The sequence below is a fragment of the Podarcis bocagei genome (assembly GCF_964188305.1).
Source record: "Podarcis bocagei genome assembly, chromosome: 3".
In the NCBI taxonomy this organism is placed as follows: domain Eukaryota; kingdom Metazoa; phylum Chordata; class Lepidosauria; order Squamata; family Lacertidae; genus Podarcis; species Podarcis bocagei.
In genome coordinates, this window is record NC_138127.1 from 5,302,311 (window position 1) to 5,374,399 (window position 72,089).

Below are 72,089 nucleotides of genomic sequence, written 5' to 3' on the forward strand. Positions count from 1 at the left end.
AAAATAAACATATAACAACAAAGCATTTAGAACTAGCATGAAACAAAGCAGGTCACTTAAAACTGGGACCTAACTTGCCGCATCCTAAATATTTGCAAATTTCATCATAAACTGACCTGATCCGCAACCCCTCCACCACACCAACTGATCTGTAGGTCAGAACATAGTTATCCTTCAGGGTGTTGTATTTCTCCAAATTTTGTGATGCAGTTTTCAGCTCAAAAAAAGGCATCGCGCTGCATTTTAAAATGTGGAGAGAACATATGTTTAGAGATGTTTACAACTTTGCGGGGAGAAATATTTGAAGATATGCATTTAAATGAGATTTTTTGTGCATTTTTAAAAATAAAACAATCAAGGATTAATGCTGAAAGGGGGTGGAATGGACTTATCAGTGAAGACATGTAAAAGTGACATCATCAAACTGTTCTTTAAGTGGCAGAAGAAATTCTTTTTCAATAACCAGCTCTGCCTTGAATGAGAAAAAAAGCTTTGTTTAAAGGGGCCCATCACTTCTCATAGGTAGAGAAGATTGTGGTGAGCTGGAGTTCTCAGGGTCAGAGGGAGTCAATGAGCCATCCTCAAGCAAGAGAAGCACTGGCAATATGGGCTACTCTAGTGCAAATGTTTCTGGTTGCTTATATACCTCTTCCACTCTGAATCTCTGGCCTCATCCCCTGATGGAGTGGAGTCTGGTCCTAGGGTCGTTACAGGTACCAGTATTGTCTTTTCTCAAATCTTCCTATCTTCTGGAGCCCAGGTATACCTTACAGTGATTGGTCAGTGCCATCTTCTAGGTTTGAAGCTTCATGTTGACCACCAATTGGCTGTCACCATTCTCCATTAAATATGCAGCCTTGCATTTTACCTTCTAGGTGTGTAAGAAGAAGGGGGGAAATGTTGCATCTTTTCCATAGTGCTTTAGTCACAGCTGGAAATGAAAACCTGAAAGATAAACTTTATGATAGTAACTAATATTACAAATTGTAATACCGCCGGGTAATTCATAGAAGCCATGGAAAAGAACATACGGTAAGCCTGTTTTTCGAGCAAATGACTTATTCATGAGTGTTCCTAATTCAAACTCTTTGTCCATGAATATTCATGGATTATGCCTGTGTAACTGGATATTGTAAAGAAATCTGGGTTAATTACAACAGAGGGTCTCTGCTGGCATTTACACAGTGGTCGTTGGGAACAAGTTGGAAAGCCTTCTCCAAGCCCCAGCTGCAAGGGCTTCATGTGATTCGGAAATCGTGCAGAGGTCAACAAAGCAAACATTGTGGAAATGTTTTGAGGGCTGCAGATTACTGGCATCCACCCGATCGATTTGTAAAAAGGACATTATTACGCTGCAAATATTACACAATCATTTTTCAGGGAGGCAGGCATTTGTGGACAGACAGTCCTAGGTGCACTGAGATCAAAGAGGCCTTACAGCTATGTGCCATTAGAAGCTGAGTCAAATCCTTTCCCTTGTAGCCTTGGCGTGACTCCAAGGATTTGGACTGGAAAAAAGGAAAAAGAGCCTTTGCTATAAATGTGAGCAGAGGCTGGCACTCTGAAGATTCGCTGGCCCAATGTTCTCAACCGGAGGCAGGGTTACACAATTAGCAAATGAAAATTTCTAATCAGTTCTCCATCTGTTCTCAATCCTATTAGGACCTCCCATCTCACTTGGGGATATTATGTGTTTGGCACTGTCTTCTCTTTGAGTCAGACTGCATGCCCACGCCGTAGATTTGAGCTCCCATGGCTCTAAACCCCACATGACAATTCTCTGCACGTTTTTAAGAATAAGAAAAGGTGAGATTTTTTCCCCACATACAGAGCACACAGGGGGGAAAGAATCATTTGGGTGCAAAGAACTTTGCATTGCAAAAACAATGAGCACTCACACTATATTGTGGGTGCCTTTTGCAGGATCGCGTGTGGTGCTACAGTTCCCAGGGAACTTGCTAGTAGAAGGGGGCTGGCCTGCTTCTCAGTGTAGTGGGGCCAGACTTATTATAAATAGGGGGAGGAGCCAGTATTAGCCGGCTCTGGAGATTCACCCTCCCTACCTTCCCTTTGTTAATGTTTCTTGTTGACAGGTTAACTTTTTCTTCCTGTTTAGTGGGCACTGCTACGGTCTTTGACTGGTTGCTGTTGAAGGATCGAGAAGAAATTTTCCTCCATTGGCAGGTTTTGTCTTCCCTGTAGCAATTTGTCACAACTTTGGCGGTTATGGCCTTGGGTGGAATCCTCTAGTCTTTTCTTCCCTATAATGGTGTGTGTGTGTGTGTGAAGTGGTGACTCACCCTCCTGCGGTGGCAATTCCAGGGTCCCCTCTTAAAGGGGTTACATAAATGGGTGTCACTGGCCATACACTGAAAGGTTGTCAGTGAACTACCCCGTGTGTGGGGATATGGGCTCTGCTGCCTGCCTACACTTACGTTGCACAGAGCATATCCCATTTACCCTGATGAGCCCTAGTTCCCCTCGGCTTTGGGGCTGGGAGGAATACACGCCCAAGGCCTAAGCCAAGGTCTTCCTACATTCGGAAGTTTAATAAAGTTGTGGTCTAATTTTAATTCCATAACATTGTCAGAGTCTTTATTTCCTTTTTCCACGTTCCCTGGGGGCTGGGGCTGTCGCGCCTGGTCATGCAATAACCTTTAAAAGCTGCAGATATTCTGTATTGGGAGGGTAATCCTTTTGGAGTCATTCAGAAGGTGGTGGACTGAGATTTTCATTCATAGGCATATTTACGGTGCAATCATGTCTACACAGAAGTAAAACGAATTTAATTCTGTGAGACTCCAAAGTGAATGCACATAGGGCTACAACCTTAGGGGTTCACCCCTACTAAAAGAAACAAAATAAGTTTTGTGGCCCAATCTTTTGCATGTTTACTCACCCCTGCCCATTTTGAATAAGAGACGTGGTCATTATGTAGGTAGTAAGCAACTAATTTTGCACTATTTTTGGAGGTAGTAAGCAACTAATTTTGCACTATTTTCGGAGCACATAGTATAATCACAATTTTTCTCCTTTGTTGTTTACCGGCTTCAACACATCCTGGGATCAACTACAGACATCCGCTAATCTAGGCCAAATGTTGTGTTAAGTGACAGCAACTTAAAAGTGGGATTATATTTCTAATACGAATATTGAGCCACATGGTTGCTCAGTGCCACCAGTGAGTTACATCTGGCTCATCTAAGACTTTATAGAACCTTTATTCTCAGTAGTAAAAGAACTCACAGGTGGAGAATACTTTTCTTTTTACACATCTCCATTATTTGTAAAGGGAATACTGTATTTGCGAGAGTTAATACTTCATTATCCCTCTGGAGCTGTGCTTTTCTTTTGGATTTCCATTTTTCCAAGTGTCTGCAACACTTTGTAACTTATATTTCTTTTCGTTCTTCATTTTCCTTCTTTTCATTATGTGTGCACTTTAAAAAAAATCAATAAAAAGAGGGATTGCTCTGATGGGGGAGGGGGTAGACTGTGTTCGGAGCGCTAAGAACATCATTCCATGCAGTCTAATTTATGCTACCTGTAGTATAAAGAGTCAACATGTGGATTCAGAAGGTATTTTTTAAATGTTAATATATCATTGTTTCCCAAGGGATGCTACAGGAGGTCTTGTATTTCCACTTTATTTTCTGGTAACCTGAAGACTGTGAAAGCATGAGCAACCTTTGTTATTCAATTTCTGTTTGTTTTGTCAGGTGTGTGGGATTAAAACATGAATCTACTGTACAGTAAAAAAAGAAATGAGAGAGGATGCCCAGCGAGCTAGATTCAGAGGAGCTATTCCATTCATATAGTGAGTCTCTTCATATATGTGAAGCCCCTTGAATCCAGTGAAGGCCTCCAATCTTTGGAGGGGGTGGGAGAATAAATGCCTCTAGCCTTGTGGTTGACTGTGCATGTGAACATTCCCAAACTTTGTCTGGGATTGTCAGAATTCACACGTTGCTCTCTGTACAGTGAAACCTTGGTTCTCGAACTGAATCCATTCTGGAAGTCTGTTTGACTCACAAAACCGTTCGAAAACCAAGACACAGCTTCCGATTGGCTGCAGGAGCTTCCTGCACTCAAGCGGAAGCTGAGTTGAATGTTTGGCTTCCAAAAAAGTTAAAAAACCAGAACGCTTATTTTTGGGTTTTCGGTGTTCAGGAGCCAAAACGTACGAGTACCAAGGCATTCAAGAACCAAGGTATGACTGTATTCTCATTCTGGACTTTCAGTGTACCGTATTGATGAAAGTCCAGTAGTAGAAAGATTTAACGTGCCAATTCTACTGTGTTTGTTTATGTGATGCAGTACTTTTCTTTCTGAGTGGTTTTATTGAAATGAGGGTTACCACTCATACAAAAAAAAGTGCCACTGTGTGCTGAAATGAAGTTAAAAATATTCATAAGTGGCTCTTTGCTTGATTGGGTGCCAGTTTTAAAACCAATTAAGATACTTACTTTGAAATATTTAACTGGGCGTTCAAAACTGAAGTTATCACCAAAAGGCCGTATTGCATTTCTCATTTTTATCAGTGTTTCTGTATAGTCTCTTGTTGTAGCCACAAACAGTCGAAGGCACCGCTCACATTTTGCGGTGTTGGCAAAAGTCGTATGAATTCCTAAGCAACATATGGCAGATCTATAAATGCTTATAAATAAAACTGTTGTGCATTGAAGTTATTAATAACTGATCAAGTCTGGACAAAGCCTCTCACCAAGAACAGCCTAGTGGGATTGCGAAACACACTCGAGATGTGTGAAGGAAGGCAATGTTGCCACCACCCAAGAATGTAGTGTGGAGCCAGCTGCCTCTCATTGTCCTTGGGGATTTGTATCTCCCATCACAGACTGGTGTCATAATGGACAAGAGTGAAGCCATACAAATTGAACAACTTTATTCATAGGGGTGGGGAGTGGTGGGATCAACTTTGACAGGTGCTTGCTGCCTTCCATTAGAAGATCTCCTATGTGTCCCACGATAGAGGGTTATAAAATTATGCATGGTGTATGGAGATAGAGAGAGAGATGTTAGAGAGAGAGAGAGAGAGGAGAGAGAGAGAGAGAGAGAGAGAGAGAGAGAGAGAGAGAGAGAGAGAGAGATCCCCCTCCCTTCCTCATAACAGAGTAGCTCAGGGTCATAAATGGATTGGAAGTAGATTTGTGACAAATAAAAGAATGTAGGTAAAGGTAAAGGGACCCCTGAACATTAGGTCCGGTCATTACCGACTCTGGGGTTGCAGCGCTCATCTCGCTTTATTGGCTGAGGGAGCCGGCGTACAGCTTCCAGGTCATGTGGCCAGCATGACTAAGCCGCTTCTGGGGAACCAGAGCAGCACACGGAAATGCCATTTACCTTCCCACCGGAGTGGTTCCTATTTATCTACTTGCACTTTGATGTGCTTTCAAACTGCTAGGTTGGTAGGAAATAAAAGAATGTACTTCTTCACAATTCATTTATAGCAGGGGTGGCCAACTCCCGAGGGACTGCAATCTACTTTCAGAATTAAAATCTGACAGTGATCTACCCCCGTTTTTTAGGGGTTCAGGTCAAAGTTGCTGAGCTTTTTTTAGAGGTGGGAAATACCCCATTTTTTGGGGTTTCTTTTTTGGGGGGAGGGACTTTTAAGGGGGAAGGGGATTAGTCGCTCAACAAGACAGCGCTGTGAAAGCATTTTGCCTCACAGCAAAAACTCCGTCTTCCATTACAGATATCAGTAGAAAATCCAGGCAGGGAAGAGGGGGCGAGGCAAAAGGAAAGGAAAATTAGCCCGTGATCGACAGTGATCGACTGCAACCTCCCGGGGATCACCCAGTTGATCCCGATCGACTTATTGGACATCTCTGATTTATAGAATTCACAGACACAAGATGTGACGATGACCACCAGCTTTAATGCCCTTAAAAAGTGGGCTAGGGCAATTAATGGAGGAGGAGACATCCATGATGGCAGCTGTATGGGATGTCCATGTCCGGGGCAGCATGCCACTGGATCTCAGTTGCTGAAGGGCCCCAGTGGAAGAAGGCTATTCTCTTCAAGCCCTTTGATTCTTGGAAGAATGTAAGAACACAGAGGGCTTGAAGGGAATATATATCCCAACTTTCGCCATGTGGTCTTAGAGTGGCTTACAACAATAAATATGCAATATACAAAATTCAAAAACCACAAATTTAGCAGGTGGGCACAGCATAAACTCACTTTAATAAATAAAAAGATAAATGAAAGAGTAGATTATGTTACATTTATTCCGTGGGTTTTTTTCTGGGGGGACGCATACCTCTAAACATATTGTGAATTCAAGTTTGGCTTCATTGGGGGCAGTATTTCAATATGAGTAGGAAAATGAGAGTACCCCTAAACCTTTTTTTTTTAAAAAAGTACTGCATCTATCTGTTAGTCTTCCTTGGGTTATGATGAATACTCAAACACAACGTATTCAACCCCATCCCTCCTTACAAATGCAGCTTCTGGCATAAAATAAATTGTGCGTCTAAAGCCATTATCAGAACCTTAATGGCAGCTCTTGATATCACACACACACTTGTAATGAAGATACTGACTCCAGTTTCAAGATGTAGAAGTGGGGTTTTGTGGTTTTTGGGGTTTTTTTTGTATTTGAGCATTCTCTGCAGCCCGCCTAATAATTTCACACACACTCAGTCATTTTAGGAAACACTTGTAAGTCATTTGACATTTAATGCATCATACTTGAAGCATCTTTTGATGCTTATTTGCAAAGCTGAAATGCCATGCTGATTGTTGTGGAAGAATAAACAGGAAACATCTGAGCTGTACAAGGAGATATCAAGAAACAGGGGTTGAAGCCAACATAAGTACTAAGGCAATTGTTTCATCACCAGCATTTCTGCTTGTGCAACAGAATACTACCCCTCTATCCTACTGAATGCCCCCATGAATCTATTGAACAGGTACCACCAACCCTCTAGAACAGATATGGGGAGGGCGCAAGATGTCTGTGAAATGGGAGGAGATGGGCAGAGCCGTCTTTCCTATTGGGCTTACTGGCATGTTGCACCAGGGTGCTGTCCTCTCAGGGGCACCCCAGCGAGTGGGGAGGCTGTGTGGCTTTGCTGGTGGCCTCCCCTTTCCCTGCATGCCCGCCAGCTGTGCCCTGTCAAGCATATGGCTGGTGGGAGTGCAGCTTGCCTCCCAAGCCTTCGCGGGAGGAGAGGGTTCCCTGCAGAGGCTTAGGATGGAAGCTGTGCCCTGCCAACTATATGGCTGGCGGGTGTGCAGCTTCCTTCCCAAGCCACCGCAGGAGGAGAGTGATCCCTGCAGAGGCTTGGGAAAAGGTTGACAACTCTGCAAAGGGGGGGGGTGCCTGAGGATATGTTTAAGACGGCCCTGGAGATGGGGAAGAGTCCCATAGCACAAGCATAAAACCAAGCAGTGGCAGAACTTGTTAGCAGAATACCATGCTCTTACTTTAAGTATAAGCCTATGCCCATCCCCTGTGTTAAAGGTAGATACAGTGGTACCTCGGGTTACATACACTTCAGGTTACATACGCTTCAGGTTACAGACTCTGCTAACCCAGAAATAGTACCTTGGGTTAAGAACTTTGCTTCAGGATGAGAACAGAAATCGCACGGTGGTGGTGCGGTGGCAGCCGCATTAGCTAAAGTGGTGCTTCGGGTTAAGAACAGTTTCAGGTTAAGAACAGACCTCTGGAACGAATTAAGTACTTAACCCAAAATACCACTGTACATCACCTATAAAAAGTATCTGCACACTCTTTGCCTCCCTTTCAGAGCAGGAAGAATCAAGCAGGAAATGCAGAAAAGAAGTCCAACTTTTGTTTACCGTTCATGGGCACAAAACCCAGGGATTGGCTCTCAGGGGATGCAGAGCTGTGAATTCAATATTTAATTCTGTGTTTTTAAATTAGTTTCAGCTCCAGCGAAGGCTTCTGGGTATTTCCACATTACTGAAAACAGGGCTGCTTCCTGAGAACATTAACATGGAAGCGAGCCCATCGATTCTGAGTTGGTATGCTTAGGACTGTAGCTTTAAACACAATACCTTTATTGCTTCATTGATCCATCGGTCTGAAGTTAAACAAGAAGTTAATTGTCTGAATGCCAGGTTCTTTGATAAGAAACAAACAAACAGGTAAATGAAGAGAATCAAAACAGAAATGAAATAAAAAGTGCCAGTAAGGTGCAATGGTGGAAATAAGCCTAATGAATTGTATACACTGATGAATTTGAAATGGCTTTTACAGTCCAGAAAGAAACTTTATGGGCAAGACAGGCTCCAAAGTACCTGAACTAGTGAACCAAAGTCCTGTAAGTTTGTTTTTCTGTCTCAATGTATGAGAGGGATAGCATGCATGGGCCTGTTGGCCACCCCTCATCAATGGACTGTGAAACTTCACAGTTTTTGAGTATTTCCTTGAGTCCATAAAAACTGATGCAATAATAAATTTGTTAGTCTTTGAGATAACTTATTCCATGTCTTCCTTTTTTTTAGGGAAGGAATCCCCTATTTTGGGAACGACATCAGGGAACGCAATCACCATACAATGTATATGGCCTAAAATTTTGCATGAGTTCCTGTTTAGGATATTGGCCAAGGCTGAAAGACAAAAGCAACCAGCTCTGTGCGTACTTCTCAAATAGCAGCCTTCCATATTGCATGGCAGACTCTTGCTTGAGGTCTGACTTAATGGAGAGCAGATTCCTATGCTCCTAATGATTCACAGCAAGGAAATATCCATTCTCTCTCGGGGGGAAACCAAACTGAAAAATGAAGGATCATCTGCTAAAATGAAAGGCTTAAGGGAAAACACAAAGAAAGACTTTTTCATATGATGTATGCACACTGTTGATGAAGCTCCCTGAAATAGGATAAATGGCAAGCGACGTAAATAGTTTTTCGAAAAAGATTCTTGCAAATATTCCATCTAAGAGGAAAGAAGAAGAAAATCCTCCTCTTATTAATGGATTGCGCATTCAGTTACTGTGAAAACGACATCAACACGTTACTTCCAGATGATGCAAAACAGAAGCAAGGAAGATAACTTTTCTTTAATTTAAAACCCTTTCAGCATTTTTTTTTTCTGGGTAGAGAGGCATAAGGTGAATGAGTGGGCATGTATTTGCTGCCATGAGCATGACTAGCATAAGTGATGTAAAAAGGTGAGGTGCTGCATTGTTTCTTTTTAACTCTAAATTTTATTTACTTCTTATAAAGATACATGTCAAGACATACGATTCATGCAGAGGACACAGCATTTTGCTGGAGGAATTCAAGTTCATATCAGAAACTTAGGTTTACATGGTCAAAGTGGATTAAAACACTTTGGTGCCCTGGCACAGAAAACACACTTTTCTAACTTAAAAGTGACAGACAAATGCTCTGACAAGTGTGGGGTCACTGAATGATTAATGGAAAGATATAAGCAGCCTGCAAATGAGTCAGGATGGAGGCTTGTTCACCCATAAATGCCTCACAGCCAAACCAAACCAAATGCTCACCAAAGACTAGGCATAGTCTAACCTCCACGTAAGCTTTGCGCGAGCCCATCAGAATGAATGTTCAATAAACAGGTTATCCAGAGCAGCCCTCAAATAAGCAAATACCGTAATCGCCAAACCACAACACAAGCAATTCATGTATATAACCCATGGTTATAGGTATGTAATTGCAAGAAAATGGAGTTAGACCAGATTGCCAGTCAGAAAGATACAATGTGTAACTGATCAATAAAGCATTAGTCTCTCTCAGTCAATGCCCTCTCCTACCCCATACCCATTAGTAAAGATATGCCAGTCTTCTCCAATCTGATGGCCTCCAAAAGTTGATACGGATCCCATCATCCAAGCCTTATGAGGAATGGTTGGAGGAAGCTGGGCATGTTTAGTCTGAAAGAGAGGAGACTAAAAGGAGATATGCTAGTCATCTTCAGATATCTCAAGGACTGGATGCTGTCTTCAACCTATGGTCCACATTCAGCCCATTTTCACTTACCTGGGAATAAGCCTCACTGAACTCTATGGGACAAACTTCTAAATCAACATGGATGGGATAGTGTTGTAAATTCTCTGCCAATGCATCCCAAATCCACATCTCCATCTTCCTTCCTCACATCATAACTTACATACTTCTAGTGTCTAGAGACCAAGCCTTATGAAGATATGATAGCCATCTTCAACTATCTCAAGGACTGTGACATGGAAGAGGGAACAAGCTTGTCTTCTCCTGCTCTGGAAGGTAGGAATCAATCCAATGGCTTCAAGTTACAAGAAAGGAGATTAAGGAAAAAACTTTCTGACTGTAAGAGCTGTTGGACTGTGGAATGGTCTCCCTCGGGAGGTGGTGGACTCTCCTTCCTTGGAGGTTTTTAAGCAGAGGTTGGATGGCCATCTGCCATGGATGCTTCAGTTGAGATTCCTACACTGCAAGGGGTTGGACTAGATGATCCTTGGGATCCTTTCCAACTCTTCAAATCTATGATTTTATGGTCCCTGACCTTTGATCATCAGAGACTGATAGGAGTTAGTGTCCAAGAACACCTGGAAAGCCCCAGGTTGCAGGGGATGGGCTTGTGCATTGATATTGCTTTGGTATATTTTCTTTTTCTTCCAGAGACATCACATGGGGAGGCGGAGGAATGCTTCCTTCTTACAAGGAAAAGTACGGATGCCGTTAATTAGAATAAACCCATCAGTGGCTACTAGGGATGGCAAATAAAAGTGCAACCTCCATTTTTTAAATTATTATTTTTTTTGCAGACACTTTACTTCTGAATACTGGATGCTAGGGGCTCACAGCAGGAGATGCATATCACTGTTCATGCCCTATTTGTGAACCTCCTTGGGACATTTGCCTGGCCATTGTCAGCAGTAGACAGAAAGCTGAGCTAAATGGACCATTGATCCAACCCAGCATGGCAATTTTTATGGTCTTAAAATAGACACATTGTACAGCTTCAGGCTACAATTTATAGAGAATATTTGCCAGGGGAGAGGTTAGACGGAGAGGAGGAAAGCTGCCCATAAGAACTGTCACATTTCTACATACCTTACAAAAATAAATTTATTTATTTATTTATTTATTTATTTATTTATTTATTTATTTATTTAGGTAATAAATCCATCATTGTGTCTTTTGCAGATCGTGGTGGTCAGTGCGCCTTTAAACAAATGCATGCATGAGAGACTCGGCTGGCTTGATATCCATGATAAATCCAAAGCATTGTGTGGGTTCCTGGTGTAGCTAATTTCTGTTTCAAATGGAGAAATGTAATGGAGAAAAATGCTTGTTTGCTGGAAATGTCATAAGGAACTGCTTGTGTGCATTACACTCTTTCAGCATCTGTGATTTATGTGATGGAAGTTAGAGGCATGCTGAGAGAAGTGAAGCCCAGGCGTTGAAACAAACATAAAACCTGAAGTAGTACAGAGGACTTTGCCATCCAAGTTGCTTGGGGAAATGTTTATTATTATTATTATTATTATTATTATTATTATTATTATTATTATTATTATTATTATTCCAGGGCCAAGGAAGAGGTGAAGACAGAACAGGTGAAGCTTTGAATCCCAGTTCTGACAAATGTGGATGAGAATGCCATGATAATCAAACCATTTACACACTTTAAGTGATTTTAGCATGTGTTCAGGCATATTTTGACTCCTTTGGGTCCTGATATGGGGAAAGTTCAGGAAATGGTGATGCAGAAATGTCACTAGAAGACACCATCAAAGGTGGGCATGCTTCATGTTACACAATAGTTGGTTTGGAGACAGGACTTTTGATTCATTTTGGAGTTCAGTGTTCATTTTTATATACATGCAGGGTTGCTGAGTATGTAAACCCCCCTGTTTCTGCCAATGGAGAAATAACTGGATACACTCTCAGAGTCAGAGAGTATATGCCAAGCCCAACAGAATTCTTTTGAGTTTCGTCTTTTACATGACATCTGTGCTCTTTATAGAAAAAAAGAAAAGAAAAAAAGTTAATTTGCTTTTTCAGGACACACTCTTAAGAGACGTTATGCACATAGAGAGCATACCCCGTCACATGGATTCGAACTGCCGACCTTATGATCGGCAAGCCCAAGAGGCTCGATGGTTTAGACCACAGCACCACCTGTGTCCCCGTTGCTCTGGCCCAGCTTCCGCCAACCTAGCAGTTTGAAAGCATACCAGCACAGGTAGATAAATAGGTACCGCTGCAGCGGGAGGTAAACAGCGTTTCTGTGTGCTCTGGCTTCCGTCATGGTGTCCCATTGCACCAGAAGCTGCTGACCACATGACCTGGAAAACTGTCTGTGGACAAACGCCAGCTCCCTCGGCCTGAAAAGTGAGATGAGTGCCGTAACCCCATAGTCACCTTTGGCTGGTGTCCAGGGGTCCTTTACCTTTACCCTTTACTACACATAAAGGAAGGGACGCGGGTAGCGCTGTGGGTAAAACCTCAGCGCCTAGGACTTGCCGATCGCACGGTCGGTGGTTCGAATCCCCGCGGCGGGGTGCACTCCCATCGTTCGGTCCCAGCGCCTGCCAACCTAGCAGTTCGAAAGCACCCCCGGGTGCAAGTAGATAAATAGGGACCGCTTACCAGCGGGAAGGTAAACGGCGTTCCGTGTGCTGGGCTGGCTCGCCAGATGCAGCTTGTCACGCTGGCCACGTGACCCGGAAGTGTCTGCGGACAGCGCTGGCTCCCGGCCTATAGAGTGAAATGAGCGCACAACCCTAGAGTCTCGCAAGACTGGCCCGTACGGGCAGGGGTACATTTACCTTTACCTTTTACACATAAAGGAAAGCAAGTAGCTTCACTAGCATAGGAGGTTACACGTGGATAAATATTGTTATGTCAAAAGTTTTTTTATATAATACAATTAGAATTTTGATCTATGCAAGCTTCCTGATAATCTCATGGACTTCTTATACAAGCACTATGGTTGGATTAAAATAAAACCATGGCACCATTACGTAGCTGGTCCCAGTTGTGGTGGATTGATGGGATATGAGCATTTTCATAAACAAACAAACAAATAAATGCAAAGCCCCTGTGCAAATGATAAAATGAGATTGTTCCTGAGGCTTAAGGCAATAAGAGATTAGATCAGATATAGATAGACTTCATTTCTGACAGGCAAATTCTCCTCCCCATCCTGCCAGTAATATAGCAGCCCAAATGGTAGAGTGGTTTTGGATTGGGCTGATGTGGGTTCAAGGATTCATTTTAATTGGGTTTTTCTTTTTTCACGTAAGGACATAATTCTCGATTATAGCAGTTCTTTGCTTCCTAAGAACCATCTGTGCATATTTGACAAAACCCATTTCCCACTTGATTGTACCCTGGAGATGCTCAGAACATGCTGGATAGGCACTAATTTCCTTAACTATCTCACTTTAACACAACTAAACATTCTTAATTATGGTATCTTAATTTTATATTTAATATATCGATCATATATTTGTATTGCATTGAAATGCCCTAAGCTTCTTTTTCAATTCCATTCAATATCCAAAATTTGAATGTAATTGTTGAAGAGTGTAATTGGCCTTTGGTTGAATCTTCCTGTTTGACGTCCCCTGGGTTTTGTTTGTAACTCTGGACCCATATTAGTGCACTTGGGTGGACTCGGAGCGCAAAGGGATATGAAGGGATATCCCTGTTGTCCCCATGCATTCCTGCTTCAGTTTGGACATCGTCCGGGACTGAGCAGAGGAGGAATGGTGGAGACTGCCTCCCCAACCTGATCATTCCAGAGAAGAAGAAGACAGTTCAGAAGTACAGTGGTACCTCGGGTTACAGATGCTTCAGGTTACAGACTCCGCTAACCTAGAAATAGTACCTTGGGTTAAGAACTTTGCTTCAGGATGAGAACAGAAATTGTGCTCTGGTGGTGCGGTGGCAGCGGGAGGCCCCATTAGCTAAAGTGGTGCTTCAGGTTAAGAACAGTTTCAGGTTAAGAACAGACCTCCGGAACGAATTAAGTTCTTAACCCAAGGTACCACTGCACAACAGGGGTTTGAGGGAGATCACAGCTCAGAGGAAGATGAGGGGGAAAGTTGGGAAATAATGGGAGAGGAGGAGCAGGCAGAGCTGGAGCAGCAGCTGGCTGACACATTGTCACTACAAAGCATTCCAGACCCACCATCTCCCAGAACCTGGCGAGCCTTAAAAGTAGGAGAGCAAAGGGCTCAGAAGCAAAGGGCCCTCAGCGCCACCCATAGAAGAGATGACAAATGCGGAATTGGGAGAGAAGGGGAGGGGAGATTTACTCCATTATTCCAAGAAGCTGCATTCCCACGCCTCTCTTCATAAATATTGAATAAAAACAGGTGGTAAGGACTTTCTCTTGTCTTATCCGTTCCTGGCAACCTGCCGTGGAGGTTGGTTCCTCTGCCACCTGACAGACATTCACATGTTGAGTGCAAGGCCTTATCATGGAAGATAAGGCTATCAATGGCTACTAACTACTATAGCTATATCCTGCCTCCACTATTAGAACTTCAGAATTCCAGGTGCTGAGAATCTCAAGTGGGAAGAGCACCGCTTGCAGGCATCTGGTTGGAACAGGATGCTGTACTGTAGCCTTTTTAGACTTTACCGATTGGTAGGGTGAGCATTGCTCCCAGAGCAGGGAGGAAGGAGTCAAATGACACTGAGGTTGGTTCAGAGAAAGAGTTTATTCTGCTCTCCAGATAGCAGAAGGCACTGCGTGATAGGTTCACAGCAAGCACACTTAAAGAGTGGTTACACACAGCTTATATACCCTTTCCGGTCCCCTTGCCCCCTCCCCAGGAATCCATCCACGTCATAAACAGATGTTCCTGTTCCTGTACTCTTGACCATAAAAGGATGTTCCTGTTCCTGTATTCCTTATCTTGGAGTAAGAAGGTCACCAACTCTAAGAGCACTCCTGGCGCCATCCCCGAGCGCGGGGGTGTCTTGCAAGGTCTGTGAGTCAGTGTGTCAGGATATTTACAACCCACAAGGTAAGATAAGCCCCAGCTTTGCCATCCTGTCTCTACTTTGGAACTGACAAGGCCATCCATTAAGCGTCATGGACTGATAAAGGAGAGGGCTTTGTTTATACAGCTCGGTTCCTGTTATACATTTGTTCAAGTGCTCAAGTTAATGGTTTTTGGCTAATGCACCCTTGGAGAAGGAAAAATGAGGATTTTGAGACCCGTTTCAGACTGACTGCACAGTCAGGTTTTAGATTCCTTCTAGTACATTCCTTCAGCACTAGACAGACCATTGGCCTGATCCAGCATGGCTCTCTTATGTTTGTTTTTAATGGTTTTTAACATTGTATACTAAATTGTTTTGACTTGCCATGGGACCTTAGGGAGCAGGGTAGATAATAAATCAAATGGATCCTCCTTATCATCATCTTAAGGAAAAGTCTAGCCATATTCTAGTGAATGCACTTAGAAGCCTCGCCGTGATCGGGAACCTGTGTTAGCAGAGTTTCTGATTGCGAAGAGGCTTCTAGGAACTTTCACCTAATGACACTTAGAACCCCGAAGTTTATGGGAAGATGTGCAGTGGAAATTATGTGCCCTGGGATGTTTGGAACAGAAAGTGGTACCTGGTGCCCATGGGAACAGGACAAATAGGGCAGAAAGCTGAGGGAGTAACAGTTGGTGGAGCCACAGATACTGACAGGCAGAGCCACCCTCTGACTACAGTGGCATGTGGTGACATTTTTCATAGGGGAACAGTTTAGGCCAGAAGCACCAGCTTGCAAGGGAAATGGCAATGGGGAGGAAGATTGTGCATGTGAGTATTGTGCCTCCCTCCCTGAGCTGGGCAGAAGCTTTCTGGGTTTAAGAAGGAGGCACAAGGGAACATTTAGGGAACTAGCCTAGTCCCCCAAGTCCAGTGACTGCAAGACGCTGTCTGACTGGCTGCAAATAAGAAGGCAGGCCGGTGCAGTGTTAGAAACTAAGATATTATTAAATAAACCTTCACATTGTTAGTATTAGAAAACGTGTAGAAGATAGAGAAATAATATGGTGTATTGATTGTTATTTTTATGTTTTTAGGTTTGATGTTATTGTATGAATATGTTATTAGTAACTTTTTCTTTTAGGAGGCAGCAAAGTGGGTGAAAGGAGAAACAAACCAGAAGCGGAAGTTGGAGGAAGCCCAAAAGGGGAGGGACGAAGGAATGCATAGCAAATGTTATGAATATGAGATGTGTGTAATGAATGAAAAAGAAAAATGAATAAAATTAAAAAAAATAAACTAAGATATTAAAGCTAGGAGCTAAATGGCACCTTAAGCCTAGGTTATGGACGCAACAACGGAATGTCTAGGCGTGCTTTCTTTATAACAAGAACACAAAGCTGAAAATGAATGAACTGCAGCTAAAATATTATCTTCATTTTTCACATGGTCTAGTCCTTCCCCTGCCCAACCCCCTAATATTCTTGAGAAAGTCTTTCTTCCAGTCTTCAGAGAGTAGCTGGAAGTGAGAAGGCAAAAAAGGTCCTCCTTTCCTTCCACTCTGCAGTTTTAATCTGCAATCTTAGGCTTAGCACTGTGCCCATAGGTCAGAAACTGCTCGCGTTAATGAAATTCCCTGTCGCAAAATACGCCTAGAACAAAGGGAGTTTCGAACACTGGGCTGGCGGGGGCTGGTTCAGGACAGACTGATGTTGATGAAGCAATGTACCATTTGCCTTAATAGACCAACTTCCAGTGGGAGCAGGTCTTGTACATGTATGCCATGCCCTTCTCATTCTAAATGGGACATGGGTGGTGCTGTGGTCTAACCACTGAGTCTCGTGGGCTTGCCGATCAGAAGGTCAGAGGTTTGAATCTCCACGACGGGGTGAGATTGCATTGCTCTGTCCCAGCTTCTGCCTACCTAGCAGTTCGAAAGCACACTAATGCAAGTGGATAAATAGGTATTGCTGCAGCGGGAAGGTAAAGGTAAATGTTTTCCGTGTGCTCTGGTTTCCATCACAGTGTTCCATTGTGCCGAAAGCTGTTTAGTCATGCTGGCCACATGAACCAGAAAGCTGTCTGTGGACAAACGCCGGCTCCCTCGGCCTGTAAAGCGAGATGAGTGATGCACCCCATAGTTGCCTTTGACTGGACTTAACTGCCCAGGGGTCCTTTACCATTCTAAATCCTCATTTGTTAGTCCCAAATGCATGAAGAGGGTTGATATTGCCCTTAAATGTTGAAGGATAAAATATATGCAGGATTAGGAACTGATCACTATTGTTGGTCCATGCCACTTTTGGGAAGGACAAAGTGCAATGAACATCTAAGTTCCAATCCATACATTAGTTGGGAAGTTGCTGTTCAAGTGAGGCCAATTCATGCCAGATTTTGCAAAAACTGAATTCCTCCATTAGCACGATGCTAGACATACTTCTCCATTTCAAGTTAAAAAAGAGAGACTACTTTGACTTTCTCATAGGGTGGAAAGGGATAAGGCATTTCCTCTCTTGACAATTGACAGACCAGTATGACCAGTGTGCCCACTGAGGGTAGAGCATGCCATTTCAAATGAGCCGTTTAACTTCTGCACCTCTTCCCAAAACAATATTACACTTTACTAGCATAATTTACCTTACAACAGTTTGTAACATAGTTTGCTTACACAATGAAATTGAGCCACATACAAAAAAAACCCTCTACAGTTAACTCTTTGGGGATGTGGAGATGGTGATTCTAGGAAGATGAAGGATAACTCTACTTCATACCTCCATCGCTTTAATTATAATCCATTTGGAAACCAAACTCCCCCAAACTAATTATTGTAAAAACAGCTTTATGGTATCAATGGTGATATCAATGTCAATAAGTGGAAACAAACGAATCAAAAGTTGGAAACGTATTAATGCCTAAATAGAAAAACAGGAACTTAAAATAAACTTGCTAATTATTTCCAAGCAGCCTTCGAAGCAGACAAAAAAATGAACTTTGATTTTTAACACCACAGCGCTGTGGAAACAAGCACATGTAATTATATTTTTCAGTAAGTTTTTTCCAAATTAGCAGACTTACCCGGCTCCTAAAATGTAAGTCCTATTTTAATAATTTGTCTCCCAGTATGAACTCTCAACATACTTTGATATACGGATATTAAAAGCAGTCACATCCTTGGTATAAAATAAAATTCTAATAAATTAAAGGGTGACTGAAAAATCTCATATTACAGCTTGTAATGAAAGCAGAGGTGCCAATTTAAATCTGCTCCAGCAAATATGTTATTTTCACTGAAAATGAAAAATGTACTGTGAGAATAGATCTAGATGCTGGCAATAAACCTGTCTGAACTTAGGGTCCTTGATATTGCTCTGATACATTTTCCCCCATTAAAAATAAGGGACTTTGACCTGGAAATTATGAAAGGGATTAAGATATGCATCAGTAGAAAGATTTATGTCTCATGTTGACAAATTATTCATTAAATTTTTATGTACCTTGCCCAGTGGGATTATTATTAAATAAGATTATTGTGGCAGTTCCTATCAATGGACTCATCTTGATTGGTGAGAGTCAGAATGGGAGTTTGGGCTGTTAATCTAAACTACTGGAATAATGGAGTGGGGTGGTGGAAGTAAAGACAGATCCTTTTCCACTTGGTTAATTTCATAGGTTTTAATCTCTTTATTATCTTCCTTGGTCCTCTGGTAGACAATAACATATTTTCAATGCGTGCTAATTTGTACAGCTGGAATGTGGCTTAGACAATTTCTGTCCATCACAGCCACTTCTGTAAATTGCCTTGTCACTTTTAGTCAAATTCAGTAATTGTAAACACCTTCATTTACTCCAAACCCCCAGAATGGAGATGTGGGAGATAGAGAGTGGCTTGAATTAGTGGGGTCACGTCTTAATAGCACTCCATTGCTTGATGTGCACTGTAAAAACTAGGTCATAAGCACACCATGCATTTACAGCAAATTTAAAGCATGTGGCTTCTCCAAAGAATGCTGAGAACTGTAGTTTGTTAAAGGTGCTGATAACAGTAGCTCTGTGAGTGGCCAGCTACAGTTTCCATGATTTTTTGGGGGGAAGCCATGTGTTTTAAAGGAACAGCAAACGTTTCTAGTTTTGTGTGCTGCTCACTGGTTGCTAAGATGGGAGCTGGGGACCCAGGCAGCCACTGCTTCCGTTGTATGGTTGACCCTACCCCAGATGTAAGCAATGGTATGTGCTGCAACTGGTCTTGGTTCTTCTCAGTCCATCCAAGACCCAAAACAATTCCCACCCACCCTTTTCTTTTCAAACAGAGACCAAACATTATTTAGCCTTTTGAATGTGTTTGTGGGAGCAGGGTTATTGGTTTGTTTTTGTTTTATTTTGTATTTTGTGTTCCCATTTTGTGTTTTTATGTGGTGAACCACCCCTGTGATCTTCGGATGAAGGGTGGTATACAATTTTAAGAACAAACAAACAGACAGACAGACAAATAATCTAACGTATGGATTAGGTATTAGACTATTCTGATAGCATCACTACATACCCTCCAACATTTATCCGATGAAAATAGGGCCGTCCTATTCAATACTTATACTAATACTAATATAGTTATATCCTGAAAGTCAAATGGAATCCATTCCAGAAGTACGTTCGACTTCCAAAACGTTCAGAAAGCAAGGCATGGCTTCTGATTGGTTGCAGGAAACTCCTGCGGCCAATCGGAAGCCCCATCAAACATTCAACTTTCAAAAATAGTTCAAAAATCAGAACACTCACTTCTGAGTTTCAATCAATTTGATTGGGAGCCAAGGTGTTTGAGATCCAAGGTATGACTGTACTACCACTACTACTAATAATAATAATAATACCCCAGCTGTCTGACTGGGTTGTCCCAGCCACTCTGGATGGCTTCCGACATATATAAAACCATAATAAAACATTGAACATTTAAAAAAACTTCCCAAGTTCAGCATTGTCTGCAGCTTCTCTCTAGGTTTTCGGTCAACCCTATCTAGATATAATGGAGATTAAACTTTGGACCTCAGGTGCTCTACCACTGAGCTATGTCTCTACTGCTAAGCTACAGAGGGGAAAAAGCAAGAGAGGGAGCCAACCACTCTTCACTGGGAATCTCTTTCATAACCTATGTGCAGCTACTGAAGAGACCTTTCCTCTTGTCCATCCACCCATGCTTCTACCACAATGGGGCACAGAGAAGGACCTCTCTTTGTTATCTTAGGGAGCAGGCAGGATGATACAAGATGAGATCCCTATGGTATCCCTAAACCAGCAATTAATCTGACTTCCTCGTTGATTTCAATGGGTTAGTTAGAGGCAGCCCATTGTTACAAATAATAGCAGTAACAAATTATCTCCAGTTTTGAGAGAGAGCTATTTAGAGGCCTTCATTTTCAGGTTGTTTTTTTTTATCATTGTTGAATTTTCACAATGACTCAAGTAAGACGGAGATAAAGCATTTAACCAGCTTGAACTTAAATATGTGTTCTTAGTAGAACAGGCAACTGGCTTTGAAGGGAAATTTGCAAAAGCAGTCTGGAGCACTAAATGCTTGACCCAAAGCGACAACAGAGATGAGCAGAGATAAAACAGATATTCTTAGCCTACTGAGTTGATTGAGGTATTCTCTCTTCCTTTGCATTTATACTCAAACATTTTCCATCACAAAACCTCAGCTTCACACCACATACATTTGCAGACTTTCACATTCTCTCAGATGACAACAGAAACTGACAAAGATGTCATTTGCCTTCCACATGGGACATCAGCACAATAGCTGCTTCTCTCACTATCTCTCAACAGGTAGATATATTCTGAGAAAGTGCATTGTGGAGCTACAGTTATATGAATATGAAGACATCAGGTCTCCTGATTTAAAATACACAGATACATACACACAGTCTAGATCTTCACGTCAATGTCTTTTCCATTCTTAAATATCCTATGATCTGTGATTTTAGATCTTACCTTTCTTTGCTCCTTCACTTCCAGATCCCTCCCTGCCTCTGTGATCTCCAACCACAGTCCTTCTTCCACTGATTTGATGGGTTGGGGGTGAGGAAGTCTTTGCCTGATAGTGGACCCCTTTTTGTAAGGGTTCCCCAAAAGAACATGGCTATCCTGCCACTGCAGGTTAAACTTACTCTGAAAAACAAAACAAAAACCTGACTAGATAAGATGTATTCAACCTTTTTCAGACCCAGGGTCATTTTGACCCAACCACAAATGTCAGGCTTCAGGGAATTGGCTTCCTTCCCCGTGGCAGTAGATAAGAAGAACAAAGGGAAAGGAGTCTTCTTACTAGTTAGAATCTTTAATAATCACAGCAAGAGGCAACAAAACACATCTCTCTAGAATGGCGGTGCTCCCAATTAAGGCTTATTCCCCTTCCGTCCCTATTAATCTACATCACTCTTTTGTCTTGTAATCTTAGCTTGTACCCTCTGTGCTTTCTGTTCAGAGACTTTCTGAGCTCTTCTAGACTGGGGGAGGGGAGGATGGGGGGTGGAATGCTACCCAATGACTGTGAATCGGTTAACCCTCTCTCTTCCACTGTTTCTTCTCCTAGCTGTTCCCCATCCAGTATTTCCCAGCTTCTGCCTTCTGAACTATGCCCTTCTGCAAACCGTTGTTCTAAATCTGTACTGTCCTCCTGCTCCTGGGGAGATTCAGGGTCAGGTGGAGGAGGTGTTTCCCACCATGCCTCTTCATTGTAGCTCTCCTCAGCACAGTCCCTGACAACACATTAGGAGACCCATTTCCTAATCTTTTACCATATATTTCCATGGTGGTAATGCTCCAACTCACCAGTTGAAGACCATTGCTCTAGGTTGTCCAGTATTTGGTGAGGGGTTCAGAGTCTCCTCCCTGAAGTCCAACTCTAGAAATAATTACAAAGAAAGGAGCTTTGCATCCCCCCACCCCAAAGTACAGAGGAAGTGAATCTTATAGAACTATATTCAGAATACTGTGCAGCTAACACACATGGGGAAGATTTTAGTCATAAATTCAAGAGAAATCCTTTTGTAAACCAAAAGAGCCAAATGCCAAAGTGAATAACATTTACTTGAGGTGGGGATGAGGGGGAAAAACCCAAAAGGCAATATTTTTAAATGAAATTAAAAAAAGTCAACTGAAATTAGGACATTCTATTTTACATGCTTGAGCAGTGTATTGGGTTTCAGAGCATGCATAAAATTCCTTACAAAAAATTCCTTTCACCTTTGGTGGACGTGCCCAAGGATTAAGGCTTTCTGGGAAATGATATATAATGAACTGAAAAAGGTATTTAAATATACCTTCCTGAAGAAACCAGAGGCCTTTCTCCTGGGCATTGTCAGCCAATTGGTGCCAAAGAAGGACAGAACTTTTTTAATGTATGATACAGCACCAGCAAGAATTCTTATTGCAAAGCACTGGAAGACTACTTCCAGTGAATGCCTGAGTTATGAATGGGAATTTTGGACTATGAATGGGCAGATTGCTCTAAGTCCATTTTGCTTTGGATGTGAAGAGATACATTCCATCTCATTTCTGCAGTTAAAGCACGGACTTTTTTTTTAAGCAAAATGTTAACTAAAATAGTACTTACAAGATGGTCTGAAGACTTTTAACCCTTTAAAAAAGGCCTCCCCAATAAGAGGTAGTCACTGGGAGTGGCTAGAAAGCATGGATAGTAAAGGTAAAGGGACCCCTGACCGTTAGGTCCAGTTGTGGCCAACTCTGGGGTTGTGGTGCTCATCTCGCTTTATTGGCCGAGGGAGCTGGCGTACAGCTTCTGGGTCATGTGGCCAGCATGACTAAGCCGCTTCTGGCGAACCAGAGCAGTGCATGGAAATGCTGTTTACCTTCCCGCTGGAGCGGTACCTATTTATCTACTTGCACTTTGATGTGCTTTTGAACTGCTAGGTTGGCAGGAGCAGGGACCGAGCAAAGGGAGCTCACCCCGTCGTGGGGATTAGAACCGCCAACCTTCTGATTGGCAAGTCCTAGGCTCTGTGGTTTAACCCACAGTGGCTAGAAAGTATGGATGGGATGTTCCTATTCCTCATGAGAACAATGCCATGTCTGCTCGCTTTCCTCTCCAAAGACCTCCACCGACATTCTGCACAACTAAGGAAGCAAGAGAATCAGCTCCAACTTTCGCTGCATTTGATTCTGGCCCATGCGGCGAAAATGGCCTTTTGCCTTCTCTAACTTTCCATGGCTAATCAGCCAGTTGTTTTGATATAATGGCTCTCCCTGCAAAAAAAGGGGGGGGACTGCTGGAGTGTTCAGCACGAGGAAAATGGAATCCTGAGACGAGTAATTCACAATCCCCTGTTAAAAGAACCAGGCTTTCATATCGCTGGCAAATTGCATGATATCCCCAAGGGGCTCAATTTAACAACAGTGATCATCAGCCATTTAGCTCAGCCTCCCCCCCCCCCGGAACTTTTCTGGATGCACACACACAGACACATTTCTTCAGCTATATTGCCTTAACTTTGGAGCCCTTGAACTTAACAAGTGCTGCTCAGCATGCCTATGAAATTTTCAACAGATTTTTCTCCCTTACAATGCCTTACACTAGCTTCCGTCTTCAACTTTGGCCCCATCTGCGCCATGCATTTCAAGCAGAATCATATCACTTTGAACAGTCGTGGCTTCCCCAAAGAGTCCTGGAAACTGTAGTTTGTTGAGGCTGCTGAGAATGATTAGGTGACCCCTAGTTCCCTGGCAGAGCTACCATTCCCAGAGTGGTTTAACAATCAATCCTCCTTCCTGGGGGAACTCTGGATGAATGCTCACTAAATAGCCAGTGTAATCCAGCCTTGCTGAAAACTAATCAGATTGCATACTCAATAAAGAGGTTTTCTGGAGGCAGCCTTGATGCTGGAGACAGGTGGAGAAGACCTTACAGAAGCATTTGGGTTTCGCTCGAAGTTTGACCATTGGGCAACTCAGCTTTAGAATAGTTACAACCCCTCTCTGAGTTTCCTGCCCACCCTTTCCTTTTATTCTTAATTTTACTCTTTATGAAATTTATATTCCACCTTCCTCCCAAAGCAGTCATTTGGAGAAGATGACCAAGCAGATCAGCAAATTTGGAAACGTGGGCAGCATTAAGATAAATTCAACAGTGTAAATGAGTTTTGATGGATGTAATAATGGAATACTGAATGGTTTAGTTTATATAAAATATGCAGGGATTTATGTTATGTAAAATGAACCATGGAAAGAGAGGAAGGGAAGTCATTGATATTTTAAGGTTCTTCAAATGAATATTCTAAAATGTAAAGCAAAATTTAATAAAAATCATAGGGGTGGGGGAGCCAGAAGAGCCAATGGTCTGATTCAGTATAACATACTATCCAGTGGCTTTCCATCCATTTGCATCAGAGGACCCTCCTGCTGCTTTGGAGGTAAAGGGACCCCTGACCATTAGGTCCAGTCATGGCCAGCTCTGGGGTTGCAGCGCTCATCTCAATTTATTGGCCGAGGGTGCCAGCGTACAGCTTCCGGGTCACGGGGTCAGCATGACTAAGCCGCTTCTGGTGAACCAGAGCAGCGCACGGAAACGCCGTTTACCTTCCCGCCAGAGCGGTACCTATTTATCTACTTGCACTTCAACGTGCTTTTGAACTGCTAGGTTGGCAGGAGCTGGGACCGAGCAACAGGAGCTCACCCTGTCGCGGGGATTCGAACCGCCAACCTTCTGATTGGCAAGTCCTAGGCTCTGTGGTTTAACCCACAGCGCCACCCGCATCCTCTGGAGGTGCTGGGGATTAAATCAGGGAGCTTTTTGCATGCAAAACAGACACTCTACCACTGAGCACTGCGCCTGCTCCACCATCAGCAGGGGAGAGAAAGTTTGTTTCTGTCCTGTTCCGTAAGTTAGGCATGTTAACAAGTAGGCCGAGTAGTCAGTAATAAAAGACGAACCTGAAGCGAGACTGAAAGCAATCCCAGGAAGGGCACAGCAGGTGGGCCAGCACACCATCCACTTTCCTCGCTGTTGCGGGACTTTGATAAAGCCTCTAATCTTTTAAGCTGAAGGAACTGTTCTTGCCAATTGCCAGCCTCTCATCTAGCTGCTTTTAACATCATTAAAGCAGCAATGCGTTTCCCCGCAGCCTCTTCTCCTCCAGTCAGACGGTGTCACTGAGAAATATTATGCCATTTCCTGTCTGGATCTGAATGCAGCGAAGTTTCACCTTGTCGCATGGTCCTGACCCCATTCCCCACCCCACCTCCTAAAAAAAACCCACAACCCACCAGGAACCTCAGGGCATATGCAATTCAGGAGAGGCTCTGGCGAGGCAAGGCGCACTTAGGATTGAAGGCAGAAGCTACCTTATTTTACTAGCAAAATCAATCCAGGAGTACAAAAGTAATACACTCCCAGACGTGAGGATGAGAGACCTTCCTCCAGGCTATGGATTATATAGCTCATGTATTTGGGTTACATTAGCATTTCACACTACGAAGCCTGGATTACAGTCACATCTTCCAGCAGTGTAATAGCACAAAATGGAGAGTCTCCAGAGGCAGAAAGCTCTTCCTGCATGGCACTCGCTTTATACCTTCCTGGTGGACTAGGAGTTTGAAACTTTTGCAATTTGCAGCACTCACCTTCGTTTTGATCAGTCGGCTTTCAGTACATTTTCTCAGTTACTTTCAGAAAACAAGAAGACCAGCCCAGCTGGGCCAGACAAAAAGTCCATCTTGCACAGGGCTCTTTATGTGGTGCCTTCATAGCTCTGGTATACCCTCCTAACTGGCTTTGAGGACAGCCCTAAATACCTTTTTATTCCTGTTGGCTTTGGGGTGATTTATGGTGCTTTGTTTTGATAACTGATTTATGCGTTGTCACAATTTGCATGTTGTTCCATCAGACCCTCTAAGTGTCCCTATTTTCCATGGATGTCCCTGATTTAGTGAAACCGTCCCGGTTTCTGATTTGATCTCAGAATGTCCCACTTTTCCTGAAGCTGTTCATATTTTCAATCGAGAAATGTTGGAGGAAATGGAGTTATCCAACCCCTGAGCCATCTGAAGGCAATCCTGTATAGGGATTTTTTAAAAAAATAAATAATAATCATGTTTAATTATGTTTTTATATATGTTTGAAGCTGCCCAGAGTGGCTGGGGCAGCCTAATAAGATATGTGGGGTATAAAGAGTAAAATTATCATTATGGAATGGGACGTCCCTATTTTCATCGGAGAAATGTTGGAGCATATGCTCTATCTGCTGCCAATATTTTGTTTCGTCTGATTGTTTTACAATACTTATCTAATTGATGCTGTTGTCTTAATATCAGTTTGTAACTTTATTTTTTTGCTTTACTGACTGATGTAAACAGTCTTGAGATGATCACCTATCCTGAAAAATAGTTTTTAGAACTATAAATATATATATATTTAAAAATGTAGTTCAACCCAATGCTTTCCATTCTAACAAACAAAGAAGTGGCAACTCTTGCCCTTATGCCAGACCGGTGGAACCACAATGACCCATGAATTTGATACTCCTATCTGGCCCACAAAGTCTTCTCTTTGCCTCCCCATGCAGACTAACTAATGGCATTTTCCGGGGGGGGGGGGCATTTTCAAGGGGGACATATTCAGGGGGTCTACAGCTGGGGAGGGATGAGTCAACCCTCCCTTCCCTATGTGCTAAATTCCTGTCTACTGAAAATAACTCCTCTGCAGCAATTAGGCTAGGAAAAAGGCCTCCCATTGGCTTTAAGAGAAGGCTTTATTCAATCTTAATTCCTACATTTAAGCCTTAACTGAAAACAAATCTTATATGAGACCTCCTTATACTTCAGGCAGTAGAGCATGAGATTCTTAATATCAGAGCCATGAGTTCAAACCCCAATATTCCTTCATTCCAAGGGGCTGGACCTCATGGTCCCTTCCAACTCTACAATTCTTTGATTCCATGATTCTTTTTATGTAAATTGCCTTGTAAAGGTAAAGGCAAAGGGACCCCTGACCATTAGGTCCAGTCGTGGCCGACTCTGGGGTTGCGGTGCTCATCTCGCTTTATTGGCCAAGGGAGCCGGCGTACATCTTCCGGGTCATGTGGCTAGCATGACTAAGCCGCTTCTGGCGAACCAGAGCAGCGCATGGAAACGCCGTTTACCTTCCCGCCAGAGTGGTACCTATTTATCTACTTGCACTTTGACGTGCTTTCGAACTGCTAGGTTGGCAGGAGCAGGGACCGAGCAACGGGAGCTCACCCTGTTGCAGGGATTCGAACCGCCGACCTCCTGATCGGCAAGTCCTAGGCTCTGTGGTTTAACCCACAGCGCCACCCGCGTCCCTTAAATTGCCTTGAGACACTGGTAAATCCACAGCAGCACCAACAATAATAATTACTAATGGTGGGGTTGCAGCTTGAAAGGGAGAGTTAACTTGCTACTATCATCATCATCACCATCACCACTATTACTACCTTTGTGTTAACCCTTTAACAACTACAGATTAAGTGAAGGTATAAAGGGGGAGTCATCTGTACTTTAAAAAGAGAGAGATAAAGAAAAAGAAAACCAGATGAGAAACGGGCAATGCTTTATAAGCTTAAAACTTGGCTCTTCAAAACTTTGGACTGTGAATCCCCAAAATGCTAAGTGTGCATCTACAAACGTTGTTATTGTTGTTTTTCTAGTTTGCCCTAGATAATCACTTTGGCACTCGAAACAGAATGTCGAGATGGAGAGAGGGGAAAGAAAAAGAGAGAAAGAGACTGACAAAGGAAGTCCACATTTCCACCCTGACAACCCACGAGCACAGCCCGCGACACGTTGTGCAACAAAAAATAAACAAATATAGATCAGAGCCTCAGGAATCGCTGGGCCATTAAAACAGTTTACACAGCATCACAGATAATTACAATTATCCACCTCTCAGGGATATTGCAAGTGCCAATTTTTCCCCTGCAAAAGAAAATAAATAAATAATCCAGAGCAGATGTTGACAACTCAAACTGGTTTAGGAGGGAGCTTTAGGCAGTGCTGACAGCAGTCTCTGTGCAAAATGCTGATAGAACTAGAAAATATGCTTGTGATGTTGTGTTTCCTTCATTTTTAAGCAACAAAAATGTGCTTACCAGTGGACGATTCATTTGAGAGAGATACAAAAAGAATAAGGAGGGAATATCCTAGGATGTCAGATTGGATGGTTAAAAGCCTTGGTCTGTGGCCAGGGAAAGGGTGGATGGGGAGAACAGATGAGATGTTGTCACAGATCAAGAAAGCCAGATTTTCTTTTATTTAGTACTGGTATTGTTTGTCTCACTTTACTATACCACAGATCTGCACACCCTGTGTCCCTGTACATACAACTCACCATTCTGTTACCCTCTTCCCTTGACCTAGGGGTCGGGTTGCCATACGACCAGATTTTCCTGGACATGTTTGAGATTCCAATGACAGAATTGGCATCCAGGGGTAGTTTTGGGAAATCGGCAAAACGACCAGATTTTTACTTCTTGAAATATGGCAACCCTACATAGGGGAAGTCAACTTTTTTGAACCAGTAGGCCCTCTTGTAATTTTGAGAAAGTGCCGTGGGCATTGAGTCACAAAATGGCTGCCATGGGGTGTGTGACATAATACAAAATGGCTTCCACATCCAAAAGAACAGGGGAAGAAAAGGGAAAGAGAGGTGAACTTAAGTATTAGAAAATGAGTGAGTGAACTGAAATCGACAGAGATAATGAACCAAAATGGGCAAAGTCACCCATCCCTAGATGCAGCCTAAGAGACCCCTCATTTGCATGTCCATCTTTATCTAGTTAAGGGAGCCGGTTGAGGATGGCATGGTCAAAGTACCCCAAGATCCCAGAGCCATCACTAGATAGAAAAATGGTTGTCATTGTCTGGTTATAAATTGGGGGGGGGGGTGTCAACACTTAGGCAAAAAAACAAAATTAATATCAGTATTTTCCCCCAGATTCTTTTAAGAATAGATTAAAGGTTGAGGCTGAAATATACACAGTCCTTTGGTGACATCTGGAAATGAACACATGAATAAAAAGAGAGATGTACCTCTGCCCTCCACATATGGATGAAACTGACCTATTGCCCCAGTGCACAAGAAATGAGAAAACTTCTGTCACTGCGTGCTGGGATGCATAGTTAATTGGCTTTTTATTTCTGGCACTTTAAAATGGTTACGAAGCTGGCATCTTTTAAACTGAACCCACATGTCCACATTGTACATGTTTAAAATTCCACTGCGCTTACGAGACTGAGATAGTTCTTGAGGAACCGATTGTCTATTCCGTTGTGTTTCTCGAAGTCATTACATGGGCATAAAGATCTGTCATTACAGATCCAATTATAGGAAAGAGGTTGTAAATTGCAATGAAGTCAATGGTTCCAATTCAGGATTGTCCTGCAGATTGAGCAGTCATTTATATCACTGTAAACTGCCTACAAAAACAGTAACAAATCGGTTCAGAGGCATTTTACACCTGTTTTGTTCTGGTATTGATCTCTTTCAGAAAGCTAACAATGAGACATATCAGGAATTTATATAGGCATATTGTGTTTATGATATGACTGACAAAGAGCCAAATTCCAAAGATGTGAAGTGACAAAAAACTTGCAACTGAATTCCGAAGTGAAGGGATAAGATTCCTGAATAGATGTTGAATATTATCGTTTCATAAATTCTTTATGGCTTTTTTTCCACACTAGCACCCTCTCAGCCTGCTAAACAGCTGGAGGTGCAATTACAACACTGGTCCATTCAGCACTTAATATAGTGTCATAACACCTGTCCAATGCTGATTCCCCCTGGACAGGAAGAAGAAGAAGAAGAAGAGTTTGGATTTGATATCCCGCCTTTCACTCCCCTTCAGGAGTCTCAAAGCGGCTAACATTCTCCATTCCCTTCCTCCCCCACAACAAACACTCTGTGAGGTGAGTGTATCAAGGAGTACTCAGAAGAAAATCCCATTGGGCTTGATTGAATTTGCTTTCTAGAAAGTGTGCTTCTGATTCCCATATTCAATCAGAAAAATCATTGTGGTTTAAGTGAGGTTCTGGATTATTATTATTATTATTATTTTTAAAATGGAAAATAAGGACCAACAAAAGCAGGCCAGTTTCACTTTACTGGATGGGTAGATGACCAGGGGGCATAAACTTTGGTGACTTTGAGGTTTCCCCCTGGTGCCCACAAAGTCTCTGAACCTCCTTGCCCTGCCTTGGTCATGAGGCAATGAGAAGGGCTAGCTATCTCTCCTTCAAAAGGTACAATTGAGTTACATGCTATGCACATTTAACATATGTGATTTCAACCATAGACACACAGCTGCAGCTCTTTTCTAGCCTTTTTCTTCTGCCTGGATATCTCCCTGCTTCTCCCTTCCACCAGTTACCCCACCTTGCCAGCCTGTGTGTGTGTGTGTGTGTGTGTGTGTGTGTGTGTGTGTGTTGCCCCTCAGAGGCTGGGACTGATCTGAGGGAAAGAAGTGATTACATACCCCTCAACTGTCTTGGGAAAGCCGGGACATCCCATTTCTCCGCACGAGAGTATGTGGCTATTTTGGGTTCCACAATCTCACCCCCCAAAAACACTTTTTCAGAACCACAATTTCACACGCGTGGCTTTCCTAGGAACATGGTGCAGAAGATCCGTAAACAGAAGGCAAGAGGGATGGTTCAAAGCAGACATTGTGAAATTATGTCCTTTGCTGTTTCATGTTGGAGGTGGGGAGTGTTTCTTTCAAAGGGAGAACACGAATTTCAGCTGCCTCAGATGGTGCATCCCCCCCCCACTTTCTCATGTTGTTTTTTTTAAAAAAACTTTTATTAAATTGAAGTGAAAGGTGGCTTACAAAAATTTGAAACTCAATTTTTATCTGTAAGCCATCTTGAAAGCGAAAAAGGCTGGGTATAAACACATCACTCTAATTCTTAAAATACAATGAAACATAAACCATACAGTCATACCTTGGAAGTCGAACAGAATTTGTTCCGGAAGTCCACTCGACTTCCAAAATGTTTGAAAACCAAAGCACGGTTTCTGATTGGCTGCAGGAAGCTCCTGCAGGCAATCGGAAGCTGCAGAAGCCCTGTCAGATGTTTGGCTTCCAAAAGAAGGTTCGAAAACTGGAGCACTCACTTCTGGGTTTCGATCGGTTGGGAGCCGATTTGTTCAGGAGCCAAGGCGTTTGAGATCCAAGGTACGACTGTACATTGTGAAGGCCAGATTGCAAACACACACACACATGTTCCTTAAGAGGTTTGGGTGAATGAAAGGGCCTTCACTTGGTGTAACAAAAGATCATAAACATGGTACTTGGCATACTTCTTTCAGGATACAGGTTTTGTTCTACAACCAAGGTCCTCCATCACTGACAATGCTGCCTCCCTAGTAACCTTTCTGACCTTTCCTCACTTGGTGGGGCCATTTGGGGCAGGAGCTCCAATGAGGATCTTAGGAAGTAACTACATACTGCTTCGTGGAGTTAAATAAAGTAAACGTCTATTATTCTCTTGGCAACAGAAGAGCAATTTGAATGATTATCATTATCATCATTATCACCATCATCAACTGCTAAGATTCACTCCCGAATCCTTGAAAATACAGCAAATTGTTGAAACTCACTTTCAGCTTTCAGATTCAGGGAAAGGGGAAAGTGAGTGAGAAATGTTATTTACATATATATATATATATATATATATATATATATATATATATATATATATTCTCATACCCTACTTTGCAGCCTAGTTAATAAATTATGATCCTTTTAAAAAAATAGCCAGACAAGATTCATTACTAAAAAGGCAATTTCTTATAAGCCAGCTTTCCCCTGCCCTGAAGCCATAAAAATTATTCACTGATCTCCCACTGTGCTGCCACTTCAATTAGAGTTAAATGTTGAACTTTTGTGCTATATATCTAGTATTGATAGTTTCAAAGAACGTATCACAACTTGCTTTTTCCTTTTTTTAAAAAAAAATCTAATAAAATGGTGTTTAAAAGGGTATTGAATGTTTCATAAATATACAAGGAGCCACATTTGTTATACTCCACAATTAGATGCAAAAGCTTTAAGCCTGAATATCAATGCATAATTTCCACTAACTTAAAAATTGATCTGCCAGAGTTGCACACCCTCTAGCAGGATTTTAATTAAATGAACTTCACTCACCTTTCCCCACTAAATTCCTCAGATTCATTTTCTATTACAACTGAATGCATTTCCCAGCAAACTTTTAAAACTGTAAAATAATGTTTAGTAAACAATTTTCTTAATAATGCCTATGAAACGAATAAGCATTGATCGGTGCGGATTCTTTTGTAACTGTGTAAGATTTTGAAACACAAACACACAACACAGACACACTTCATCCATCCAGTCACATGAATATTGTGCACCAAAGCTATTTAGAACATCTCAGAGCATTTCTGAAAGGCTACTATTGCGCCCACTCCAATCTCCAAACGGTGGCTCTGGGAGATCTAGCCCTCACCCAGGGTTTGGTTTCCTTGAAATAAAGGTCAATGGAAACTCTGGTATTCTTAGGATATATAATAGAATCATAGAGTTGGAAGCGACCCAAGAGTCATCTAGTCCAACCCCTTGCAATGCAAGAATCTCAGCTAAAGCATCCATGACAGATGGCCATCCAACATCTGCTTAAAAATGAAGGAGATTCCACAAGCTCCCAAGGGAGACCATTCCACTGTTGAACAGCTCTTTTCTGTTGGATCCTCCTTTCTCATAACTTGCAGCCATTGGTTTGAGTCCTACCCTCCAGAGCAGGAGAAAACAAGCTTGTTCCCTCTTCCACATGGCAGCCCTTGAGATATCTGAAGACGGCTTTCATATCTCGCTTGAGATATCTGAAGATGGCTTTCCTATCTCACTCTCAGTCACATCTTTTCCATGCCAAACCTATCCAGCTCCTTCATATGGTTTTATGGTTCTGTTTATACATATCTACAGCCTGAGCAAAGTATGGAGGGGCTCTCGCCACAAACAGAAGCATGGCTAGGCAACGGTTCCAGAAGGGCCATTTCCGTCATGGTGCCAATGCTGTGGATCTCCCTCCTGCTGTAGGATGAAAACAAACTCTGGCCCAGAGGGCAGAAACGGGCCTTGTGACAAATATACAGTGGTACCTCGGGTTACAAACACCTCAGGTTACAAACACTTTGGGTTACAGACTCTGCTAACCTGGAAGTAGTACCTCAGGTTAAGAACTTTACCTCAGGATGAGAAATCACAGGCTGGCGGTGCAGCGGCAGTGGGAAGCCCCATTAGCTAAAGTGGTACCTCAGGTTAAGAACGGTTTCAGGTTAAGAACGGACCTCCAGAGCGAATTAAGTTCGTAACCCGAGGTACCACTGTATAGCCAATGTGGCTGAAACAATTTGCCCTTACCCAACAGGAATCTTGTGTTGCTTCCAAAACCGTTTTATGGTTTCATTCCCTCAGGGCTTTTTGGCCTTGATTGACGTATTGCTGATCTGGCTCACTAGTATTTATTCCTGTATCATTCCATTGGCCTTTGTGGACGGTAGTCAGCTAAATTTTACTCGGAGTAAACTCACTGAAAGGAATTAACAAGGCTAAGGCCAGAATTTACCTAAGGAATCCCATCAGTGGAATCCCTGTGCAAGAACTTCTGCTTGTACAACAGGACCCCCCCCCATGCACCTCCCTGCTATTTTTTGGGGGGGGAGGTATTTTTGTTATTAGTACATTATTATTATTATTACCTTTCTATCCCACTTTCTTCCAAGGAGCTCAAGGTGGCGTATATCTTTTCCTTCTCTATATTATCCTCACAACAACCCCTGTGAGGTAGGTTAGGTGGAGAGGGTGTGACTGGCCCAAGGTCACCCAATGGGCTTCATGACTGAGTAGTGGTTTGACCCCTGGTTTTCCAGGCCCCAGTCCAACACTCTAACCATTGTACCACACTGAACACTGAACTGACGTCCCTGAACAGTGCACAGCAAGAGAAGAGAGAATCATTCTGCCTGCAGACCTGAAATGCTTGCCCTGATGGAATGATCAGAAGATTGCAACATTTAATTCCTCCCAAAGCTAGGTCAATTAACTTCAATAGATCTGCTCTCAGTAAACCTTAGTTAAATATCACCCAGCGTTTTCAAGTTTTCTATGTTGTACCATCAACTTCATTTCATTTCGTGTATTAATCGTTTTCTATGAAGCATCTCAAAGTGATTCTGCAATTCGGTAAAACATGTCGAAACCGTTTCATATATAAAAACAGCTAAAGCAATTGCTTCTATAGAAAAACCCAGTTTCAAATTCTGTGCAGAGACACTGAGTGGGATAAATGATTAATCATGCCATTGCTTCATTTATCTTATCTTATTTTTTATATTTTTATATTCTTTATTGACAAATGAGAAAGATCTTTTGTACACGATATAAAATTGCAAGTGTACAAGGTAAAATAAAATGTGAGAAGGATAACAATTCTCTCCCCACCCCTCTTTCTTCTTCTTTTTTACACAGGTGTTTTTTTATTTTTTATTTTTTTTATTTTGCAAACTAATTTGAAGGACTTTCATAGTAAGAAAAGCAGCCTATAGATACAAATTAATGGCTATCACCCAGACGATTGGCTTACCAAGTGACTAAATACAGTGGTACCTCGCAAGATGAATGCCTCGCAAGACGGAAAACTCGCTAGATGAAAGAGTTTTCCGTTTTGGAGGTGCTTCGCAAAACAAATTTCCTATGGGCTTGCTTCGCAAGACGACAATGTCTTGCGAGTTCCTGCTGGTTCCCCCCCCCCCTTTTTCTAAGCCGCTAAGCCGCTTATCAGCTGATCCGATCAGCAGAAAAAATGCTAAAAGCCCTAAAAGCCGCTAAAAGCCGCTAAAAGCCGCTAATAGCGCTAATAGCGCTAATCCGCTAATCCTTCAATGGGCTTGCTTCGCAAGACGAAAAAACCGCTAGACGAAGAGAATCACAGAACGGATTCTTTTCGTCTTGCGAGGCACCACTGTACACATGATGGTAAAAATAATCACTTGGATATACAGTGGTACCTCGGGTTAAGTACTTAATTTGTTCCGGAGGTCCATTCTTAACCTGAAACTGTTCTTAACCTGAAGCACCACTTTAGCTAATGGGGCCTGCTGCTGCTGCCGTGCCTCTGCCACACGATTTCTGTTCTCATCCTGAAGCAAAGTTCTTAACCCGAGGTACTATTTCTGGGTTAGCGGAGTCTGTAACCTGAAGCCTATGTAACCTGAAACATATGTAATGACTGTACCATTGTACATTACCACTGTACTGACTGTACCACTGTACATTACCACTGTAATGACTGCCTATAGTAGGTGCAGGACTTTTGCTCAGTGATAGAGAACATGTTGTGGATGCAATTGTTCCTAGGACTGATCTCTAGAATCTCCATTTACAAAGGACCCTGAGTTGCACAGCTGGGAAAGACCCTTGTCAGGGATTCTGTGGGAGTACGCAGTGCTGGGCTACATGGACTCATGGTCTGACTCAGCACAAAGCAGCATCACACGTAATCACCTCCCATAATGACTCGGAGCAAAGCAATTTGCAGCCACCTTGTCTGATACGACTCGGAACATTTTACAACACCTTGTACAGCAATATTATTTTGAAAGAGCAAAAGTAAGCACTGTTAACAGTCTTGACTGGCAAAAGGCCGTAGCTCATTCCAGTCACAGAAAACATCTGTTAAGAGCCTGGGTAATATAAAACAGTCCTGCACATCAGTATATAATGAACAGGTCAAGCTTGGTTCAACCGTTGGAGCAAATTGAAGATGTAGAGACACACATCTAAATGAAGGGATTGGAACTGTTCCAGCTGGCTTAGGGAGAGATCGACCAGGCCTGTACTCGTGACTAGAATGCATAATAAGCACCTGATCCTAAACACATTTACTTGGAAGCAAGACAGACTGATTTCAGCAGCCTAGATTTCCGACAGTTGCTTCTAGTGGCAGCCAAAGTTGCAAATTGCAGAAGCAGTGCCTAAGTATTTAATAGACCCAAATTTGGCAGAATGCTACGAACATCGCATGTCACTCTGGACCCTCACTGCTACTCCTCTCCCTACCCTTCCAAGAGTCCAATGTGTTTATCACAAACAGTACCTATTTCAGATGTACAGTACCAATTTTCTCACTATGTGCACAGCTTTCTGATGTGTTCTGAATTTGTACCAAATATCCAAGCTGACCTGCCAAATTTAGTGATTTGGCAAGCGGAAGCCAGATTTCTTCTTCTTCTTCTTCTTGAGAAATGGATCTCATGACAACTTTGTTAGCGTGTTTTGAATTTTGAAAGTCTAAACATTTTAGTCTTTTGGAAGAGAGTTACAGCACGCGAATTTGAGTTTGTAATCTATGCCCATGCTAAGCATCTTTTTTTAAATACCACCAAGTAGGATGCAGCGTTACAGAGTAATCCTAAATTTATGAAGCCAGTGGAATTTATTCCAGCTTCAGTTTAGCCAAGCTAAACTTCATACCCTTCAACATTTCTCTGGTGAAAATAGGGACATCCTCTTCCATAATATCTTTTTATTATTATTTGTACCCCGCCAATCTAACTGGGTTGCCCCAACCACTCTGAGTGGCTTCCAACATATAGAAAAACATACATGTTTTTTATGTTTAAACTTCCCTATACAGGGCTGCTTTTAGAGGTCTTCTAAAGGTTGTATGACCAACCTTGCCAACAAAGGTCCGTATAGTTAAAGCTATGGTTTTCCCAGTAGTGATGTATGGAAGTGAGAGCTGGACCATAAAGAAGGCTGATCGCTGAAGAATTGATACTTTTGAATTATGGTGCTGGAGGAAACTCTTGAGAGTCCCATGGACTGCAAGAAGATCAAACCTCTCCATTCTCAAGGAAATCAGCCCTGAGTGCTCACTGGAAGGACAGATCCTGAAGCTGAGGCTCCAATACTTTGGCCACCTCATGAGAAGAGAAGACTCCCTGGAAAAGACGCTGATGTTGGGAAAGATGGAGGGCACAAGGAGAAGGGGATGACAGAGGACGAGATGGTTGGATAGTGTTCTCGAAGCTACCAGCATGAGTTTGACCAAACTGTGGGAGGCAGTGGAAGACAGGAGTGCCTGGCGTGCTCTGGTCCATGGGGTCACGAAGAGTCGGACACGACAAAACGACTAAACAACAACAACAAAGGTTGTATAGTTCCGTATCTCCTTGGCATAATTCCATACTGTCAGGGCTGCCTCAGGTCTCGGCTCACAAAAGACCAACGCCAAGCTCTTCTTATGTACAAGGATGTTTATTGCAGTTCATTAATGGTTCCACAACCGAGGCGTGCAGCCCCGTGTCTCTTTCTCCTAGACATTAGGAGTCCCCTCTGAATCAGTCCCTCCCCTGCACCAGCTTAATAAGCTAACGCTGCTCCACCTTTTTCTCTCTTTCCTTTTCCGCAGGGTCTTTCTGCCCGTCGGGGTTCCCCCCCTCCTGCTTTCTCCTGAAGCGGAGTCTCCAGACTGCTCCTGCCCCCTCCTGCGGGCTTTGGGTCCTGGCCCCTCCTCCTCCGGGCTCCCTGTTCTCCCACGCGCCTCCTCATTTGAACTTGGCGCGCGCGCCCAACTTCTGACCTTCCTTTTGACAGTTAGGCTACTCCCCTCACTGCTTTCCTCCCCTTCCGGGAGAACGGCTTGCTCTGATCCCTCCCCTTTCTCTGTCGCCGGAGCTGCTCCCTCTGACACACTGGAACCTCCCCCTCCCTCGCTGCGCTCTGGTGGGGAGGCTGGCCCTGATTCCCAGCTGCCGCTTTGGGGTCCCCTGCTGGCCCCCCGCTCCTGACACTTTCCCCCTGGGGCTCCCCTTGCCCTTACCACAGGCGCCCCTCTCTGGGAATCCTCTGATTCGCTGGAGAGACTCATGGAATCCCCTGTGTCATTGCTATCCTCTTCCTCGCTCTCCTGGGATTCCTCTCCTTCGCTCTCCATTTCCTGCCTTCCCTGTGCCTCTGTCCCTGTACCCCTGACACATACCCTTCAACATTTCTCTGATGAAATTAGGGATGTCCTAAGGAAAAGCAAGACATTCTAGGATCAAATCAGAAATGGGGACAGCTTCTGGAAATGTGGGTCTGTTCCTGGAAAATAGGGACATTTGGAGGGTCTGGAATTTCCCCTATTCCAAACTCAGTGCTACTTCTGGTATCAACATGTTTCCTCAAAGAGAAATACTAACACAAGTGGGTGTTGCCATGGTGACCACCAGATATTTTTGGCGAGGACTGCTTCTACCATCATGCCTTCCCACTGGCCATGTTGGCTACAATGTGGACTACAATAGTAAACACTTTAAAATAAGTAGGTTTCATTGGCTGCAGTTGGATTTACTTCGCCCGACACCAATCAGATCTGAAGAATATTTACTTATATCAAACAATCTTATGGGCATTGCATCAGATGCATTACAATAAGTGTTACTCCCTGGTAAGCATATTTAGGCTTACAGGTTCAATCCTACTGTGTTCAGTGAATGTTAGTTCTTAAAAACTTTCTGAACATGCAATTTTAAGCAACATTCCTTGGAATCGGGGATGGATGAGAATTTATATGGTGCTCATTTTTAAGCAACCAGACCTACTTTGCACCTCCCAAACTGATATTTGGGTTGAAACACACTTATCCTTTATTTTCCATTTCTCCGAATTTTGCTATGTACTCCTTGGCTCCTAAAAGTACCAAAATGTGTTAAAACGTGTGTGGGTGTTGTTGCTGCTGTTGTTTTTTTTTAAAAAAAGTTTAGAAATGTGTACATTGAGATAAAATAATAATGATGATTTTTTTTGTTTCTTAAGTGCAGAATAATGAAAAAGAAGAAGAAGAAGTGTGAAATGGCTAGAGAACAGAAATGGTCCACCTGTTCCTATCTATAAATAATATCCTTTGTACTGGGCATAACATACCTTCAAGCAGTTACATTTAGGACTAGGGAAATATTTCCTTTTTCCTGGGTACTTGAAAAATTAAATTAAATTAAATTAAATTTTTACTTGTTACATATTAAATTATCATTGCTTTTCACTTCTCTTTAGAAGAAGTTTGGCTGTTTTCTTAATGGCTCTCTTGTCCTAAGACCAAGAGAGGTATACACAGTCTTTTTGGTCCCTTTTTTAATGAACTTGACAAATTGCAACTGCAGCCTAGATGTTAACTGACAGCTGTTTGAGGAGAGATGATAATTGCTCTCATTCTAAATTAGCCATTGCTGAAATTAAGCATCACCACAGCAAAACAATTAGAGCAGGCCTAGTTTAAGGGAATAGTGGCTGATTCAGAGAGTAGCCCCCTACAGCACACTACTAATCTCTACATGTTTCCTCTTTAGGATACTGATGTTCGAGGGCAAACCTTTAAACAGATTCAGGAACAAGTCAAATATGCCTTATAGGCTTCGTTTAGGGGTGAGGGAGAAATTTAATTCAATTTGCATTTAAAATTGAACCTACCTAATTTGCACTTTCTGAAGCAATGCATGAACCAAAACACAGCCATACTTCAGAATTTGCACTTCTCCAAATTTTTGCAATTGAGTCCTCTAGCCAAATATTTTGGTCAGGGGTGAAGTGAGGTTTAATTGAGTTATATCTAAAGAGTACCATGTTGGCTGCCCTTGCATTAGAGGCTATGGCTGGATTAAACTTCCATCAGAAGAGAGTTGCTACATCTATTGCAACTGACACTTTGTTTTTATTGTTCTACATGACTGGAACAATGAAACAGGTAATTGATATTTATAATAATTGTACAACAGCTTTGTCTTGTCTTGTCTTGTTGCACTGTTATTTAATGTTATTATAATCACTGATTTTTACTTTATTTTTTTAAAAATGATTTAAATCATTTTTAAAAATCTGGTACAAAGTGACCTGATATTCACCAGCTGGACTAATGTGTAGATCAGACTGTATGTAGTTTAGTGTTGCCATACATCCTGATTTTCCAGGACAAGTCCTGGAATTCGCCTCCGGAAATGGTGTCCTGGATTATTTTTCAGAAATCGTGCAAATGTCCTGGAAAACCGGCAACAGGAGTTAAATCGTGCCAAAAATGCCTTTAAAAAGCTCCAAAATTCAAACAGTAACCCAAATGTAGTTATCTTCCAGAATTTCACACTGCTCCAAATATTGCTAAAATCATTGAATCATCTGGTCCCTAACAAAAAGAAAGAAAACATAGAATCAAAAATGCAAACCATAAAGCACCACAGCCTGGAAGGACAAAAGTACAAAGATACAGCACAGCTCCAAAGGGATAATAAAGTATTAATTCAACATAGGAACATAGCCATCAGGGAGTTGCTGCCAAGAGCTTTCTCCTCCACAAATTTATCTCATCCCTTTTTAAAGCCATTCAAACTGGTGGCCATCATTTAGAAGACAATTCCGTAGGCAGTGGTAGGGTGTACTTCTCTTTGCCTGCCCTGATTCTCACCTAACCCTTGTGATTATTTAGCTCATATTTGGCAATATTTGGCATGCCTACTTTCAAGCCGAGCCTGCGTTTTCAGAACTTGCCATTAGCAAAATTCAAAGTCAATGTAGTGTTAAATAATTTGTTTAAAGGAAGATTACCAGGAAGTCAGAAAACTATAATAATCAGGGGATTTATTTGTAATAAAATATTTAATGAAAAAGCAATCACATAATGCCAGAATGATTTTGAGTTAGGTTGCAATGTGATAAGCTTCTTAATAAGCATTACAGAAATATGACATTGTAAAGACACTGTAGGAAAAAGACACACCTTATTCTTCTTTTGACCTCTATTGTAAAATAGAATATAGCCTTTTCTTTTGTTTTGTTGAGGACATGTATAGTCTAGGGAGTGATGGAGAAGAAATAAATAAAAGCTGAAAGTCTATCAGAGCTGACCTCAAACTGGGCAAGTTCAAACATTTATCGGGGTGGAAGATCCTGTCTGCATGTCAACCATGCAAAGGCATATTCAGACAGAAGATGAGCAGAGGTTCATCTATGGGTACCCATACTGAGCATCTGAGTCTCATGTGATTTTAATTATTATTATTATTATTATTATTATTATTATTATTATTATTATTACCCTGCAAATCTGGCTAGGTTTCCTCAGTCTCCAGGCAGAATGATGTGGGTGGAGATGCTCCTACAGGTATACTGGGCTGAGGCCGCATCATGAGCATCATGGAGTGGACTTGGCTGCCCACCCCTTTATCACGGGAACTGAAGCAAGCACCTGTTATCAGAAATTTTGGAGGGAGGGCAGGAGGCAGAAGAAGCTTTTTCTTAGAAGGCCTTATGGGGAAAGGGCTCTTTCAGGTGGAATAGCGGCTCAGCATTGGGGCAGGAAAGAGGTCTCTTGCAGTGTTGTCCTTTGGGAGATGTCGCAGAGCAGTAGCTGTGCCTGACTCCTGCAACTTATAAATGCAGGTGAAAAGCTGAGAGGTGGTGCCGCAGCTGCCACCACAATCCGGCTTATCCTCCAAAATCTGGAAATTCCTAGATTAAATCAGAAGCCAGAATGGCTTCTATAAATCTGTGAGTGTCATGGGTGAACCATGACTGTTGGACCATTTGTAACCTTCAATAAAGCCATCCAAGTTTGGGGCCATCACTGCCTTCTATGGGTGCAACTTCCATCATTTAATTATGCACCTAGACCTGATGGGAAAGCATGTTCTTCTTCATGGAGAGTACATGTTGCGGTGGGGTCTAGCAGGACCCCCCCCTTTGTTGCTGGGCGGGATCGTTTAGATGGCCACGACAAGTGATTGGGCTATTCTGGGTTGTTGGGGAAATTTTGATGTCGCCAATTTGAGGGACAGCCCAAGGGCTATACATTCCCTGCATGCAGAGTGAGCATTCTCGTTTCACTGTGTGCATCGAATCACCTACCCACCCTCCCTAATTTTAGGGCTTTTGCGTTTGACCTTGCTATGCCTGCTTTGGGGTCGTCTGCTTTTGGAGCAGGGGCCTGGTAGGAATTTTGTCCCTTTAGCGGATTGGCTGGTGCCATTTGATTTTTGCCTACTGCGTAGCAAATTGTCACAACTTGTAAGGTTGTGGTTAAAGGTAAAGGTAAAGGGACTCCTGACCATTAGGTCCAGTCGTGACCGACTCTGGGGTGGCGATGCTCATCTCGCTTTATTGGCCGAGGGAGCTGGTGTACAGTTTCCGGGTCATGTGGCCAGCATGACTATGCCGCTTCTGGGGAACCAGAGCAGTGCACGGAAACACCGTTTACCTTCCCGCCGGAGCAGTGCCTATTTATCTACTTGCACTTTGACGTGCTTTTGAACTGCTAGGTTGGCAGGATCAGGGACCGAGCAATGGGAGCTCACCCCATCGCAGGGATTCAAACCACTGACCTTCTGATTGGCAAGTCCTAGGCTCTGTGGTTTAACCCACAGCGCCACCCATGTCCCAGTAGGTTGAGGTTAGGCATTGGTTAAAAAATTGGTTGGTGGAGGGGTGATAATTGGCTGTGCCTGCCCCTCCAATGCTGCTGCTGCAAGAGTTTTCCGTTAAAGGAATCCAGGGGCTCGCCATGCTTTTGTCCAAATCCCTGGCAAGGGGCTTGGGCCACGCAAGAGCCCCTGGGAGCATTTGGGGAGAGGTGAGGGTCTGGCGCCCAGCTCCATTCTCTCCCCAAAATGTTTTCCCTTACTGACTTTCACAGGGTTGTGGATGTCAGTTCTGTCCCTGGGTGGGGACTGATAGTCGTAACCAATGCCTAAGCAACCACTCACATTATGTATTTTAATAAAGTTGTGGACAAAATTATGCCAAAAACCTTAAACAAAAATCTCTGTGTGAATTGTGAATTATTTAGGGAGGTGGCTTGGGGACCTTTACACACAATTGTAGTCCAAAACATCAGGAGAGCATGAGATTGAGGAAGGCTGGAATAGCGAGCAGTAGCCATAGTGCACAGAACTTTTTTCTCTCTCATAGAGTGACTTTGCTTTTGACTTCTAAGTAGGTTGAGTTTTCATCTAAATTTCAATAGCAGTGCAATATACTTAAAAAAAAAAAAAGCAAGTTTCCCCCATAAGCAGAACAAGATACTTAACATATTTGAATGACCAGCCTGGATGGGCAAGACTAAGCAAATTGATGAGCCCTCAAATCAGACATCCTTTTCAATTATTAAAAAAAAAAGACTAGTTGTACCTAGCAGCACGAAGCTGGGAAATGGATCTCGCAAAGAAGATAAAACCTCCAAGCTAGTTTGAAGCGATAATAATCTATCATATAATTAAAAGTGGAAATGCGTTTCAGTATTCAAGGAGCTGTGATTTTGTCTGCCGTGGTCTGGGATAGCAACTGAATGAAACTGCTGCAGTATGGCAACCATGTCTTGCGTGTAAATATTTCAAGGGGAAAAAAGGGTAAAGAAAGAGGGTTTTTTCCCCATTCTCCAATGATACCCTTTAAGTCTGGACTACTAAACCATCGTGTAGAAAACAGCCTTTTGTCATCTACTTTATTCATTAGACTTTTACAATAAAGAGTTTTTCACATGCAGCCACCTTTCTTCCAAGTTTCATATTTATTTATTGAAAAAGCATTTAGGAACATAGGAAGCTGCCTTTGGACATAGGAAGCTGACTGAACCAGACCATTGGTCCAGCTAGCTCAGTATTGTCTACACTGGCTGACAGCAGCTCTGCAGAGTTTCAGAGAGGGGTCCAAGGACTGAACCTGGGACATTCTGCATGCAAAACAAAGTGCTCCAGTACTAAGCTATGGCCCTAAGCTGTCCATCTTTGGTTGCCTTTCACATCACTACAAACATACAACTCACCTAACAGTGTAATGCAAAGAACAGCCTCCTCCGATGGTCTTAAGATGCTTGGACTACTGCAATGCGCTCTGCATGGGGCTACCTTTGAAAGTGACCCGGAAACTACAGAATGCAGAAGCTAGACTGGTGACTCAGAGCAGCCGCCGATACCATAGAACACTGGTCCTGAAAGACCTACATTGGCTCCCAGTACGTTTCCGAGCACAATTCAAAGTGTTGGGGCTGACCTTTGAAGCCCTAAACGGCCTCGGCCCAGTATACCTGAAGGAGTGTCTCCACCCCCATCGTTCTGCCCAGACACTGAGGTCCAGAGCCTAGGGCCTTCTGGCGGTTCCCTCCCTGCGAGAAGTGAGGTTACAGGGAACCAAGCAGAGGGCCTTCTTGGTAGTGGCACACATCAGATATCAAGGAAATAAACAACTATCTGACTTTTAGAAGACATCTGAAGGCAGCCCTGTTTAGGGAAGTTTCAACGTTTGATGTTGTATCGTGTTTTTAATATTTTGTTGGGAGCCGCCCAGAGTGGCTGGGGAGACTCAGCCAGATGGGCAGCGTATAAGTAACAACAACAACAACAACAACAATATTGGGCAGGTGATCTTTCAGGCATGATTTTTAGGTACAGACCCTCCAAGTGTCCCTATTTTCCAGGGACAGTCCTAGATTTACAGAAGCCATCCCAGTTTCTGATTTGACCCTGGAATGTTACACTTTCCCTTAGAACATCTCTATATTCATCAGAGAAATGTTGGAAGGTGTGGAATTATCCAATCCCTGAGCCATCAGAATGCAGCCCTGAATAAGGAAGTTTTTTAATGTTTAAAAAACATTAAAAAGCCAACAATGTTTTATTATGTTTTTATATAGGTTGGAAGCCGCCCAGAGTGTCTGGGGCAACCCAGTCGAATGGGTGGGGTATAAACAGTAAAATTATTATTATGAAATAGGACATCACTATTTTCATCGGAGAAATGTTGGGGAGTATGTAGGTTAGTGCCAGAACCTTGAACTGGGCCCAGAAGCAACATCAGTGCGTCTGCTGCGAAATAAGTTTGTCACAGATCGCAGATCGTGTGAATTCTGCCTTATGAAGTGTGTAAAGCACAATGGCTTCCATTAAATAAACATTAAAAGGACTGAGGAGGATGGCATATTTTAGCTGAAAGCATCATTTAAACGCTGGGCATAAAGATGACAGCATGTTTAATTTTTTTTTAAAAAAATTGCCTGCTTCAAAACTACAGACATGGGCTGCTGATAAGTGAGTTCTAGACTGAACTAGGTTCTTATTCTGAAGCAAGCACAGGGCATCACCAGGACCAGCTTGCATCAACTGCCATCTGATAAATATTTTTTTAAAGGTCATTGGGCTGAATTCAATGAACGGGTGCTCTCAGGAGAAACCCTGGACAAGGACTTCTGCTTGCACAATAGGGCTTTCCTCCATCTCTCCCTGTCCCTACAAAATTGTGGGGGTCAGGGAAGAAGAAAAATAAGAGTTTGGATTTGATATCCCGCTTTATCACTACCCGAAGGAGGCTCAAAGCGGCTAACATTCTCCTTTCCCTTCCTCCCCCACAACAAACACTCTGTGAGGTGAGTGGGGCTGAGAGACTTCAAAGAAGTGTGACTAGCCCAAGGTCACCCAGCAGCTGCATATGGAGGAGCGGAGACACGAACCCAGTTCCACAGATTACGAGACTACTGCTCTTAACCACTACACCACACTGGCTCTCAAACTCCCCAAACAGAACATAGTGGGTGAGGGGTGCAGGTTCATCCTATTTGGCAAGCCAGATCAATTGCCCTGACAGAACAACCAGCAAAGTGTGACGTTGAATCCCTCCCATCACAATTTAAAAAACCCGTATATGTAACTAATATTCAGCAGGAGCCAAATCCACTACTGCATAAAAATAAACCCTGAGAATGAAGAGAAGAATACTGCATGCTAAGATGCAGAAATCTCCCTCCCAACCCTCCTTAAAGGTTTGCTGAGATAAAGCTTGATTCCTCTCCAAGTTTCTGCTTGAAATGAGGACATGGCACAAAAGCCTTCTGTCCCTATCCTCACGCCAGAGCTCCATCCCTAGATTAGTTTATTTCCCAATCCCATTCCACCCCCCCCACCCCCCGCACTGGCTCCCTCGGGTGAACTTTAGTGATTACGAGGATAAGGGATTATTTACTTGCACACTGCCTCTCCAAGCTCTCCAAATGCTGTCTTTTCTCTATTTTGTAAGCCTGCAAATTCTTTTGTGCCTTCTGTAACCTGAATTAACCCACACAGTGATTATCTGCTTTTATTAACCTGTTGCGTAACAGGGATAATAACAGGCTTGATCATATCAGAAAGGCACTGTGACCGTTTAGCTTGCCATTTTCATTTTCTTTAGCAAACTTTTATCACGTCAAAAGAAAATCAAGCTATTTATCCGGCATTGGTTACGGCTCCCACCCCCAATCCCAAAATGAAGTTAATTTCTTTTAAAGCCATTGAATCTGGAAGGCAGTGACGTGTATTTTTCTAAGATTTTAATCCCCACCCCCTTTTCATGGAACCTGATTTCCTGATCAGCTTTCAGGCTGTCAGATTAAGCAAGACTAGTGTTGTGGAGCAATGCACCATGCTTAATGCGACCTACTAGCCATGTGGGGTGGCCCACCAGTGTTCCATAAGTCTCCTGCTATGTTGCCTGCCTCGGACTGATAACAACAACAGGAGGATTGTCAAAATGCTGGACAGGCAACAACGCATGACTGGTGGGTTACATTCTGCTTCGTGGGTCGTTTGCTTTGCAGGCTTAAAAGCTCCCTGATTAGTAAACCTGGTGGACTTAAAGAACAACAAACGCTGGATTTGCACACTCGAATGAAGTGCAGCAGATGGGCAAAGGCCACAGAAATAGTGGCACCCATCTCACATATCAGCTGGATAGCTCCGTTGGTTAGAGCCTGGTGCTGATAATGCCAAGGCTGCAGGTTCGATCCCTGAATGGGGTAGCTGCATATTCCTGCGTTGCAGGGGGGTTGGACTAAGATAGTCCCTTCCAATTCTATTATTCTATTAATCTTTGATACCCATCAGTGGGGAGCGTTAGGAAGGAACGGGGAAGAAATTTGGCTCGGTTTGCATTTGAATGAGCATCTATTAACAATGTTTCTTTTCTGAGGGCCTTATAATTTTCAAATTGGACCTCACCTTTAGTACATAAGGATGCTTGCTTCAGGGAATTGGACATCCCAGTTCTAAATATTTATAGCCCTCATTTCTCATGGTCTTTCCCCCCTGCTGTCCCTTAAAAAGGAGGGGTTTTTTGAGCATTCCTCAGAGTAAATAAAAGTTATTTCTTTCAAAACTTTTACATTGCCTCATGAGTCAATCTCAGGGCTTTTTTTCAGTCGGAACTCACCAGAACTCAGTTTTAGCACCTCTCAGGTGGGCACCATTGCCATTCTAAGAGAATGTGGGAGGTGTTCATGGTGAGTTCTGGCACCTCTTTTTCAAGAAAAAAATAGCAATAGTCATTCTACAGGTGTATGATAACTGGATAGTTTAGCACTGAAGTGTAATGCCATCGGAATGATGGTGCCTTTTCTTTTTCAGAAGACACGAGAGTCAGTGTGGTGTGGCGTTTAGAGTGCTGGACTGTGACCCGGGAGACCATAGTTGGAATCTCCTCTCAGCCACAAAGTTCACTGGGTGACCTTGAGCCAATCGCCATTTCTCAGCCTAAGCTACCTCACAGGGTTGTCGTGAGGAGAAAATGGGGGGAAAGAAGACCCACACACACCACCTTGAGCTGCTTGGAGGAAAAAGTGGTATATAAATTTATTTATTTATTTATTTATCTTTCTTCCGCTCTGTAATATTTGGTACGTCAAAAGATAAACTGTGGAGGGTTGACCATAAATGTGATTCATTGGATTTTTTGCATGTATGCTGCCAATATATAATTGTGGTTTATGAGAACCACTTGAAAAGTATCCTCAATTATGTAATGAAGCCTGCATTTCATTCTCATTTACTAACGCTAAGTTAAGAATAATGCATCCAGGCGTGAGTTATGGAGTTAATAGCATGCTTCATAGCTCCTGCAGGCCATGTGCTGTGCATTATACAAAGACAATATGTTAACAATTTGTGTGGTTTAATTTAAAATCTCTCCAATTTACAAGCAAATTATGAAGAAAATTAGCAATCACTTTTAAGTTTGCCTGAGAAAGCCAAAATCATTTGTACTTGAACATGTCATTAAATTAACTATGATTGGTACAAAAATGAAGGGAGGAAGACTGATGCTATCATGCACAACCAGAGATAAAATGGCAACCAGGTGATGGACAGCTGGCTAAGCTCCCACCTAATTTTTCCCAAAGAGAACATAGCCATCTGTCACTTCTGGATGCAGTCCTTGCCCATAGTAAAGAATCGTAATGGTCCTAATGTTATAATGTTCCCTACAGACCCACTCAGATGGGACCCTCTTGTTAATTTCACTGCCTGCCCTCATCAGTTCCCGAGGGGACAGCCCAGGAAAAGGCATTGTCTGTGGCAACCCCTAAGCTTTGCACTCAAGATCACTGTTAAGCTTGTGATTTTAATTTTGATTTCACTGTGCAATTAAATATTGCTAGCACCCTCATGAAACCAGATTGGCTCGCACATTTGGAAACGAGCCAGCAAGTTGGCATATCAGTTTGTGAGGAAGTTTGAATACTGAAAAATTTTCCACCATACCTAGCTGTGAGAGATCCTAGTTATTTTACCATTTCCACACTCTATCAACATTGACTTCTAAAACTTGTTGGAATGGTTTATTTTAAAAGAAAAATATATATTTAATTGAATGATACAGTGGTACCTCAGGTTACATATGCTTCAGGTTACAGACTCCGCTAACCCAGAAATAGTGCTTCAGGTTAAGAACTTTGCTTCAGGATGAGAACAGAAATCGTGCTTTGGCGGTGCGGCGGCAGCAGGAGACTCCATTAGCTAAAGTGGTGCTTCAGGTTAAGAACAGTTTCAGGTTAAGTACGGACCTCTGGAACAAATTAAGTACTTAACCTGAAGTACCACTGTATGTATTGCTTAGCTCTAAATGATGTACATGAAATTCAGTATAAAAATTGTAAAAACTAGATAAAACTATTAAATCAGAGTTCAGTTAAAATGCCCTTTGGAATAATAATAATCAAAAACTTCAGTTGGTCGCAGAAATTCACTGGGGAGGGGCCTTGACTAACTCAAATGGAGGGGCGACCCACAAAATTAGGCCCACTGTACTGAAGGCACAGCTCCTATTGAGTATAAGATGTGCAAGTGAGTCATGGGAAATCAATAACAGTGACTCCCCCAAAGTCCTCGGTAAGTCTTGGTGTAGGCTGACTTCCCATTACTGCCCCTGAATTGCATCGGGCAATTCAAATATATTCATAAATTATCCTTTGGTACCTCAGGCACAACAGCAGGGATGCATAATCTGTGGCCTTCCAGAGAATGTTGGTCTCCAACTCCCATCAGCCTTTGCTAGCATGGCCAATTGTCAGGGGCAATATATGAAGGGCCAGCGTGGTATAGTGGTTAAGAGCGGTGGACTCATAATTTGGTGAACCGGGTTCGCTTCCCTGCTCCTCCACATGCAGCTGCTCGGTGACCTTGGGTTGGTCACACTTCTCTGAAGTCTCTCAGCCTCACTCACCTCACAGAGTGTTTGTTGTGGGGGAGGAAGGGAAATGAGATTGTAAGCTGCTTTGAGACTCCTTAGGGTAGTGATAAAGCGGGATATCAAATCCAAACTCTTCTTCTTCCCTTCCCCTGCACTACAATCTTAAGATCCGTTCTCCATTCCTTTTATCGTTGAGCACTCTATCAAAGAATTATGGGGATTGTAGTCTGTTGTGCTGAATAAATGTAGTATGGAAATGCCCTAAGTCACACAAGAATTAAATGGTAATGAAGAGGAGTGAGATCATAAACCACTTTTGGTGTTAGTTCAGCGTTCTCCTTTTGCCTGTAGAAATCATACAAAGCAAGAACCGTCTGTTTGCGCATAGGTTAATTGGCAGATGATTCCAGAATATATACAAGGAACAAACCACGGACATTGCTGTGAGCTAGAGAGCTTTGGTGGCAAGATGACTGGTTGTAAGATGAAAATTGTCGGTTGCGGTATTTAAAAAGCAAAAGAACTGGGGAAAGCACTCAGGAAGCCAGAGAAAATAAAGGCAAAGCTCACGAGCTTTATCTGCTGGAAAGCTCATTGGCATGCAGGAGCTAAGTCGCTGAAATATGCTGCAATGCTTCCTAGGTAGAGGGTGTCTTCATTGATAAGCAAATTGCATATAATCCGAGCCTGGGTAGTTAAAATCAGCGTGCTCACTTCATTATCAGAGGGAATCATGAAGTACGTGCTCTCTCTGATACGGGACCAAAGAGGTGAAGGGGAACATTCACCACTGCATTTATTACAGCATGCCCCGAGGTTATGGGGTGCAACCAGAGACACCACTGGGATAATTAGCAGATGCAAGAACCCCACCTGCTTCGATGACTTCTTTGACATCCCACTTCTCTTACTTCTCATTCATACATCTGTGCCTCCTGGCAAAGGGTTAGCTTATGGAAGAATACATCTTGCTTCCAGTTCCCTTTATGGCTCCCATGAAATGCAACTGCCCCTATAAGGCAGGGCTGTGATTTGATTATGTGCAATTTTACCCAGGTGAATAATCTCAAATGCATTCCTGGTCTGCTGTAACCGTAAGACCCCCAGTGCTGAAAATCTGAGTGATAAAATGAGGTTGAACTATATCAATGGTGAAAGCCCCTATCGTTGTCATCTGCTAAAGAACTTGCCACACAGGCACAGTTTTATTTGATCCTAGCTATTTGCTGCAGAAACCAGGATTAAAATAAAACCGCACCTTACATTTAGGTGCTGCTGAAGGTGTGCCCTAAGATTGAAAAGGCTGAAGTCTACTATTGTCTTGTCCCACATTCTATCTCAACCAAGTACAGTCTAAACTGTTCCATCTGTATATCAAATCTGGAGAGAAAATAATGTAGAGATTAATAAACTTAAAAATAGATAGTTAAACCCCAGATCTATTGTTTTTATTGTTTATGTAGAGAATTATGCAGTAATTCTGGTTTAAATACGCTGGCTCTTTGCCACAATAAACATTGATTGATTGATTGATTCCTTCCTTCCTCCCTCCCTCCCTCCCTCCCTCCCTAAAATACACTGGAACCCTAAGTCTTCGATCCCAGGCATGCTGGATTCCTATTCCACCATTAGAGCATGGGATCATGGGAACAAGGAGTGGGGGTGCATCTTTGTGAGATGAATGTAAACCTCTGTAGTGATGGAGCATTCATTGCTTGACTTCCAGAATCATACACTATCAAGAGATCTAGGCTGCAAAGAAGTGTAAGGTAAAGGGACTCCTAACCATTAGGTCCAGTCGTGACCGACTCTGGGGTTGCGGCGCTCATCTCGCTTTATTGGCAGAGGAAGCCGGCGTACGCTTCCAAGTCATGTGGCCAGCATGACTAAGCCACTTCTGGCGAACTAGAGCAGTGCACGGAAATGCTGTTTACCTTCCCGCCGGAGCAGTACCTATTTATCTACTTGCATTTTGACGTGCTTTTGAACTGCTAGGTTTGCAGGAGCAGGGATTGAACAATGGGAGCTCACCCCGTCACTGGGATTCGAACCGCTGACCTTCTGGTCAGCAGGTCCTAGGCTCTGTGATTTAACCCACAGCACCACCCGCGTCCCGCAAAGAAGTGTACAACTGTACAAATAAGTGCTCCCTTGCTACAGATGGTCACACTCTTTGTATGTAGGCTAGAATGTGAGTTTTCAATTCCTTATAATTCTACTCTGTCCCTCTTTGTTCTTATGCAGCAGTTTCCTTCAACCATACCTCAGTATTGTCTGAAGAAGAATGTAGTATTGTTCCCCTTCATTTGTGTAACAGCTGATCTGCTAGAATGTGCAGGAAATCAAGATATGATAGGTTAAAGAGAATCCCTGCATTTATGGAGATTGTGTGACCTCAAGGTAAATAAGAACATGTGTTTGAGGGGTGAGAGAAGTAATTCAAAAAAATGCCCGCATGCTCCCCAAATTATATACATGGGATGATAAAAGGGATCTAAACTTCTTGGAAAACACTAACTAAAAATAATAATTAAATCTCAAGCAGTAACAGTGTGTAAACTCTCAGCTGCAGCCTTCTACCCAGTCAGGAGTACTATAATGCTTAATTAATGGAAGAAACTCTCTCTGCACACAGTGAAATCACACGTCTTTCCAGAGTTGTTTTACATTCTGTGCAGGAGGCAGTGCAATTTTAGGCATTTCTCCTTCAATGAATTAAAGCATAATGTAATTTTTCTCTTTTATGCTTAGCACCTGAAGTACATATATTTAAAGATTGTGTGTGTGTGTGTGTGTGTTTATGCATAAACTCTATTAAAATTTCAAGCTTGGGAAATCAGATCTAAATCAGTACTAAGTTGGCCCTTAATAAGAGAGATGGAAGGAAAGAGATGTTCAAAAAAATAAACGGCTGTTCGGAAAAGCACGATTCTAAACGCATGCTTTTGAGTGATGTTCAGTGGATTTCTCCACGTTTGTTGTTGTGGACATAATGGCCAGTAGCTGATTGTGTGAAGTGACACTATTATCACCTCATCAAGCCCCCTTCTGTGAGGATCCCAACTGCCCCCAGAGAGGAACTATCAGAGAAAAGAACTGCAATGGCAGGTACAGATGGGTCAAGCTGTCCATTTTTTATTTTTCCCCCCTCAGTTTCTCATTTCCCCAGTTCATTTTTCCACATTTCAGAGGTCGTCTGTCCTGTTTAGCCACCTGAGTCAAAATGGAAAGGTGCAACCCTGTGTGTCTGTCCCCCTACCCCCCTTACTGTCGCTGCCAAAGCCTCGCTTACCGGGGGTCACACAGCTGTGGTTTCCAAATTCTGGCGAGATAACACAACCTTCCCAAGACTCTGATAACTGAGGCACTCAGGAAAGGTTGTGCGAAGTTTCCAGAAGATGCCACAGCTGCTTCTCTGGTGTTGGCAGGGAGTTCCGGCAGAGGCACTCCTTAGATTCCACCGCCAGAGGTGTCCGCCTCAGTCTGCCTCATAGCTAGGCTGGCCCTGCTACATCTCCACCTCAGTTTGCAAATAGTTGGGTGTGTTTTGTAACTCCTTGTGTAAATTCATCAACCTTTTAAAGATAATTTCTGCTAATATACATAGGAGATTAACAGATAATAGATTAGCTAATATACATAGGAGATGGGACGCAGGTGGCGCTGTGGGTTAAACCACAGAGCCTAGAACTTGCTGATCAGAAGGACGGCGGTTCGAATCCCTGTGACGGGGTGAGCTCCTGTTGCTCGGTCCCTGCTCCTGCCAACCTAGCAGTTCAAAAGCACGTCAGAGTGCAAGTAGAAAAATAGGTACCGCTCTGGCGGGAAGGTAAACGGCGTTTCCGTGCGCTGCTCTGGTACGCCAAAAGCGGCTTAGTCATGCTGGCCACATGACCCGGAAGCTGTATGCCGGCTCCCTCGGCCAATAAAGCGAGATGAGTGCCGCAACCCCAGAGTCAGTCACAACTGGACCTAATGGTCAGGGGTCCCTTTACCTTTACCTTTACATAGGAGATGGGAAGGATCCATGCCAGTCTGTTGCCCTGCTTGTCTCCTCAGTCTGTTTTCTTACACAGCATTTGTCACAGCATTTGCTGGCCCCTTTTCCAAATTGGTAGGCATTCACACACTATGTACACCAAATAAGGAGTTACCCATGCTCACATCTGAAATGGTCCCATCTCTCCTGAAAGGCTTACACTTTGGCTTATAAACCAGAGAGGCTTTTCAATGTCTAATTCGATCAGCTGTCCAATGTGATATTTCTTACATTTTTGTCTTGCTTTGAGTACTCTTACATACTATTTTATTCTATTTCTTTTTAGAAGTGGGGCAAAAGGGTGTACCCCTTAGAAAAGTCTGTGATGGGATTCCCCCCCCACCCTGTTTTCCACCTCAGTCAAAGATTTGAAGACTAGAGAGTAAAAAAGAAAGTGACTTTTAAGGCGCTACCTTTGCTAAAAGCTACATTTGTTTCGGATGAAATGTGTCATATATCTCCCTTGCAGCGCTGCCCTGTCTGATTTGTCTTGTCACATTACTTCTCCTATCATGTGTCACATTACCGGAGGTCGACCCACTTTAGCTAACAATAAGGCTCACGTAAGGAGAGCTGCAGTAGATGATTCCACGGTCATTCAGGCTCTATACTTCACCCTTCGCTCCCGAAATAAAGAGCAAATGCCACCAAGCCATCCAGCAGAACTAGCTACCCATAGAAAAGGAAAGTAAATTGTCAAATTCTCTAAGGACAATAGTCTGGAGGACTGATGGAAGTTAATTTAGGGACTTCTGATACATTCCTGCCTGGGCCTGAACTCTTATCACAGCTAAATGGCAGGCCATGAACCCTAGGCATGCACAAGATATTCTTCAAATAACCTACAACATTGGGACCGAATCCAATAGTCCAACAGTCTTGGGAGGAGGAGAGAAAGAAAGAGACCTTATTCATGGTTCATTGGGCTGATTTGATCAGGAGCTGTTCCCTGGAATTCAGAAGGGGTTACACCAGCAGAGCTGGAATAAGCATCAGGCCAAAGTCTTCCTTCTTGTGCAGAGCCAGGCATGCAGCTGGTGCTCAGTAAACAGGAAATAAGGAGAGCAAGGAAACAATAACGTGATACTCAAGGCAGAAAGAAATCACTCCAAGAAGGTCTCATTAAGAGGACAGCTCGTTGTGAATAAATGTCAAGAGAATTCTGTTTCCGCACTAAGTCTGTATAGAGATGCTTAGCGCAATGTTGCCGTGGTGCCAAAGAGGGAAAGCCGTTTCTTTGCTTTCCCACTTAGGTGAGGATTTTAAACTTCTGTCACGCTAAATGGGTGTCATCAGCTGCCTATCAATTAAATAGTACTGTTTGGAACTGCGTAGTATTACTGTAGCACATGGGAACTAGGAAAAGACCATGGAACACCAGGACTAGATTGGGTACTAGGAGTGTCTCTTGGGGTGGCATGTGTGGGACAGCTTCCAATGATGGGTGGATCAGTCCGTTTTGGTTTCTCAAGTTTCCGCTCTTAAATTATGGAATTTTACTAAATTTTATCAGCATTTTCATGCATTCCTCCTGACATTTACATTATTGATTGCAAGTTGCCTAATATTTATAGATTCGGAAGCACATTTTCCTCAAAAAAGAAAAAGCATTTTATACCTTTTTTTTTTTTTTTGCCAACACATGCATTCTTTTCTCCTAATATGCACACTTTTAGACACATTTTTTTATTGGAGAACTCTACGGCAAAATTCAGAGAAGTGCAAATTTCAAAAGGTAGCAGCATTTCAGTTCACATACTGTTTATGGAAACCACAAATTTGGATAGGTTCTCATTAAAATGTGGACCAGAACTTCTTTTTCCTCCTAGGACCCTAATTTCAGAACCCATGAGCACTGTCCAGGATTGGGCCTAATATGTAGGAGGCATCAATACATTGTATTGGGGGAAAGCCACAGGGTAGACATTTTGGTTATTGCTAGAGAAAAAAAATCAATTAATTGCTGGCTTTGATAGTAGCATTTGTTTAGGTTTCTTTGTCCCAGCATTTGTGGCTCTAACCTGAAATCTTTTTGCATAAGGCACCTGTACCTGTTTCAGGCTACAATGCTATACTGTTCACAGTTACCCAGGAGTAAGTTCCTTTACTCAGTGGAATTTTCATCTGAATGGGCATGCAACAATCTTATCAAGACTTTCAGGGAAGTAAGCATCACTGGATAATTTAAATTAGGACCTTTGCTTTGCAGCAGCTGTGGCTGTCCTTTTGATGGGTGGATGAAGAACCTACATTATGCTTTGCTTTTCAGGTTTTGAAGGCCATGCAGCTGATGAGACTATGAGGATTAATGGGACTCCGTCAGTTGAACTGCCCTATGTCTATTATAGGCAAGCCGCCTGCCTCTGCCGAGCAAAGCAATCAGGTAAGTTGGCAGGACAGACCCTGGGCTGTGATTCACAGCAATATTTATGAATGGCATTGGTTCTTTCCTCGAAACATAAATGACATTTGTAGTGAGACAGGGAATGGTTACAGAAAGACATAGAATGCTTATTAGCTCCAGAACACTGTTTAAAAAAGAAGCTGTGAATCCCAATGTTGTTAATGCTCAATGGAGAGACGCAGTGAATGGGGGAAAAAAGTTCAGGTGCCGTGCTCCTATTTTGGACACCATTTTTCAATATTGCCTCCAGGAAAGACCGACAGGCTTGCTGGGTACAAAATCATTATGTGGAGAAATGGGGTGGCAGATGGCTCCATCAGGAAAAAGGATTTTTGATCACCGTCTGCCTGTGCATTCAATGGCAACTAAGAGAAAGAGGGGGAGGGATGCTTAAGGAAAACGGACATTACTCAACACAGGATGTATGAGCTGTCAAATATTCATAACAGACTTTCATCTTTGTTAGTATTCACTTCCCCCTTTCTGAACATCCCAGAAAGTTACGGGAAGCTCTGTGGGCATTCTTAACGCTTAGGCAGGTTCAATATGCATTTGTCGGCAACAGATGGTGGATTAGGAATCAGCAATGAAAAACAGAAAGAGGATACAATGACATTTATCACACTCCCTGCGTCCGCTTTCTCTGCCTCACCTCTCCATTACCAACCCACTCTGTACAGTCTCCACTCTCCTTTTTTCACTCTAACAAGTGACACACACCTGCAATCTTGTCTGGGCTATGGAGGGCCAATGCAGAGATCAACATCATTATTGCGTCCCTTAAGAGATCTGTACACGCTGCAGAGCTAAGCCCATTAGAGACCAAAAGAGAACATCATTTCCCTCGTTTCTTGGTAGTGACAAAGAGCTAGAATTCAAGCCTTCAGCCTGAGTCTTCTGCTGCTGGGATATGTTCCCATGCTTCAAAAGAATAATTTAGTGAAGTGGGAGTTGACAAGTGTCATGTGAACAGTTGGGAAAGAGGTAATGGTGCTAAGCCTAATCCAAACTTTGATTCGGAATGGGCTCAGAGTTTCCAAATTTCCATAGTTTGCTGCTAGTTCTAAACCTGCTGTTACATGGGTGCCATAAGGGGACAAATTGATGCTTTTGAATTATGGTGCTGGAGGAGACTCTTGAGAGTCCCGTGGACTGCAAGAAGATCAAACCTCTCCATTCTGAAGGAAATCAGCCCTGAGTGCTCACTGGAAGGACAGATCGTGAAGCTGAGGCTCCAATATTTTGGCCACCTCATGAGATGAGAAGACTCCCTGGAAAAGACCCTGATGTTGGGAAAGATGGAGGGCACAAGGAGAAGGGGACGACAGAGGACAAGATGGTTGGACAGTGTTCTTGAAGCTACCAACATGAGTTTGACCAAGCTGCGGGAGGCAGTGGAAGACAGGAGTGCCTGGCATGCTCTGGTCCATGCGGTCACGAAGAGTTGGAAATGACTAAATGACTAAACAACAACATAAGGGGACAGAAAGCATCGGTTGGTTGCACACCTAATTCCTTAGGTCTGGAAGTGGGAAAGAGTCAGGTCTGAACAGCATAGTGGAGGCAGAATCATCTCCTTCTCCTGGATAGAGGACTTTATGAGCACTAGAAAGAAAGTGTTCCTTCGATTTCTGGCCTTCAAGCTTGGAGTGCCATTGATTATGTAGCCAAAATGGTACCACCCGCACTCAAGAGGGAGACATGCAGATGGACCAAAAACTCTTTAAGAACAAAACCCCAGAAGCTGGAAATAAGGAAGAAGTGGGTGGCTGACTCAGAGACTGAAGCACTAGAAGAAGAAGAAGAAGAAGAAGAAGAAGAAGAAGAAGAAGAAGAAGGGGAGGAGGAGGAGGAGTTTGGATTTATCACTACCCTAAGGAGTCGCAAAGCGGCTAACATTCTCCTTTCCCTTCCTCCCCCACAACAAACACTCTGTGAGGTGAGTGGGGCTGAGAGACTTCAGAGAAGTGTGACTAGTCCAAGGTCACCCAGCAGCTGCATGTGGAGGAGTGGAGACGCCAACCCGGTTCACCAGATTAACCACTACATTACACCGGCAATATTTTGTTGCCAACCCCACTTAATTTAAAATCGAATTTCTCTTGCAGTCTCGGATGGCATATTTGCACCAATATATGTGGCAGGAAAACATGAGTGAAAAGGAGAAACTCTTTAGAAACATGTTGGGATTCAAAGTGGTGCTAGGTTGGAAAGTTGTTATCGAATTCTAACTATTGCAAGAAAATATTAAGTGCTTTCTACATTTTCTATTTTCCCCCCTACACACCTCCAATTCCATAATTATTTATGATCTTTTATTTTTTTTGGAGAAAGCTTGGAACCAATTATCTCTCTTGTTTTCTTAAAGAGCTCATCAGAGCATATTGTTACAATGAAAGGAGGGGAGAGAAGGAGAAAGCCATTTGCTTTAATAATACGACAGAGCGGCATTCTAATTGAATCTCATCCCACATTTGGAAAAGCTAATACCGAAAAAAATAATCATCTAAACCTAATATGAAAAAGAAAATATTGTATTGTGATGGCAAACTTCATGAATTTTAAGTTAAATATTGTGTTAACGAGAAGAGTTGGCAAAAACGTTTAAAAAGATATTTGATATATTTCTCACTGATTATCCTCATAGCCTCCACTTACGACTGCAGCGGGAAGCTGAAAATTCTTGAAGGCAACATGGAATTATTAAACACCAAAATATTTTCATTAAGAGATGTTTATGAAGCAAATCTTTCAAGGAAGGTAACTCTCAGTTTGCGATGAAAGGGGAAAGAGCCAAGCAATGTTTAGGCCATCCCATCTTATGTGGAAAGGGAAAAATGAGAGGATAAAGGCAAGGAGAGTCCCGTAAAGTGAAATTGTATGCACAAAATCTTCTCTCCGCCATACTCCATGATCATGATATGAGTTTAAATTTGGGAAAATGAGAAACAAAGAGAACCAGAGGTTGACAGATTCATCCATCCCTAGTGCCGGCACCCTCTTGAGTCCAACAGATTGTGTTAAAGCCTTTGCAGAGTCTACTTCTGAGCAACACCAGCTGGGCTTGAGGCACTGTATTGACTAACTTGTCAACATGGACTTTTCTTAATGCCACTCACCAGAAGATGAACAGAGGGGGTCCCTGTTTGCTTCACCCAACTCCCACTGGGAAGTGTTCGATGCGGCTAAATCTCTAGCGGCCAAGGGCAGATTCCTTTCTTCGGCCTCTCCAGACAGCTAGCAATGAGAGATAGAGTTGAGCAAATGTTCCTTCATTCTACATGTCTCCAGATGCTTACTAGAAGAACCTTTCTCTTTCAGGTTTCTGCATCACCTGTGTGCTGTAACCAAGTTGTAACAGGCTGTGTGACACAAGGCACCAGGATAAAGGGTGGCAGGTCATGTGGCTTCTAGCATTGGCAGCGAATGCTAATAGGACAGACTGAAAGCCAAAGCAAGCAATGGGGTGAAAATGAGTGAGTGTGGTGGAAACGCCCAAAAAGGAGAATCTGGAGAGGAAGGACAGAACTACAGAAAAAAGGTAGATGTACTGCAAAGCCGGGGAGGCAAATAAAACCCCACCCAGAGGGACTGAGTATTGCTCATGTGAGCCGGAAGACTGAAGGCTGAGTGTTAATTATTAGTACTTGAAATGAAAATTGATTCTGAGCAACCAGCTCAGTGGAATCAGGACGTTGTTTTGACTTTTGAGGACTGTCTTTAGAAAGCTAACCTAAGGAGTTCCGTCTGTGATGATATGAGATCCTGGCATCCAAGTAGTGCTGTGCTGTGTAGCAATGGAGCTTCCCCGCCTCATCTTTCCGAATACGTGCACCATGCCCTCCCCAAATGTTCTCAAGAGGGTTGTGGGACCCCTTTTTTAAAAAAAAAAAATTAGAGGGTGTGCAGCAAAGCAAGAGAGTTCTGTTGTGCAAAGAGAACTCCTTGCACTGATGGGAAGTGTTCCTTAGTGCTACATTTTGAACCCAGAATAGTTAACTATGCTGTGGTGCAATGGGTCAGTGTGCCTGGCTGTTAACCAGAAGGTTGGTGGTTCAAGCCCACCCAGGAATGGCTATGGAGAGAATACCTGCACTGCAGAAGGTTGGACTTGATGACCTTCGGGGTTCCCTTCCAACTCTTCATTTCTATGATTCTATTAAATGACGGCCCAGTCAGTCAATGGTGTTCCTTATGTTGATCAAGATGGTTTGCTCTATCCATCTTATTTACTGATCAGCTGAAAGCACAATCTCACCCTTGCTTACTTCAAAGAAAAGGTCCACTGTGTTCAGTGGGACACACTCCCGAGAATGTGCACCTAGAACAGTAGGCGAAAATATTGCAGTGAATATTGTAAAGTTTTCCCACACTTGTGGCTTGGTGAAATCGTGAGAATGTAAGATACCGGCTGAAATACCCCCTCCGCTCAGAACGATTCTTTCAACATTTTCTGTAAAATAATAAAATGTGACTGGCAGATGCACTGCACTGTGCCGTGGTTCAGCTGTGCTCTGCAGAAATCTCTACTTCTTGGAAGATTGATGGGAAACTGAAATCTTTTAACACTGAATGAATAATGTCCTGGAGTTGGAATCACTGCTCATATGGGACCTCCATTTGCACTAATTGACATAACTATCACAGAGCCCCCCTGCCAACACATCTAAGTATAGACAAAGGGAGCTGCTTCTTTTCCATCTCCACTACACTTTGCATTACAGAACTGCTCAATCAATTCCCTTCAGTGAAAGCTGACCAATTTCCCACTTCTAGCCTGGGCTCATCAATATTCCTCCCAGCACACCAGCCTTTGAAGAACTTCAGCACATTTTTAGTTCCTTTCTCATCTTCTCAGCTCTATTTAAATGCCATGAACTTTACCTGGGCGAGGCCATCTCACATCAGCTCCACTTCCATCACCCTTCCGCCCTCACCTCCAACTCACTTGCGAACAAAAAAGCAGGTTTAAAATGACAGATACCCTGAGACCAAGAAACAAAAACAGGGGAAGCCAGATACAGCATTGAAATAGATCAACAAAGTCCGGTGGACTTGAAAAAGTCCTGCTATTATTTTTTTTAAGCACTGCAGGGGGGAGGGGGGAGAGAGGAATATTATACCTTACACAATTTTTTTAAATTCAGCTCTTTGTTCAGATTGTAAGACTTGATTAGTGATGGACAAGTTTGTCCATTTTAGTTTCTCATTTTCCAAGCTGAAGTCCAGCTTTCTACATTTTCACATCAGGTTGCAATAATAATAGCAACAACAACAACAATAATAATAATAATGGCCAAAATTTGTTAGCTTTCTGGGAGACATTTCTCCTAATATCCAAATTTTTGCTAACCATTTCCTCTCATGCAGTGAATAATGTGCTATTTGTATGTCAACTTTCCTTTGTCATATATTTACCCCATTGGAGAATTGCATCATAACATTTGGAGCATTGCAAATTTCAAATAATTAGTTGTGTCAATTTGCATATTGTTCCAGGAAGTGTAAATTGTGTAGCCTCTCATGAGAATGCGTACCAAACCAAATTTCTTCCCCACCTCTAGTGCTGCTCAACTTGTGACCCACAAAGCTCAAAGCAGCCAAGAAAACCAGGTACGGCGATCCATCAGGAGCTCATGACACTATAATACTGAGCAAGTAGGCTGCGATCGATCTGCAATGTGTGCATGCCTGGAGACCAATTGGCCCCTTTAGTGGAATAGGCTGCAAATGAATTTGTGACTTTGTCCCAAGCGAATCATGTGAAGCAGAAGGTAGGTCCACCAGCTGAAGAAAGAACTCACTGTAATTTGTTTGCAACTCTTTAGGTGGATGCACAATTTAGTCTGCACAAAATGAGTCCCAAAGATCTTCTGGTCATTGAGAAGATGGCTATCAATGGCTACTAGTCATGGTGTCCTTGTTCCACTTTCACTGGTGGAGGCACTAAGCCTATCAATACCTGGTGCAGAGAAGCATGATTGGTGATAGAACTGTTGCACTCAGATCCTGCTTTCCTTAGGTATCTGGTTCATCACTGTGAGAACAGGATGCTGGAGTAAATGGCCTTTTAGCCTGATTTAACAGGGGTATTCTAAAATTTTCAAGTATTCTGAACCACCAGGTATTGCTCCCTTCTTTTTCAGTCTTAGGCATACAGCAAAAGCAGGTGTTTTGTGGAGGCCCTGGTAGAACCTATGCATGGATGGTAGATTGCACTCAGTTTAGTGGGTCACAGACAACTGCAGATTCTACTGAAGAGCAGGCAAGGGGTGTCAGAAGAGACAATTAAGATTTTATTAGTGCATCTTTTGACGAGTGGGCTTCCTCTTCAGTGTATACCTGAATGTGCCAGCTATGATAAAAAGTGAAGTGGCAGGACTAAAAAAGTTAATTGCCTTTCAGTCAACAGGCATCTAATGTAAGTATGTCAGTAAAACTGAGATAAGGGAGGATATTCTCTCCAAATACCTCTGCCTCTTGGTCTCGTTTCTGTTCTGAAATACTTTTTCAGCATAGAAGAGGCATACCCTGCAGTCGATTAGCTGTTGCATTAGAGAGATAATTGGAGGAACTGGGGCAAAAGAAAACAAACAAGAGCTGAGATATAAAGCAGAATTTTTAGTTTTTGCTTCCTTTGTCTTTGTGTTTTGAAGTAAAGGGAAAACCGAGGGGCAGGGGAAAGGAGGGGATTGTGAAGCGAATGATGAAATATTCAAAAGCAAACCCCATGCTGTGGAGGCCAGATTCACCGAACTTGCCTCAGAGAGGCGTAAATTGTGTTTCCACACTCAGAATTGTGAGAAGGATTTGTGTCGAGTAAAGTGAGCTGCACATTGACTTCCTGAGGCAAAAGCTATGAAGAAACACATCTCTGTCTATCTTCTGCAATTGCTGCCTAAGCAGTTAGAAGCAATGCTTGGAGTTTAAATGGGTTCCTGTGCTTGAAAAAAAAAGACCCATCTTGAATCTTAGGGGACTTCACTTGTTCCACAGAAAGTGGAACAGGGAGGAGGGAAAGTAGAATGTGTCCACGCCAATCCTGAAGCTGGGATTTATGGACCACTTGTTGAAAAAGCTCCCTCTGGGCTCCCTCAGCTATTCCATCTACTCCACAGAAACCAAGACAGAATGGGTCAAGGACAGCCTCATTGAAATCAATGCACTGATGACTTAGTTGGCTCTTCCTTGTTATGGGTTGGGTTTTAAATATATCAGTGATTCATAGCAAGGCACCATGAAAAATGTGAGAACAAAGCTAATACAGCATGATTCACTTTCTCATAAAGATGGATAAACTTTAACGGTATGTGGACGTCTAAAACTATTGGGGCTGAAGCTTTTCCTAAACAAAACTTGGAAGCTTCTTTCCACATGAAATTCAAAGGGGTGGTTTTTTTGTGTGGGTTTTTTTTTTTTTTTTTTTTTGCTCATCATTAAATGTGTCGAATGCTGTGTTCTTACCTGGGGGAGTATCCAAGACTTGTAATATTTATAAAGCGAACAGCTACTCATCTCAGGGCCATTTCTGTTGTATGTATTATTTATTTCCTGGCCTTCCCCCCTCCTGTGTTAACGTATCTTTAAGAACTCTGATTAATAAAACATACCAATCTGAACACTGTGGGCCCCGTTCCCAAATATAGTTATTCAGGCCATTTCTATGCAAATGTCACAGGAAAGAGTTTGCATCACCATTTTTATTTTTATTTTAAAACCCAATCCAACAACCTTAGTCTGGGCGACATCTCTTTATAGTAAGTATATATTTTTGATGAATTTATTTCACTGCCTACTCTTGCAAGTAATTCCCTAAGGGATTTTGACATCCCTGCATAGAAAGATGCTACAATTAAAAAGACATTATACCTGCCATTTTTAATAAGGAACACACACAAAGCAAATCACTCCCTGCACTCGGTTTTCTCCATGCGTTCTTGAGTTCTAAACAATGTTATTTCAATATTAATCTCTACACAGATAAAGAGGCACAGCTAAAAGAATATTACAAAACTTTATTTTATTTCATTTAACATTTATATCCTACATTTTGTCCCATTGAAGTGATATACAGGCATTATAAAACACATAATGCTAAAGGGGGGGGCAGTTCCTGTGCAATCTTCATGTTTATTTTCTAAGAGGTCTTGTTCAATTTATTGGGACTTGCCGTATTCCCAGGTATATGTGCGTACAAGGGTCAATTAAAGATTTCCCCTGACCCACTTCCAGTTATCGTAGGAGGATGAAATTGCAAATGTATAATGATACATCTCTCCATAAGTAACGTGGTAATTTGTAGCTCTGAACTCCTAACAGTTTCTCTGCTACAGGTGCTAACATGGAGTAATGTCTGATAATGGAACCAGCTGAATGCAGAGCGGTCATCAGTTTCCCGTACTTGAAAGGGCACACACCACGGGAGAACGGGAGATGTTCAATGAGATGAAAGGGACTTATGAGGAGGCTGCCCCATCGCACTGGCAGAGGAACGGGGGTGCTGGACAGCCCCCAGCACCACTTTTCCAGTAGGGTGCAATCACGGCGCCCCCCCAGACACACACCATGCACCCCCAGCATGCCAGGCACCATGCCCCCACAGGCGGCATGCCACATTCCTGCCTGTGGTGTGTCACGCCCTCGCAGGTGGCATGCCATCCCCCTGGGATCTGCACCACGCCCCCGGGGCACACGCCATGCCCCCACCTGCTCTCCACCCCCGGCAGTGGAGCATGTTACGATATAGAAGCAATGCGGCAGCGAGCTGCAGCTAGCTGGAAAGCAAAACATGATGGGAATGTTGGGACTGTACCATGGGAACCAGAGGGACAGTCTATTCACTGTGCAGAGCACCGGAATTAGCTCAGAGTGTAATATGAGCTGTACAGGAAGTACAGAAGGAGGAGTTTAATCTCTCTCGACTGTTGGAGTTTGAGGAGAGCAGACGTGTTTTCTGTAACGCTGCAAGGACAGAAATAAAGACATGTAAATACATTTCTGTCTATCTCTTTCCCCTCCCTGGGGGGAGCAGGGAGCAGGGAAGAGTGGTGTGTCCTTCTCACGCTGAGTAGGATCGCCGATCGCGACCTTGCCTGGATCCTGCCGGGAAATGCAGACAGGGAGGTCAACCGGAGATTCAAGCCGGGTGCCTGGAGAGTGGCAGTTTCCTCTGATAAGGCTTGAATTCCCCAACAGAGCATGCAGCTTTGCCACTGCCCCACTCTATGACGTAGTCAAGCATTGGCATCGGCAGTTCAAGTGTGGTCGGATTTCGGTGGAAACAACACCCATTCCTGGGCGACCACAGTCCGCCATTGATGAAGACACCATCCGGCAAGCTGATCGCTGCATAACCATTCGCCAACTAGCTGCAGATGTCAAGATCAGTGTGGGCTCTGTAGAAAAAAATCACCCATGACCATTTGCACATGGGAAACGTATCTGCACAGTTGGTTCCCCGGCTGCTGACACCTTTCCAGAAGCAGGAATGAGTCACATGCTCACGGGCTCTTTTGGCCCTGTGTCACGAAAACCATGATGGTTTCTTCTCCAGACTAATTACTCAGGACAAAAATGAGTCCATCATTATGGCCCAGAGACCTTGCCTTGCAAATTTCACCCAACTGCATCCCAAAATAAAATGGTTAGAGCTTGTTCCTTTGGGTACAAGACCATATTTTAGAGATGTCCATCTAGAAAATGTCCATCTGTGAAAGACCCTCCAGAAAGACTGGATGGAAAACCCAGGGTTCTTCCTTCCAGTTTTATTTTGATTTTTTCCATATTTTTTTTTAAAAGAAACAGATATGGAATTTTTTTTAGCAAGAAACTGCCCCCCCCATTTTTCTTCATCACAAAAGCTGCATGAACTATTCCCCAGTCATTTAGTATGCTTTATCCACTCTGGCCTACAAAATTCATACACATAATAAGATGTGGCAGCTTTTTCAAAAAAAATCCCAATAGTGAATGGAAAAGGGGAAGGGAAGCAGACACATACGGACTAATCAAATCAGGCAATGCATGGTGAACCTCAGACCGAGGTGGTCTGGTTGCAAAGCACCAAATCTGGATCTGAATAGACTCTTCTGATCAATATACATACTTACATATAACACTACCAAGGACAGGTGAACCAACAACCATCCTGTCTGTTCTAGGCACAATTGCTTTTTAAGAGTGTTTTAAGAACATCTGTTGTGTGTATTTTGTTTTGTATGCCTCAAAACCAATGTGATATGTTATCACATATGGATGAACATTAAGCGGTAAATGTGTTTCTGTGTAGCCCATGGAATATGTGCCTTTAAGCACTCCCAAATCCAGTCCATCTAGTAACAATAAAGCAATTATTATGGGTGGGTGGCAGAGTGAGTAGTTTGAAACTAGTTTAATTTCACAACTTGTTCAGATTGTGAGCCCTTCAAGACAATGTATATGTTCAGAAAATCCACCTCTGTATACAGGCTACAAAAGTATCTGACTGGGAACTTGTCTGAATCCAGCCATGGTTTCATTCATTCAGAGTAGTATATCTTCCGCTACCATGAGGAGGCATTTGTTCCCCTCCAACAACTATTTAGCTAGAAGGAAGCAAGGAATACAATGGGAATTTAATGTGAAAGAATAGCAGTGGGAAGCCTCCAGTTTTATTTCAGAGTGACAACAACCACTAAGCTTTAGGTAGCCTCAGAAGTTCCAGTAGCCGATTTTTATTATTGTTTTGTTTTACTTTGTACATCACCTCCAGAAATCTATACGATATCAGTGTGAAAATGGAAGCACTTTTAATAGAGATCATACAACTCTCTCTGAAAAAGCAGGATGTCATCCCACCGGCCATACGTTGTAACCACACACTTGGCATCCATTTTGTTTTTGCTGTCTCAGAGAGGCAGAAAAAGTAGAAGATATTCCATACAAAGCTAGTTGGCAACATTCACTTGGTAGATGGCAAGCAACGTGTGCCCCTTCTGACTTTGAAAAAATGTCTCTCTTGACAATTCTTGTGCTTAGAAGTGAGCCAAATAATGAAACAAATTGGGGTAATTCAGGGTAATTTTAACCCTCCCCTGATGAACTATGTGTGGCGATCACACACAGGGCCCCCAGACGTTTGACGGTCTATTGACCCTGTGCCGCCACTACGATTGCTTTTTCCGCTGCCACCACCCTGTATCTCACAGGGACACACAGAGTCCAGTCAGTTGTTAACATAAACAAATAATCAAGTTTATTTTTAAATGCAGGAACAAGCTTATGGTTTCAGTTAATTTTTCTCTTGTCAGTTTCCTAACAACTCCAAACTGATTATTCCAACTATCTATCTGACTCCACCTAACAATTCCTCTCACTCTCTCACAATACAACTCTACCAACCCACACCTAAACCTCCCTCTTCCTTCTTCAACTCCCAATCCTCAACCTCAACTCCCAAACCTCAACTGACTTTCAAAACCTCCTACTCTAACTTTTATTCCCCCCTTGTATTCTCACTGGCCAATCACATCACACCTATTTTAACCCTTTCCTTATGACCCATCCTAGGAGGCAAACGCCATGCTATGATGCAATCTCTGCTCCGGAATCAGATTAGGGTCTACACAAAGCATATCAATCTGCTGTTCTGTTTTTCTGTACTCTTCACTTTTTTCTCTGGATTTGAGTGACTTTATGTTTCTCACTTCCCTCTACGTAATGTGCAAAAACTGCCTTCTTGACCATTGGACCCACTATTGGTCTCGTCCGCTCAATATGCCAGAACCTGTCTTTGCATGCAGGAGAAGTCCCTAACTCACCAAAGGTTTGAGACCCACCAGAGGTACTACCCCTACCTGAGAGTGGATTCTTGACATCTGGGCAGCCCAGGACCTCTATACACACAGCCCAGGCTTGCAACCCAGGGAGGTCATTTTGGTGCTGCTAATACGGCAGTTTGGCTTCGCCCTCAAAGGCACACATTGTCTCTTGAGCTAGAAGGAAGCCAGCAAGAAAAAATGTTTCTCTATTCTGTGTCCATACGCTTTGCAAGTGAAGCTGTCTAAATGGTGCATGCAGAGCACTGAAGAGCTCTAGATGACTTTATTGATGTTGTTAAAGCAGAATAATGGAGGTTTTTTTTAATAAAAAAAGTTAAAAGCTTCATTTTTAAATAATTCTCTACTGCTTGGAATAAAATTCCTTTGGAGATTGTTAACACTTTGCAGGCATTATTAACAGCAGCATAATGCCAATTCAAGGACATCCCAGTACTAGAAGAACCAGTGTAAAGCTGCATGTGTGTGTGTGTGTGTGTGTGTGTGTGTGTGTGTGTGTATACAGACATTCAAGCAAGAATACACATTATTCAGCCACCTCTTATTTATTTTATGGTAAGAAAGTCCAAGAGACAAACCCCTGCCCTCCCTCAAAAATGTGAAACTAATGTGTATTTTAGGGTTTTAGTGGGCCTAAGAAAGATATTGTCCTAATGGAAGAAAATGAATCTTGCTTTCCCCACAAATAACTCCTGGGCCTATTTGTCCGCAATTGGGCAGGGCTGAACCATTATGAAGGGGCTCCGATATCTGCAAATTTCAGCTGCTTCTGCAAAATGAGACAAAAATATGATTCATTTTTAGATATCCCATAAGGGTGAATGGGGAACATTGAACTTTGTTTTATATATAGCCACTCAGAACCCAAATTAAAGATAGAAGTGGACAAAGCATAGAGTAACTCAGAAACTGTTTTGTTGTTGTTGTTTTAACAAACCTAAGCAGAATCTTGTTGTGCATGCTTACATATGCGCCTTTGAGTTTTGCTTCTAAGAAATATTCAAGAGAACCAAGTTTCTGAATCCGAATATGCATGCAAACTGTGATGCTTAACGTAATAATCAAAGGCAATCAAAGAAATCAGTTGACTGTTTGCTAAATGAATTTCTTCATTCTTGAAACTTGATTGTACAAATTATATTCCTCATCTCAGGCAATAAAAACATGCCAGGTGACCCATGCAGATTATTAAAACAGGTGGGCGTTCAATATTCCAAGGAGCTTCTCAAAATTATCAACCTTCTAAGAACTCTATGCAAACATGATGCCTGGGGTGGGGGAGAGAAAGAAATAATTGCTTTTAAAAAAAAATGTTTTGCGTGCCAACACAGATGTTCACCTTGTTAGGAATTGATGTAGTTTAGAGCAGCATTAGAAACATATGTTTTGAGCACTTGTTACACCTTGGCCTACCACTGCCTAATGGAATCTTTCATAAGCAATATGTTCCTCCCCACATTTGTATCCTATGCACCATGATTAACACAAGCTGCATAACAGTAAATTTAATTAAATTCCACAAAACCCTGTCACTTGGATTCAGACTGTGACCGAAATAACGTTTGATGCCAATAGTTGATTGATTCAGACTTTTCAGAAGAATAGCTCTCTAATGGGATACTTTAGTGGGGGGAGTGGGGAGGTGACGATCCCACCTTTCTGCTGTAGCCCTGCATGCAACTAGAAAAGCTGCAGAAGGGATATTTAAAACACCACAACACACACGTAACTGGCTGTAAAGTAACATAACATTATATATAATAAAACTGTAATCTAATCGTCGTATCAAAAAATTGCAAAGCACTGTTCCTGATAGCAATAACATATCATATTACTATTAACCTTCTATATGTTTTTCTTGTCATAAAGTCCAAGGATAGTCAAATCCAAAGATTGTCAAGTCCAACAATTACAATGTACAGTTCCTGTTGGCAATGCCATTTCATACTGATATCTTCCTTCTGCATCGTCCTATGTCGTAAAAGTGTAACAAACGAACTTGCCTTCTGCATAGTCCTATGTCTTGAGAGTGTAACAAACAGAACTACTTAGTCACAATAAGGCAGCTGATAGACCAGTTCTCAGGATACACCCTTGTTTTGCCCATTGGGCTTCTTCAGCGACAAGGTTTCCAGGAGATTTTTCAGTAGGTTTTTTTAGCCGAAATAGTCCACAGGAATGCAGAAGTTGCCAGTGAGAGATGCTCCGTATCAATGATAATTGAAACTAAGCTATATAGGAGCAATCCCTGCAATGGGGATATTTAAAACAGCATGGCAGATGGCCCTAGGGGAGGTGGTCTTGCAGCCTGGAAGGAAGAAAGAATAATTTGCAAAAAAAACAACAACACCCTCTTCCTCCAGCATGGCTCTTTGGCAGGAATCCAGGGGTAAGGATGATCCAGCCCAGGTTCTCCTGGTTCCTGAACCAATCTGGCTGCCATCCCCTGATAACACTGGACCCAATCTGGACACAATAGCTATGCCAGGGATTGGACCTGACAGTTCAATCCCCATTCTGTTGTTGCTGTTATAATCAGCCGGGCTGCAGATGTAGCAGTGGTTCCACAAACACCTTCCAGCAGGGTTTGTGGTGGTTTGATTGTACCCTCAATTACCAAATTAAGTTTGGTAACATATTAATATTCATTGTGACCACTGCCCTGGGATTACTTTGTGACTAAGGGCGACCTATAAATTTCTTTAAATAACTATAGCAGGATGGTGGAGATATTTTAGGTCAGATTTAAAATGACCCCCATGAAGTTTTCTGCACTATGGCCACATCCACAACATACTCTTTTACTGCTTTAATAGCCATGGCTTCCACCAAGGAATCATGAGAAGTGTAGATTGACCTTACGGAGTTACATATTCCAGCACCCTTAAGAAACTACAGACCCATAAATCTCTGTGACAGTCGTATAAGAGTGTTTACATATGTGGTGCTGATGTGAGCGATGTGTGGTGTTATGGAATGGCGGTTGTCAAGTATTCATGGGAGAGAGAAATTTCAGTTCGCTTGACGTTGAACAGAACAGTATAGTTAGTTCATATTGGTGGATGGAAGAAGGAAGAGGCCAAGAGTGAAGGGATGAAAAGAGGAGTGAAGCTCATTGCTCACATCAACAATATGAAAACTGGATTCAAAGTTCCAACCAAAATTCATGGATGGGGGAACTGGGAAGGGTAGGGTTGAAATTATGGTACTCTTTAGATGGAGCTAAAACAAAATAAAGCTTTTCAGAAATCTATCAAAAATTATTTATTGAGGAATTTTGGTTCAGCCCTTATATATTTTCTACTGAAGATGACAGCTTCTGGAGCTCAACCAGTTGCGCTGAGCAATGCGACTCTGACATTACAGAGAAACTCATACTCAAAAAAGCAGAACTTCCATAATGCATTGACCCAGAAACTACAAGATTTTTGTAAAATGAAATTGTTTTGGCTGATAGCAGAAGTGCCGAGTAAAATGGAATTAGAAATTGCTTTCATTAAAAGTATACTTTCTGTCTACCCCCTACTATTACAATCACAGTTTCTTTTCATCACACACTCTCTGCAAATTTATTTTTACACTGGCAGGGACTTTTGAACTCCTTTAAACAGGGAAGACAAAACACTTTCAGAGAGGTGATAGAATAATGGAAATCCATTGAAAAACACTCAGCATCAACTACATTTTATGTGATCCATTGTTCACAGAAGGCAGACACACATCAATTGGCTTTGTTGTTACACTCGAATGTAATGCCCTTTGTTCCAAATGTACATGTTAATTGGTAGCTAACTCACTTTGATGACATGTTTGGTGCACTTGAGGGACATATTTTTCTAAATTGCCATATTTTAAATAGATTGTACCTTGCAAGTCTTAAAATTGTCATTAGAACTTGGCAGAATTTGCCTTGCTCTGTGTAGACAAATGCTCCCAACTTGCTTACTCATCCTTGCAATAATGTACCTGCATTTTAGACAGAACAAGGTAAACAGACAAAACCTAGGAGTGGGGAGTACCGGCAGAAGCTGATAAAAGTGGAACAATTGTTGCACAGGTATAGATCAGCACTGTAATTCTGAAGGTGTTTTTCACCCTTGCATTTCAAACAGGTACCTCACAACCACCTCAATTCTCATTTGCAAATCCTCTCCTCCCAAGAAAAAGTAGTGAACTTTCGGAACTAATGTTTCTAGTTGCATGACTGGGTATATATTTGGTAAGAAATAAATAAATACTGGATCTTTGCCTAAGTACATCTCATGTGCAAGTCTCCACTGAATATTGTTATCTAACAGAGTCCAAGTCTTGGGAATTTGAGGGTGGAGAAATTCCTTTTTCCTTAACCTAGACATGGGGAGTTCATGGCCTTCCTGAGTTCC